Raw genomic sequence first — 72,089 nt, forward strand, 5'->3', positions numbered from 1 at the left:
CCTTCTAAAGTTCTTGGCGCTTTGGATGTTTGCTTGCATTCATTTGTTTTTCAACCCAAGGTGCTGCAGCTCAAGGCCCCCAAGATTCTGGCCACACTAGCACAGTGCCGTCAATTGCTCTGAAATCTTGGTCCAGCGATCTGTCCTTGCTCAGGCCGATCCCACCCCAACTATGAAGTATCACACAAAAGGCGGAAATCATTAAACGATCCCGCGCCTTGACTGCTCCAACGCAGTTTACCTAGGGGCCCCACTGGGAACACTTAAGATCCTGCAGACTGTGCAGAACTGTGCAGCCCGGATGCTACTACAGATTCCTCGTAGAACCTCAGCCAAACCTGCACTCCGGAAACTGCACTGGCTGCCGGTTCAACAAAGGATTGAATTCAAGGCTATGACCATTGTCCATAAAGCTCTAATCAAATCAGGACCTGATCTTATTCAACCTTTGTTTTGTCCCCATCAAACCAACAGGACCCTTAGATCCAGCAATAAAAACCTTCTTGCAGTTCCCAGAATAAGGAGAAGCCGTACGGGTGGCAGGCGCTTTGCTGTTCAGTCAGCAAAACTTTGGAACAGCCTGCCTGACTCTATTCGGTTAGAGGAGAACCATCTTAGATTTAGGAACATGCTGAAAACCTTCCTATTTTTCTAAATCTCTGGGGATGAATTAGTTCATTGAAGCGCTGGGATGCCCCCGGGTAGCCATGCGCTATACAAATGAGTAGTCATTCATTCATGTGTTGCAGGCTTGTCTGGAAACAAAAGCAACGTCCCTTGGTTGTGTTTTTCAGCTTCTTTATTGTGGTCGGCAGGTTCCACTGGTTCATTTGTTTATTTTTGTCTGTAGTGATGTGTTAGGGCTTCAGCTCAAGCATTCACGGGCCTTTCTGAACTCAAGCAATATACATGAATAGTTTTCAGGGCAGACTGGGGAACCCGAAATCAGCTTTGAGGGTGTCCAAAAACAGCTTCAGCAATCTCCGTGATTTCTCTGACTTTGCTTATCTTAAAAGAGGTGCATCTCTCCTTCTCAAACTATGACGAGGATAGCAGTGCTATAGTACCCTGTGACTTCTCCTACCCGGTGACTTCTCCTACCCGGTCATTTCTCCTGCCCGTTGACTGCTCCTGTCCCCTCACTGCTCCTGTCCCGTCACTGCTCCTAACCTGTCACTGCTCCTGTCCTGTCACTGCTCTTGCCTGGTCACTTCTCCTGCCCGGTCACTTCTCCTGCCCATTGACTGTTCCTGTCCTGTCACTGCTCCTGCCTGTTCACTGCTCCTGCCACATCACTTTTCCTACCCCATCACTTCTCGTGCCTGTTCACTGCTCCTGAATTATCACTGCTCCTGCCCTGTCACTGCTTCTGCCCGGTCACTGCTCCTGCCTGGTCACTGCTCCTGCCTGGTGACCTCTCCTGCCCGGTCACTGACCTGCCCGTCGACTACTCCTGTCCCATCACTGCTCTTGCCCATTCACTGCTCCTGCCCAGTCACTACTCATGCCCGGTCACTGCTCCTGCCCTTTCACTGCCCCTGCCCTTTCTCTGCTCCTGCCCTTTCACTGCTCCTGCTCATGCCCGTTCACCTCTTCAGCCACATCACTTCTCCTACCCCGTCACTGCTCCTGCCCTGTCACTGCTCCTATCCTTTGACTGCTCCTTTCTCGTCACTGCTCCTGCCCTTTCACTGCCCCTGCCCTTTCACTGCTCCTGCCCTTTCACTGCTCCTGCTCATGCCCGGTCACCACTCCTGCCCAGTCAGGTCACTTGCCCGGTCACTGCTCTTGCCCGGTCACTGCTCTTGCTCAGTAACTGCTCCTGCCTGGTCACCGCTCCTGCTCATGCCTGGTCACCACTCCTGCCCAGTCAGGTCACTTGCCCGGTCACTGCTCTTGCCCGGTCACTGCTCTTGCTCAGTAACTGCTCCTGCCTGGTCACCGCTCCTGCTCATGCCTGGTCACCACTCCTGCACATCACTCCTCCTGCCCCATTACTTCTCGTGCCCGGTCACTGCTAATACCTAGTCACTGCTCCTGCCCGGTCACTGCTCCTGCCCGGTCATGGCTCCTGACCTGTCACTGCTCCTGCCACATCACTTCTCCTGCCGCATCACTTATCATGCCACATCACTTCACTTGCCCCATCACTTCTCGTGCCCGGTCCCTGCCCCTGCTGTACTAAATACTTTGGAAAAAAATAAATATGAACTGAAAAAGCAAAGTGATTCAATAGTAACATGCAGAAGTATTTTGTCAGCACTGGGGCAAACGAGATTTGCTTTGCTCGGATGTGGGTGGTATAGTGATATTTAGGATACAGTAATTCATTTACAGTGGGCTATCAATGAACAACATTGGCAAACTGCACAAGGCCACAAGTTCCCACACAGTAAGCTGAATGGGGAAAGCTTCTCTTTAATCAGTAATTGCAATCTATGGGCTCCAAGTGAGTCACTTGCCATGTTAGTTGTTAAAGGCAGACCATTGTCATTCTAAAAGTGATCATCAGCCTCAAACAGATTGACAATGGGCCTGTCCACAACCTGCATGAGGTCGGGGAGGGGCTGCTGCATCCTGTGCAGTTCAGAAGAGAAGTGCGAACTGGCCCCAAGAACTTTTAAACGTTTGGGGCTCCTCGCAGGGGAAGAGCACAGTTTGTTGTAATTAATCCCCTAAATTACGGACAAAAGGCATCCGTAAAGGGAATACTGATGGACAACGGACAGGACACCAAAATTACGGACGGTCCTTGAAATTTACGGGCGGTTGGTCACCCTAAATACAATATCAAGCAAACAAAACTAGGCACTTGGTATAAGGCAGACACAAATGTGAATTTCGACGGAAAAATGAGATTCAAGCACATAATACAGTACAGCAGCGGCCTTTTGTGGCTAATTTAGGAAGTGCAGGATTCTATGGAAATTCTCGATTTATATCCAGATTATTGTTTAACTATTTTTTAAGGATAGGCAAATTATTTAAGCAAGTGTGGGATTGCACGTGCACAAAAATGCACAAGCTAGAGAAAATTAAAAGCACCAGGTGACCAGGCACAATGGCAAACTTCACAAACAAGTGCATGTTATGCAGTATGCGCTTATCATTTGTACTAATTGCAGAAATATTTGGGAGTCTGAAACAAATAAAAACCAAGCACCTGAATCAAAGCAGATGTCCCCATGAAACTGTGGTTAGTGTGTATCAAAACCACATATTTTACAGAAATCAAGTGTAATGTTTAATTCCCTGGGAGTGAGTAAAGTATTTGTACACAGACAAGATCCAGCCGGTGCACCGTAAACAACAGATAGAAAATAGCAAGGCATAGGCCACCTCTCAAAACACAGTCCCAACATCGGCAAATCACATGCCAGACACCAAGCAATGCCTGTGCCTGACACATAGTAATGTCCTATTACTTACCGGTAGTCTTCATTACTCATGGTCCCTTTGTCCTCGTCCCATTCATTCCAATAAGTGAGATAATCCTATCTCACCAACAGAAAAAATAGAAGGAAGTAATTCTGCCCCTACCCCACCCCCTGCCCCTACGAGTACATAATGTACCAATCCAAGCATTCCCTCGGAGCTACCAAGCCCCAGATGAAGTCCGGAAAGTCCGGGAGGGAGGGATGTAATGAATGGGAGGGGGACAACGGGACCAGGAGTATTGAAGATTACCGGTAAGTAATAGGACATTACCCCCAGGTCCCTCCAGTCCTCGTCCCATTCATTCCAACAAGTGAGAATACTCAAGCAGCAACCGGCATTCATCAAACAACAAACCACCAGGACACAGGACAAACAGCAAACCCAGTAAATTATTGGAACAGACAAAACAAGGGAAAAATCAGGAACACACAGCCTGAAGAACCCCCAAACCAAAATTAGCATCATCCCCCAGAACATTCTGGATGTGATAATGCTACACATAGGTATTAGAAGTAGCACAGGTGGCCTCCCTATAGATCTCTGATAGGGACACCCCCCCCCCCCCCAGAAATTCAGCCCAGGAGACCACCACCCCACGGGTAGAATGCATCTGCACACCCACAGAAAGAGGAGAATCCAAAAGGGAGTAGGTCAACATGATGACCTGCTTCAGCCAGCGACCAATGGAAGAGGAAAAAGCTTGCTCCCCACGAGAGGCAATGCCGAAAGACACAAACAAGGAGTCAGACTTCGGAAAAGGACAGGTGCGTTCCAAATAGATCTGCAAAGCTCGGCAAACATCCGGCAAAGCACAGGGAAGGTCATCGCCAGATTCCTGCTCCGAGCACAAAGCAGGCAGCACCAACTCCTGGGAACGATGGAACTGAGAAGTAACTTTGGGAACAAAAGAAGAATCCAACCGAAGGACCACCCTATCGGCCGAAAAATACAAAAAAGGCTCACGTGCCATCAAGGCACCCAACTCACCAAGCCGCCTGGCCCAAGGGATTATTGAAAAAAGAGAGATACCTCTGACATCATCAATTACATTTTTCTTGTACTTGTACCTCTGCGGTCTTTTTTAATTAACCTTGGGTTACATTTATTTGCAAGTTCATTCTTCATGCTTTAATTGTCAAAAAGGAGGTTCCTTTCACGTGACACATTAAAACATACTCCTCTGTTTTTTGGTACATCAACAACTCTTGTCAAGGCAACTGACAAAAACAAGTGACATAAATACTATTTACATAAAATACATATATGTGATTAGTGACCATCACATTTTTACTACATACAACAACAACAATCCTGGTTGTGATGGTTCTTACTTAAAGCAGTCCTACTTATTTACATACTATATTTTCTTTTGCCCTCAATATACTAAATTTCAACAGGTCCTAGAGAGGTCAGAGAGTTATTTTACAAACTCCAGTCGTGAGCTTCGAACATCCTGCTCAAACGCGCCTATTGTGTGGCAAACTGTGTTTTGTTGTTTGCTCTAAACCTCGCTTGGGTGGGAGCCAACGCATTTTGACCTTCAATGGGTGGGACCAAAGGAAATACTTCTTTCGAAGGTCCTCAACAGGGCGGGGATTAAGTCATGTAGACTTGCATGATGGAATTGGATGTAACTTCTTGGTTCATCTGTTTTGGCAGTTCTTAGGGCGTTCTGCTTCTGTTTACTCCGTCGATGCCTCTTATTCTAATTTCTTCCTTTCAGTCTGTTTGTCAAGCGTGTTTCATCTTGGTCTGCCTTCGGTAACTAAAAATGATGGCCACTTAAAAATACCACCTTCAAAGCAACACATTTGATATCTACCTCTGACAAAGGCTCAAAAGGAGAAGCCCCCAAAGCTCGCAACACTAAATGGAGGTCCCAAAGAGGAAAAGAAGGCCACACCACAGGATGGGACAAGGAAAAACTTTGCAGCAACTGAGAAACCAAGTCTTCAACATCCAACAAATTCCCCAAAGGTGAATGAAAAGCCTTGATAGCCACCCACTGAGCATGCAAAGCGGAGACAGACAACCCTTTCTTAAACCCCTCCCAGAGAAATTGTAGGACATCAGGCAGGGACAATGCCAGAGCCTGACACCAATGCTGGAAATTGCTCCAATGCAGACCATTGGACCAGAGAGTAGAAGGCTTCCTCAACCGCTGAACAGCCAAAGCTCAATGCTCGGGGAGACCCCGACTCCGCCTCTCAACCTCCAGACCGACAGCCACAGTCGAGGGAGGGACAACAACAGGGATGATCACAGGGAAGATGAACAAAAACGGGAACAATGAAGGACCCTGAATCGCCAACATCCAAAGAGTGGGAGACCAAGACCGGCAAGGCCAAAAGGTAACCACCACCTCCTGATTCTACATCACCAGAGGAGCCAGAAACTTGGGGATCAGAGCAAGGGGTGGAAAGGCATACAACAGGCGAGATGGCCAAGGGATGGTCAGAACATCCAATTCCTGATGGACCCGGGAGCAGAAGCGAGGAAGCTGAGCAGTGTGCTAGGAAGCAAAGAGATTGAGAAATGGAAGACCAAACCTCTCGCACACCAATTGAAAGGCCATTGAAGTCAGAGACAATTCCTGGGAGGCATGGAAATAACGACTGAGGGCATCCGTCACCCCATTGCCCACCCCCCGGATATGAACTGCTGACACAGGCAACAGGTGCCCCTCCGCCCAACAAAACAACAGAAACACAACAGCATTCAGGTATTTGGAGTGTAAACCCCCTGCTGATTCAGTTAGGCCACCGTCCCCATATTGTCTGAGCGAACCACCACATTGTGATCCAACAGCCAATCGCAGATCCCCATACCAGCTCGGTACACGGCGGTCAACTCCCGCCAATTTGAAGACCACCTACCCTCCAGAAGGGACCTATGACCCTAAAGGGGATCAATCTCCAACGTCACCCCCCACCCGAAAGCACTGGCATCCGTCGTCAAGATCACCGGAGGAGAGGGCTGCAGAGGCAGACCCCTGGTGAGATTGCCCGACAACCTCCCGATGTGCCCGGCAACCCGGGAGGCACAGTGTATAGTCCCTCAACCAGAACTCCAACAGTTAACTCAGTCAACCAGACACGAGGACCCAGCATGACTCCCCCCAAGCCTGGCAGGGAGGGAGCAGGGAGGGAGCAGGGAAAACCAGTAAAGTTCCAGCCGCCCAGCTGCAGAAACGTAAGTATGCAGGAGCCTCCCAGGCTCCTGGTGAACCTAACCTGTCGGTAGACAGAAAAAAAGAACAAGAGGGAATGCTAGGATTGGTGCGTTTATGCACTCCTAGGGGGAAGGGATGGGGTAGAGCAAGCGTTCCTTCGTTCTTTTTTTCTGTTGGTAAGAATAGTTTATCTCACTTGTTGGAATGAATGGGACGAGGACTGGAGGGACCATGGGGTAATAGACAAGCTCAAAATACAGAAAGCAGAGGTCAAAGGGCAGCAATACCAAGGCACAGCAATACACAGCCCTAGTACCCAGCAATATGGGCACAGCTCCCAACAATACACAAGGAGAGCAGAGAGCAATACACATGTAAACCACTCACTTGCACACAGGAACAGCTCTGCACCAACGTAGAAATGCACAAACACACCAACCAGGAACACACAGTGACAACAGAGTGATGTAACCAAGATCCCTCCCTACAAACAAGGGCACACTCAGAATGCTCTGCCAGCAATTCATTCCGCAATGAGTGATAAAAATCAAAAGAAAAATAAACATAGCATTATATAAGCCAGCAACTCCGCTGTAAGCAGACCCAGCAACTCTGAGGACCAATGGCAAGCATTCCACATATCAAAAACACAGCGGTTACAAATGTCCAGTCCCAGCAACAAAAGTTCTACAAATAATAAAAGAAAAAACCCCACAAAGCACAGAATTCCGCTCTATAGAAGTCCAGAATGCAGCAGCACACAGCACCAGACAATAAGCAGGCTTATCACTAAGCAATACACAGCACCAGCACCAGGCAGCAGTACTACTGAGCAATACACGCCCTAGCACAAGGAAATACACAGGCTTACCAACTAACAGAACACATCCCAGCACCTGGCAATACACAGCCTTACCACCAAGCAATACACATATCAGCACCAGAAGATGCACAGGCTTGCCATGAGCAATACACACAAATACACAGGCTTGCCATGGGCAATATACATATCTGCACCAGAAGATACACATGCTTGCCATGAGCAATACACACAAATACACAGGCTTGCCATGGGCAATACACATATCTGCACTAGAAAATACACAGGCTCACCACCGAGCAATGCACACTCCAGTGCCTAGAAATACACAGGCGTACCACAAGCAAACAACCACTCCAGCACCTGGAAATACACAGGCTTACCACAGGGAATTACGCAAAAACAGCACTGGGATATACACAGGCTTACCACCAAGAAATAACACCACCAGCACAGGGAAATGCGCTGGTTTATCACCAAGCAATACACACCCTAGCACCTGGAAATACACATTCTCCTAACCACCAAGCAATACACAGTCGCAGCAGCAGAAAACACGGATTTGCCACCAAGCAATTTACAGACCGAGCATCAGGAAATAAACAAACTTATCACCGGACATTGCACCACCCCAGCACCAGACCATACACAGGTTTACCACAGAGCGATGCACAATTCAGTGTCTGGCAATACACAGGCGTACCACCAAACAAATCAGCCTCAGCACCTATACATAGGCTTACCACAGAGCAGAACACAACCCCAACAACGAGAAATACATAGGTTTACCACCAAGCAATACACTGACCGAGCACTGGGACGTACACACCTTTACCACCAAACTATACACAGTTGCAGCCCCAGAAAATATACAGGGTTACCAACAAGCAATTCGCAGACCAAGCACCGGGAAATACAATGCTTGCCACCAGGCAATACAGAGCCTGCAAGCAATGAAGTTATGCAGTAAGATATAAAAGTCAAAAGAAACATAAACACATTATATAAGCCCGCAACTCTGCAATAAACAGACCCAGGAAAGCAGAGGAGCAGTGGACAGCAATCCACAAGTACAAAACCCAGCAATTACTAAAACCCAGACCGAGCAATACAAAAGTATTACAAATAAAATTTTAAAAAGTACAGAGCACTGTAGGAGTCCAACATGCAGCAACACACATGCAACTTACCACTGAACAATACACAACTCTGGCAATACACAGACTTCCAACCAAACAACACACAATTCAGCGCCTGGCAATACACACACATACCTTCGAGCAATACTGCATGCTGCATGCAAGTCACAGAATCTCTTTCAAGCAGAGCTAACCCGGAATTTCATACTGCTGAGGTTTAATACAATTAGTACAATGTTGACCATTGACTACATTTTGTGTGCACAGCTTAATTCTTTTTGTGCTTTCTTGCAACTACAAGGTGGGAATATTTTCATTCCTCACAGCACTTGACAGCATAAAGCAAAACAATTTCTGATCCATGTAGTGTGGGATGTCTATTTGATACTATTCTCAAGTCTGAGAGAGGAATGTACTGCTCAGCCTTGGAGCAAACACTGGAGCCTGACCAGCTCCTGTGAGTGACCTCGAAGTAGACTGGTACGGCTTGTCAGCCTTGACTGCATAACAAAAGGAAGGAGGGGAGGTTTCCAGAAACCTCTCCTTGGGTTGAGTAAAGGTATTAAAGATGGGGACTTTTGGATCTCAGACAGGAGCTTGCCTGGGAAATGGACGCGTTTGCCCAGGCACCTTTTTGTGAACCTGATCAAGACTTCTCCCTGACTGTGAGGGCGCTCCAGTTGTTCTGGCTCAGAATGTTGAAAGATATTCCATTGGCGATCTATACTAAGTTTTGGTTTCTTGCTTGGAATATATATGAATAGGTATATATTTGCTATGCTTGGTTATTTTCATTTGACATCTGGGAAAGTACAGTAATATATATATATATATATATATATATATTACCTACTGGCGGTCGCCAGTAGGTAGTTATAGTTAGGACCTAGTTTCCATAGGAAATCGTCAACATTCTATTTGGATTAACTTTGGCCCTGCTGGATGAATCTTTGCGAATTTCTCAAAGAAGATGGCTCGGTCCGCTGCGCTCCTTCCCTGAAAATTTGGGGAGGATTGGTGAAGTGGGGGCTGAGATAAAAGGGGGGTCCCAAAACGTGTTTTCTCCATGTTATTTTCCATAGGACGTTTAGACACGGCTACAGGTCGAACGGCTGAATGGATTTATAAGAAAACTGTAGAGTCCGGCTCGCAGATTACGCTTTTTGTGGAATGGTGTAAATCCGTTCAGTAGTTGTTGAGAAAATTAAAGTTAAAGTCAATTATATATCTATAAGCGCGGACGGGTGCGCGCACTGAAGCGGCTGCGCGCGAGCGGAATTTTTTTGCTGCGTGACGTCTGTTAATGTTCGATTCGAAGGAAATCAGGAAGTGTTGACCGCCGTTTTGTCACTGCGAGTAAATATATTGTCATTTCAAAGCGTTGGAACATGGAAAGGGGAGAAGGTAGAGATTGTTTTGCTGCGTAGGTTTTCTCAGGGTGTGCAGTAAGGACCTTAAACGCGAAAATATATATATATTTTTTTTTTTTAAAGTTGCGGGGTGCGCGCGAGTAAATATATTCTCGTTTCAAAGCGTTGGAACATGGAAAGGGGTTAAGGTAGAGATTGTTTTGCTGCGTAGGTTTTCTCAGGGTGTGCAGTAAGGACCTTAAACGCGAAAATATATATATTTTTTTTTCGAAAAAAGTTTCCATAGGAAATCGTCAACATTCTATTTGGATTAACTTTGGCCCTGGTGGATGAATCTTTGCGAATTTCTCAAAGAAGATGGCTCGGTCCGCTGCGCTCCTTCCCTGAAAATTTGGGGGGGATTGGTGAAGTGGGGGCTGAGATAAAAGGGGGTCCCAAAACGTGTTATTTTCCATAGGACGTTTAGACACGGCTACAGGTCGAACGGCTGAATGGATTTATAAGAAATTTGGCAAAACTGTAGAGTCCGGCTCGCAGATTACGCTTTTTGTGGAATGGTGTAAATCCTTTCAGTAGTTGTTGAGAAAATTAAAGTTAAAGTCAATTATATATCTATAAGCGCGGACGGGTGCGCGCACTCAAGCGGCTGCGCGCGAGTGGAATTTTTTTGCTGCGTGACGTCTGTTAACGTTCGATTCGAAGGAAATCAGGAAGTGTTGACCGCCATTTTGTCACTGCGAGTAAATATATTGTCATTTCAAAGCGTTGGAACATGGAAAGGGGAGAAGGTAGAGATTGTTTTGCTGCGTAGGTTTTCTCAGGGTGTGCAGTAAGGACCTTAAACGCGAAAATATATATATTTTTTTTTTTCGAAAAAAGTTGCGGGGTGCGCGCGAGTAAATATATTCTCGTTTCAAAGCGTTAGAACATGGAAAGGGGAGAAGGTAGAGATTGTTTTGCTGCGTAGGTTCTCTCAGGGTGTGCAGTAAGGCCCTTAAAGGCGAAAATATATATATCTTTTTTTTTTTTTTTAAAGTTGCGGGGTGCGCGCGAGTAAATATATTCTCGTTTCAAAGCGTTGGAACATGGAAAGGGGTGAAGGTAGAGATTGTTTTGCTGCGTAGGTTTTCTCAGGGTGTGCAGTAAGGACCTTAAACGCGAAAATATATATATTTTTTCTTTCGAAAAAAGTTGCGGGGTGCGCGCACTCGGACGCGCACAACTATTTACCAAAGTGTGAAAATGGAGATAAATCAGAAGTTTGAGTGCTTTGATATAAGGTGGCTCTGAAAAGAGCCCTTGTGTTAATTGAGTTGTTTCTGCATTTATAAGTAAGTACCGATGCAGAGTCTGATATAATATTGTTGGCAGCATTTTGAAAGGAAAGACAGGGGCCCATTTTCTGGTTAACAGGCGACCAGGCCAACTTTTCACGCCAGGCCCATTCCTGCAAAGTCGACCGCCATTTTTAGGAGATCTGCAACCACCGGCAGTCACTGGGTTGCAGGAGCAGATGGACTCAAGCCTGTCGGGCGAAGCATCGTTGCACCGCCACAGTGGACGAGACCCTGCTGGGTGAGTGGAGCGTCGCTGTACCGCAACAGTGGGCGAGTCCTTTGCTGGGCTCGTGGAGCGTCCCTATACCGCCACAGTATGCGAACCCTTTGCTGGGCTCGTGGAGCGTCCCTATATCACCACAGTGGACGAACCCTTTGCCGGGTGCGTGGATCATTGGGGGTGCAGCTGAGGGGCCTCCACCTGGGGAGGCGGGAGAGGCTCGTCCGTGCCGCCTCTCCCTCCCAGTGCACCCCACGGCGTCTTGCTGACATTTGTTATGGCCGGACCAGGCGATGAAGAGAGGGGGGGGGGTCGGAGGCATATGCAAGACATTCCCCCCTTGTGGCCTGCAAGGCGCTGAAAAAAGAAGAGAATGGGAAGACAACTACATCTCGGGTAGGGCCCATGCCTTCTCTGGCCGATGGCGGCCGGCTGCTCTTTGCCACGGCCCCAGGAACGGATCCCTTGGTTCATCCTGGGGACAGGCCTTGGCGAGTGGTGTCGCCTCCGGACAATTCACGTAATGGTTCTCCACCCCAGGCCGTTGCCGACGGCTTTTGTAGACTTTCTGACGCTCAAAAACCCTACTAGAAAGCAGCCCAAAAGTAGCCCAACATTGCTACTTTGGGGAAGGAGGGACAGGGACGGCGTCAAGTAGACGGCGAAATGCATTGTGGGTTTGTTGCTGCGGCCGTTTGTCATGTAAATAGTTGTTTTAATATATTTTTGTTCAAGAATAAAAACGTTTTAACCTGTTATTTTGCTGTCGTGTGGTATATTTCTAATATTTGTCGCTCTGATGTCGTTTCCCCTCCCAAATGTAACATGTGATTGTAATCTACAGCCGGACATTCCGACAGGACATGAGAGCAAAAGGGGGTGGGTCAGATCTGAAGTTGGGCAGGCGATAAGATCACGTTTTGCTATGTGGGGCTATCTATGTTCGTGATGGGGCCTAAAAGGGGGCAAGATGGCGGGGCCACTGTGCCGTGACTTTCGCTTTAACTCCAACAGTGGTGAGGGTGAACACAAATGAACGCCGCTTATGTACATATACATTTTCATTTTCTACACCACATGAAACCTGCGTCAGGTTTCATATAGGCGTTTTGTTGCAGGTGGGCATTCATTTGCATGAAAGCCCTGTAAAACTAACACAGTGAAATTTAGAAGATTTCACTGAGTCAGCTTTATAGCATTCCTGAATCAAATCCTTACGCCTGTTTGAAACAGGCATAAGGAGTGATGCACCATGCAATGTGTGGCTTGCTCCTGTGCATTGGAGTAGACATGTCGTGCTTACGACGTGATTCCTGCAATGTGCTGCTTTTGCGGCACAGGTGCGTGACGCATCTGTGTTGTTTTTGCTCAATGGTGCTCCACATTGTAAATGCGGCACACCATGGGTGGCAGAGCAGCGGTGCACATTAACTGGTGCATCTCTGGGGATGCGCCAGTTAACATAAATCTGCCCCTTTACATTTAAGTATGAGCAGGGGACACAGAGTTGGTGAGGCTTATCCAAGGTTAAAAAGAGATGAGTCCTGTTCACTGAAAACTTGGACATAGGACTCACCTCCTCAGCATCGCTGGACATGGCTAAATAATAGCTGCAAAATGTTACTCTTGTTAAAAAAATTTACTATTATAGTCTCTGAGATTTGTCTCTTACTCTGCAACATCTCATTGTTGTTCTCTTTCTTTAAAGATAACGACAACATTAACCATGAGTGATAATAAGCAATCCGTTGATCTCGATCTTATCGTTGAACTTGTCATTGAAACGTCAGTGGAAGTGGATCCCTTAGATGAATTAAATCCTGAGGATGATGAAGAACATGATGAGGATGCCGATTCGTCAGAATTGTATGACATAGGGTGGGAAGCTGACGTGCTTCAGCATATGGAACTATAAACATTTATTTTTAAAATGTACTGGAAATAAAAAGTGAAAATGTAAACCGTTTCATTTAAAATTAAACATAACTTGAAAAACAGGTTATGTGTAGTGTTTTTAATAAAATAGTCAAATATGCTCATAAAAATATTTCTAAACCAATGAAAAGCTTTATTAACAAGTGATATGACCTGTTATGCTTACGTTACGCGCTCCGCGCCGCGCCCCGGATTGTTGGTCATTCAAACTGAGGCTGGCGTCAGCATGAGAGCGCCAACGTCTCGTGGCTACGCCATTCAGAAAATATTGTTGGCAGCATTTTGAAAGGAAAGATCTGCAACCACCGGCAGTCACTGGGTTGCAGGAGCTGATGGACTCAAGCCTGTCGGGCGAAGCATCGTTGCACCGCCACAGTGGACGAGTCCTTTGCCGGGTGCATGGAGAGTCGCTGCACCGCAAGAGTGGACGAGTCCTTTGACGAGTGCGTGGAGCGTCGCTGCACCGCAAGAGTGGACGAGTCCTTTGACGGGTGCGTGGAGCGTTGGGGGTGCAGCTGAGGGGCCTCCACGTGGGGAGGCGGGAGAGGCTCGTCCGCGCCGCCTCTCCCTCCCAGTGCACCCCACGGCGTCTTGCTGACATTTGTTATGGCCGGACCAGGCGATGAAGAGAGGGGGGGTCGGAGGCATATGCAAGACATCCCCCCCTCGTGGCCTGCAAGGCGCCGAAAGAGGATCGTCCGCGCCGCCTCTCCCTCCCAGTGCACCCCACGGCGTCTTGCTGACATTTGTTATGGCCGGACCAGGCGATGAAGAGAGGGGGGGGGTCGGAGGCATATGCAAGACATCCCCCCCTCGTGGCCTGCAAGGCGCCGAAAGAGGAAGAGAATGGGACCACAACTACATCTCGGGTCGGGCCCATGCCTTCTCCGGCCGATGGCGGCCGGCTGCTCTTTGCCACGGCCCCAGGAACGGATCCCTTGGTTCATCCTGGGGACAGGCCTTGGCGCGTGGTGTCGCCTCCGGACTATTCGCGTAATGGTTCTCCATAGTTGTTTTAATATATTTTTGTTCAAGAATAAAAACTTTTTAACCTGTTATTTTGCTGTCGTGTGGTATATTTCTAATATTTGTCGCTCTGATGTCGTTTCCCCTCCCAAATGTAACATGTGATTGTAATCTACAGCCGGACATTCCGACAGGACATGAGAGCAAAAGGGGGGGGGGTCAGATCTGAAGTTGGGCAGGCGATAAGATCACGTTTTGCTATGTGGGGCTATCTATGTTCGTGATGGGGCCTAAAAGGGGGCAAGATGGCGTCGAGCTCGGTTTCTCTCACTAGTTTCATATTTCTCATGAGGGGTTGTTCCTAATGTTTCTATTTTAGCAAGGTCAAAAAGAGATCCTATCAGTGGCCTACTGATTTTGTTCGATTCCTTTTGTTTTCTCTAACGATTTTTAAGTTAAAGTTTGCTAGTACGATACAGCGGCTAGTCCGCATTTTATATATATGTCTTTTTTATTAGGGGTGTCCTCCGGTGGAGTCGGACGATCTACCTCTAATAAACGGTAAGTGTTCCTCTGAAGGAATGCGTCTTGAAAGTGGCTGACTGTAATGTATGATATTTCACTCAGTGACTTTCAGGCCCATGCTGTTTCAAAACTGTGCATGTGTTTGAAGCAGGCGTAGGTATTGACGCAGCATAGAAACTACTAGGAACCAATTGGAAGTGTTGTTTTCAAGTCACATGACTTCACATGCGCGTCTCAGGACGTGTACGCGGTGATAGTATCTGGTTGGAAGTAGCGGTCTAATTCAGGGAAGTTTCAAAACGTGAAAAGGAGTAAATCTAAACACATCCGGATTGAATATATCTTCTGAGTAGTATAAGTTCTATGATGGGTCTATGAAGAAATTTAATAAGTTACAATCGCGAAGTTTTCCCGAAATATATCGGCGGGTGCGCGCACACGGTCGCGCACGATCGAAAGCCAAAAACGGGGAGATAAACGCCCTTTATAATATGCTCCTGGAGCTGTTTTTGATACAATGAGTTAGTTTTTTTTTTTTTAAAACAACTGTTATGTTGTTTTTTAAATGAAATGAAGAAATGTATCTTTTCTCGGGGCATTTATGACTCTCAATGTTTAGTTTAGTAAGAATGAGGCTCTGCTCTCCGTACAGAAGAATTTCTCCACACTCGTTGCATTTCATGTGCACCTTTGCAAGATATGGTCTCAAGTCCATCACAGCACTCGATGGAGATACAGGTCGTCCACCAGAAGATGTGCTGGCCACCTCTGATGGTAATAGCGTGGCCAGGGCTCTTGTCGATGCCTTTGCAAATTCCACAGGGTGCACTTGTTTGACATGCCGCATCATGGTATGTATGGAAAAGGAATATTTTTTTCTTGGATTTCCTCTTAAGAGAACCGAATTGCATATCGTGCAGGTAACTTTTGGCGCATTTACTTTCTTTAATTCTTCAGGATAAGTAAAAACTTCCCAAATAAAAGATTCCTTTTTTCTTTTTAAAGGTAGTCACTCATTTCCTTCAGATTCGGAAGATGAATGCGGGGCGGCAGCCATTTCAGCAAAGTCTTCCGAAGGGTGTTGAACGTTGTTCTCTTTTGAGAGTACAAAAGATAGTGAGGGAAGTGGGTGGAGTCCTCCGTGTAAATTGCAGAATAGAAACTACTAAGAACCAATTGGAAGTGTTGTTTTCAAGTCACATGACTTCACATGCGCGTCTCAGGACGTGTACGCGGTGATAGTATCTAGTCACGTACGTCATTTGGAAGTAGCGGTCTAATTCAGCGAAGTTTCAAAACGTGAAAAGAAGTAAATTCAAACATATTCGGATTTAATATATCTTTTGAGCTCGATTCAAGCATACAATTGTTAAAGTATAAAACCTTTTATATTTTTTTTTAAAATACCAAGGTGTGTACATTCGGTCACACACGAAAGTTTAAAAAGACATTCGGCTCCATTTAATGAAAATTTTCATAATATTAAAAAAGAAGCCTAGGTTTAGTCTGTTTGACGTATTATAAGTTATTTGATGGGTCTATGAAGAAATTCAATAAGTTCAGATTGCAAAGTTTTCACGAAATATTTAGGTGGGTGTGCGCACACGGTCGCGCACGAAAGCCTGGAAATGCGCTATCCATTTTATTGAGAACTGTTGCCGAGAGTGCGCACACCGGGTCGCGCACGAAAGTTTAGAAAGGCTATTTTTATTTACAGACAAATTTTAATGCGTTGAAAAAAGGCAAGGTACAGACTTTCTAATTCTGTATCGCTTTACAAGGAGTCTCTATGCAACTTGAACAGTGAAGAAAACGGCTTGTTTCCGAAAAAAATATTGCCAGAACTTTATGGAAAAAAGTATAGGTTGTATACACGAGATATTTTTGAATTAGCATTTTAAAAACCAATGAAATTCACTGAAAAAACCATAGGTTTTACACACGTTATAGTTAGGAAGTAGCATTTACAAAACCTATGAAATTCACTGAAAAAACCATAGGTTTGACACCAGTTATAGTTAGCTGGAAATTTTACTGATATAAAACCAATGAAATTCCACGTTATAGTTAGTTGGACTCACTATAACTTGCGCGTGTAATGCACTGCTGATGACGTCACATATTACATCACTCATGACATCACTGATAACACCATCCTTGTGACACAGTGACAGACCTCCTTTCACTGTAATCTAACCCTTGAAACGCATATTCAAAAATAGAAACTAAAATGTTCAAAAAAATGGAGATACTCATACCAGTTACAACAACCAATTCAATAATTCCACCATCTATATACACATGCACTAATTCACCAACAGTTCTATATAGTCACTCATACATATATTCACTAATCATATGTAGTGATACACCTACACATCCTGTTACACACCGACAGTCATCCAAAAGTTATTCACACACATACTCACACATGCAAATAAACTATTGAACATCCATTTATTTGCATAAACAGCTATACACACACTACCACTTTACTTCTAAGGAAATTTACACATACTTACTCTTTTAAAAATCACTTATAGAAATACATACTAATTTAAACAGGAACTCTTACAATACCTCACTCTCACATATAGTCACTTATATACATCAATATTCACATATACTACATTAAAACATATGTAGTTACTGATAAAGACACTAATAAGACAGTCATTCACTCACTAACACAGACATATGCACACCAATCCACCCATACAGTCCTGCACATATGCGGTCTTCAAAACACATACAAACAGAGACTCAGTCATTCTTGCATCTATGTACTAAGTAATACTCCCACCAAAGCATGCAAACACTCATACTGATACTAAGAAAAACATCTAATAACCTATATACATACACATGTATTTACTCATCAACCCATGCAGCCACTTATACACAAAGTGAAACACTAATACATATATTTAAATATTTAAGCATTACTCACTAATATATGTATTCACTAAGATATTCAATAATATATACATATATAACACATATTTATTTTTCAGAAAGACACACATTCACTGGATGGTGTCATCAGTGATGTCATGAGTGATGTAATATGTGACGTCATCAGCAGTGCATTACACGCGCAAGTTATAGTGAGTCCAACTAACTATAACGTGGAATTTCATTGGTTTTATATCAGTAAAATTTCCAGCTAACTATAACAGGTGTCAAACCTATGGTTTTTTCAGTGAATTTCATAGGTTTTGTAAATGCTACTTCCTAACTATAACGTGTGTAAAACCTATGGTTTTTTCAGTGAATATATATATATATATATATATATATATATATATATATATATATATAGTGTTCCTCTTAAGAGTGCTGCATTAAAATTCCTCTTCAGAGTGCTGCATTAATAAAGGTATTTGCTTTATTTTGCCTCATTTTGAGAGTGCTGAGATCCTTTTTAGGTCTCGCCTAGCGATGCGCTACTCACCTTGGCTAGACCTATTGTTTTCGGTTTGGTGGGCGAAGGGGGACAGGACATGTGCACGCGCACGGCTGGCAGCGTTAGCAAAAGGGACAGCAGATGTGTGCGGGCTTGGCTCCCTCAACGCCCGCAGGACAGGAGATGTGCACGCATACGGCTCGGCTCCCTGAACACGCGCCTGGTGTGCTTTCGCTTTCCCCTGGACACAGACATGGCCTCCAAGACTGAGCGGCAGGTAAGGGCTCATTCCTTCTCGTTTTATTATTCTGACCAGTAGATAGCTATAGCATTAGCAGGTTTGGGTTGAGGCTCGTTAATATATTGATTAAACTTTTATTCACTCTGTAAGTTCATTTCAGTACTGATGGCAGCCATAATGGTTTCCTAAGCGTCACAATTAGGAATTGTTAAAAACCGCCCTTGCTTTCTTCTTTGGTGCCCTTACTGCTTCACATGTTAAGTATTTTGTAGCAAAGTAACATGAAGCACCTCCCTGTATTAGCTATCCGTGTTCTGCTTGTGTACTTCGGAAAGAGCTAACAAAAACATTGTTGTGTAGATTAGGTGCCTGTCAATCACAGCTTCATCCGCTAACATGCTCACCTTTTTAAGTCTCCCTTGGTGTGGGGGATGTTCTATTGTGGGGCCTTCCAGGTCACCACTGGGGGCGGACCGCGTCCCGGTCCCCCCCTCTCCCATGATTATACCGGTGTTTCCTGGGCAGCAAGGTGATCTTGGGCCTCCGGGGAGGGGGGGGGGGGGTTTAAATGGTTCTCCTGCTGGGGAATGCTGTCCTCATGGTGCATCGCACTCTGTGCCTGCAGGCAGCGTTGGTGTTTTATGCAGTGAGTCCGGGGCCTGGGGGGGCAATTTCTTCAGCCTATTGGCGTCCTTGTGGGTGACAAGTGACTGCACAAGCACACCCCAAACGGAACGTGTGCTACAGTTCCTGTGGGAGAGTTGGTTCCAATAGTCGCCTGCCCTCGCGCTGGAGGCAGTGAAAAATTTGAACTCCATAAACAATCCCTCCCATATCCAGAATACACGCAAGCATACCCAAGTGCTCGATGGCAAGGCCACCACCTCACCGGAAGAAGTAAGGCAGCAACCCGCTGCACCGCAGTTCCCTCACGGGTTTGTAGCATGGTGGAGTTGCACAGGGCACGTTGTCAGGCCGGACATTGCGAGGGGACGCGTCAGATAACTTAGAGCAGGGGTTGAGGGGTAACTATAAGTTCTTCCTCTTGGGTAACGAGATTTGTTTACCAGGGTTTGTGGTGGATGAGTAAGGGAGTGAGATGTGTATGTAGAGTTAGTGGTGTAAGATTGTACAAGCTAAGCTGTGTGTGTAGGATAAGCTGAATTTAGGTGCATAATTAGCAGTCTGTGTGTAAAGTGGTTGTCTATGCAGTAGAGTGATGTGTGACTAGTCTAGGAGTGCAAGGTGAGTTTGTGTGCAGGTTGAGTGTTAAGTATGCAGTGTGAGAGGTGTGCACGCCGGTGAGAGACGTGTGCACAGGTGTAAGACGTCTGCCAGCAATGTAAACTGTCAGCATGAATGGTGTGTGAGTTCAGAGTGAGAAGTGTATTGTGGACTATGAGTTCAGGGCTAAAGATTAATTGTGCAGGGTGTCAGGCATGTCAGTGCTGGGAGAAAAGCCTGTGAGCAGTGTATGAGTTCAATGTGAGCGGTCTCTGGCGTGCAGGGTAAGCAATGTTAGTGCAGGGTGAGTGACCAGGTGGGTGAGGGCTGTATAAAATGCCTGTGGTGGGTGAGAGGTGTAGGAGTGTGGCATTAGAGGTCTGTCAGTGCAGGGTGAGTGGTGTGCCTGGGAGATTGTAGAGTGAACACTTTGTATAAATGCTGGGTGAGAGGAGTGCTCTTGTGAATTCAGAGTGAGTTGCATGGTTTTGTGAGTGCCACACATTGCCAATGCTTGTTTCAACCAGGGGTGCCTTAGTTGACAGTGTAGTATTACTTTCATTATCAGAAGTGAGGCAGGAGAGGGGCTCCCTGATTCACAGCTGCTAGGTAGGACTACATCTCGTGTCTATTTGTTATAAATAATACACTGGTTTAGTCCATCATATGTATGTCCACATTTCGTCACTCCGTTGGGCTGAGGTTGATTTTAGGTAATTTCTAGCTGCTGCACTGCGCTACGTGAAAAAACTGTAAATCTTTCTTTCAGTGCGCAATTACCATGCGGTATTTCTTCCCCTACTCATGCCATTCTGAGTTTTGCAGCTGGGATACGGACTAACATGCAGGAATCAGTGCTTTCGAGCTGAATCAGGCATGTTATTTGCTAATTTTAATCAGAATATCACTCGGACATTTTGTGTGCTTTTTATTATTAACTATTTGTCATTTTATAACATGCATGATAAGATTAACTTCAGAAAAACTCACGTGAATGCTGCAACACAGCATTTTAATAACCTAGACAGCCGTTCGACTAGTTTTTCTGTCAATGGAGTTCTTTTACTAAAACTATAAGCACAAAGTGCATTGTTTCTTTCTGGCTTTACCAGTGCTTCATGTTACGGAACACAAGGTAAAATGCTTAGAAACCAAAAACATAAGTCCCAGTATAACTCCTAAAAAAGACATAAAAGTGGCCTTGCAGGTAACAGAAACTGCAGAATTGCACTAGAACATGGAGGAATAAATACTCAAGTAACAAAATGCAAACAAAAGCATTTTACTGATGCACATGATGGGTTGTGCTGTCCTCTGTGACTGCCAGCATGGTCTAAGCAGTTTTGTGTAGTGAGCACAGATGTGATAGTGAAGGGTACCAAATGTACACCACGCACAACACTATGCACAGATTAATGTACCAGCATGCACTACAAACCCAACCAAACCACATCTACACACCCTACTATCCCAACTACCACACATATCCACCATCACCTACAAACAGTACACAACTCTATCCTATACCACTAGCCAATACACTCATCACTAACACAACGGCAATCAACACCATACATAACTACATCTCATTCAGACACACTCTCCCTGCCGTAATTACACCACCTTTTTATCACTAACAAACATATAATCATCTTTCCATCAGTTGCCCAACAAACACCCTCCTCTCCCTTCTACCATAATAACACTAACGCACAACACACACACTGCACACCACCACACTTTGTAACTCCTGCAACAAACCAGTCTAAGATAAACACTCTCACCTGTACTTCATTCCCTCCTACACACAACATACACTCTACTCATAAACACATCACCACCCCTCTACGTCACAACCTCCTCTCAAAAATAATACTACACAACCAAATCCATTGCATGAAACATATACATCAGCACCCTTTTTCACGACTCCTTAAAAGCAAAACAGATCACACATACCAGCACAACAAGATCTTCAAAGCGCAACACCTCATAATACTTACCATCACAAAATACAAACATATACCCACCTTTCAAACCACACAAAGGAACAAACTCCAATGCCAAGCTTTCACTCTTCCACCACACCTAACACAGATACAGCAATACAGCATCTCTTCTCTAACTGCCTCTCCTCCATTGGACAATTTAGACCATTACTACATGACCCACATGCTGCACCACCTCCCCCGACTCATACACCTTCCGCCTTAAACACACGCAAAAAATATCAGCAACATATCACACCTCACAACTTTGCTTCCCCATGTCTACTTCATAACAATGTTACACCACAAAAGCAACACAGAACTCCAACTCACTGTCAAACACCATCTCCAACACATACACACGCAGACCCATCAAAATTCCTTCCTAGCATGCTGGATGAGAAACACGATACAGAACAGCTACACGATTGCTATCCTAATACAGCTAATACCAGCACTAAAAACACGCCTGCTACACAATACTGAGCACTCTTCTACCAAACGAAGTCCCACTATCACCAAAGGCCACTCACTAAACTGTCTACTAATAAATGCCCGATCCCTCTCTAAAAACAAGCATCACATCTACGACCTTCTCACCGATGCTAAACCAGCCATACTATTCATAACCGAATCATGGTTGGGAGAAGATATGGCTCCAGTCCTGCATGAAGCCATTCCTCTAGGCCAGTGTTTCCCAAACTGTGGTCCGCGGACCCCCAGGGGTCCCTGACACATTCCCAGGGGGTCCGCAGGCAGCAGTTTTAAAAGCACTGCAAAGCATCTTGTTTAATTAGCAGTTTTCGTTGAACAATAAAAGTGCCCGTCTGAGTCAGAGTCGTCCACAGTGTACAAATTCAGGATAACTAAGGTGCCCAAGTGCTACAATAGAGAGGCCCTGATCCCAGGTGACCATTGTAGGTCCAAGGTTATGTTAGAACCATGTAATAAAATCACTAGACTGCGGGCATTTACTCCTCTGCGCCTGTGATTGGTAGAAGTGCAGCCATGAATTAATTTTAAAGCTGCTTACCCAACAGACGGGCTGTGCATTTAATGGGTCAAATCTTGTCAGAACGCTGACCTTTTGTTAATTGTGTGACAAGCTCCGAAATTAGCGAGCTAGCAGTGAGGGGCGAGGAGAGAAAGTACGTGCCCGAGCCTGTAGCTAGGCTCAGTTTCTATACCTCCTTTTACTGCAGAAGTACAGAATCATCCTGCATTAAGGGTTTGGGAGCTCTGAAGCTTTCAGCACCTCCACGAGTAGTATGCTGCTCTGTGTCGATCAGTGAGGCTGCGGCTTGGAGGGGCACATTATAAGAGGGTCCACATAGGTCTCCTTGCCCCGGAGAGCATTCTCCTTATGACCCACGGACTCAAGAAGTAACAACTTCCCACATGATTAGCAAGATTCATTGTGGCGGGCTCACAGAGCTCAGCAACGAGACACCATCTTGCACAGACACTAGCCAAAGCTGGGCTTCTTCTAATTTCCCCCCAATCAATGCCTACTCTACTGCAATCCAGCTCTACACACAAAACATACTGGATTGGTAACCCTCCATGCCTCAGTGTATCAAATTTCTTGTGTTTATTCTTGTTAAAAATCAGAGCCTCTCTTATCTCTTAAGCTCCCTATCTACACCTTGTAGTCCCCTTTGCATTATGTAACATTTTCTATACACATATTTACACATATGATTCACTGTCTCTATATGTGTGAAATGTAAATTGCTCTGACATCCTACAATGGTATGAGAGATGCTATAAAAAATTAAATATACATGACAGAGGGGCTATGGAGAGAAGAGAGGCACTGTTGGAGGGTGATATTGGGGGAATCGTTGAAGAACCCCCAGAAAGATTTTCGTATTCTGGTGCATAGTCAGGTCTTCATTTACTATTCTTTAAAAGCTAATACAATTCAATATATAATGATAAATGTGTTGTAAACTGCACCATTGTTTCCTAAATTTCTTTGGTGGAGAGCCTCCCAAAGCCCCCTTTGTAGTCATCACACTCACTGAATGCACTTGGTGTGCACCGTATGAGGACTGGTCTGAAATCATTTGCCAGGGCTCCTTTGGGTTTCCAGTCTGGCCCTGGCAGGAGCAGGAGCATTGTACTGCGAAATAAATCCAACCATTGAAAAGTTAGTCGGGGAGATGCAGCACCAACCTTCCCATTAACCTTTTTCGTTTTCTTGCACATTCTTTCAATATAAAATACAACAGAAGTGGTGGAGAGTGTCGTTAGCCTCCTTGGCTTAACAACACACTCCACCACTTCAGAAACGCAGGGCTGCACCATATGTACAAGAATATGGTGCAGGCCTGCGTTTCCCCTGCACTGGCGCTACACTTAACAGGGGAAGATTGTTTATGTACAGGAAGGTCCCCCTTCCTGCACATAAACAATCTTGAAATGTCGTTTTGTCACTTCTATGTGTGCTGCCTAATGCAGCACACATAGAAGTTACAAAATGTCTTTTTTTTTTAAAGACTGTTGATGTGCAGGAACGGCCACCTTCCTGAACCTAAACAATCCAAGGTGTTTTGCAAAAACGAGGAGAAATGAAGCATTTCACCTTGTTTTGCCAAGTTAAGACCAGGTTTTCCTTGGCCTTAATTTTGGAGCTGCCCTTGTAAATATGGGGCAGGGTCAACATCAGTGGGTGTTGCAGGGGAAACGCCCACCACAACACCTACTCCCCACCTCTTTCACGCTAAGCATTGGGTGAAAGGGGGTCTTATTTACAAGGCACCGTTAAGCCACTTAACGTTGCCTTGTAAATAAGGCGAAGCCCCTATCGCCACAGGAACATCTCAAAAAGTGATGTTCCCATGGTGATAGGGGCTTGTACATATGCCCCCAAAATCATTCGTTATTGGAGTATTTGTTTTTTGTGCACACTTGTTTTTACTGTTTGAAATTTAAATCCTACAAATTGCTTGGGGGTCCCCGGCTTCCAGTGGTGACTCAATGGGGGTCCTCAGGAGTCAAAAGTTTGGGAACCACTGCTCTAGGCTATCAAATAATCACCCAAAATCGTATAGCCAAAAAAGGAGGTGGTCTAGCTGTTGTATTCAGGCAAACAATACATATCACTAAAATTGACAACATCTCCATAAAGAATTGTGAGGCTCTTCTAACAAGATGAAATCCTACACGGTCTTCCTCCTGTAACTTCCTGCTCCTTTAAAGACCTCCACCTAGCAAGGCAACATTACCAGACGCACTTCTAGACACAGTTTCAAACCTCATAACAATACACTCCAACCTATGCGTTCTGGGTGAGCTTAATTTAGTTTGATAAACCCAATATGACCCATCCAAAAACAATCATCAAAGGGCTAGACGCATAGAACCTGCATCCGATTGTCCACAATCCGACATACACTGCTGGATATATCCTAGATGTCATTTGTGCTAATACTGAACTGGTTACCTTTCAAACTATAACTCCAGACACATGGTCAGACCACCACTTGCTTGCCTTCCAACATAAAACAACGCTAAGCGAATCACCTAAAACTGCCTTACATCCATCCACCTATCGCCGTGGAACAAACTGAGGGGCATATTACCAACAACTAGCGATATTTATCGCTAAATGCGCTTAGCGACTTTTTTTATCGCTGCCTATCGCTGGATATTTTAGGGAAGAAAACATGCTATTAGCAACGTTTTTCTCCATAGCGCTAAAATATCCAGCGATAGCGGCGTAATGCGAGAATATCGCTGAGAATATAGCGATATTCTCGCATTAGCGACGAAATGCTCTTAGCCATTTTATTCACCTCCCATTGGATAACATGGCTAAGAACTGGTCAGAGCAGGCGTTAGTTTTTGGCGATAGCGGGAATATTTCCATCGCTACGCCAGCCTTGTGAATAGGCGATATCGACGTTAACGACTTCTTTCAGTTGCTAACGGGTTGGATACGCCCACTTTGCATGTCATTAGCGATAAATATCGCAGACATGCAAAGCGGGCCCCAAACCGCTTGTTATCGCCTTCAAGCTGTCGCTAACTGCTGTTAGTGACAGCTTGATAATAGGGCGTTAGAATTTTCGCCGCTAAATCGGCGAAAAGTGCCTATCGCCCCCCCTGATAATATGCCCCTCAATTTGGAACACTTAGAAACACATCTAACATCCAGTACGAATCTGGAAACCATCAATTCTGTTCAAAATCTATGTGAGTGGCTACAAGAAGCTTTTGACATCCTGATACCACTCAAAACCACACAACAGAACAAAAGAAAAAAGCGCCTTGGAGAAACATAGAAATAAAAGACATAAAACAACAAATTAGAAAGCTGCAAAGTACCTGATCAAAACAAACGCCAAACAAGACAAACTTCACCTACAGAAAATTAACAGATGATACAAGTCGGCTATCAAAAAAGCTAAGAAAAGGTACTATTCAGATAGAATTCAAAACGCTAAATGTGCAAATAAAGAATTCTATAAAATTCTCAATGAATTTCGCAAACCAAATTGCCTAGCAGGAACTCATCCTGTTACTCAAGATTTCACAGACAAACTGGCAAATGATTACACGGACAAAGCAGACACGTTTGAATCGTACTTAAAACAGAAACAAAGCACCAGCAATAGCTCTTGTACAAAACAACAATCCAAGAATGCTGATGTGAATGTGAGATGTGAATGTGAGATGTGTTGGAATCCTCTCCGTTCCTTCCAACACATCTCACACGATGAATTTATGGTCCTGGTCAAAGCGAGCAGGCCTGCCAGCAGCCCTTCTGACCCCTGTCCGCCACAAACTTTCAAGACAATTCTTTTAACAACCTCTGCTGCCCCTCCAGTAAGAAGAATCATCAACGATTCCTTGACTACTGGAATATTTCCAGAAGAACTCAAAAAGTCATGCATACGCCCTTTACTGAAGAAAACAAACTTGGACCCGCTGAACCCTGACAACTACAGATCTATTACAAATGGACCGTTCCTGGGCAAACTGATAGAAAGAGCAGCGTTCACCCAGATGTCAAAATTCATTAAAGAGAATGACATACTTTCAGACTTCCAAACAGGATTCCGTCCGGGAAGAGGTACTGAATCTGCCCTCCTTGCCATGTGGGATGACCTAAAGAATACAGTTGACCGCAACGGGGTTGCTTCGCTACTCCTCTTGGACATCTCAGCTGCCTTTGACATGGTTGAGCATGACACTCTGAAACAAAGACTCTATGAAGCCGGCATGGAGGAAACTGCTCTAGACTGGATCACGTCCTACTTTCGAAACAGAACTAATGTCATCCATACCCCACCTTTCTCGTCCAAACCTTACTCCACAAAAGCAGGGGTCCCTCAAGGTTCTATCATCTCGCCTATGCTTTTCAACATCTACATGAAGTCATTACTAGTACTGATCAACAAATTTCACCTCACGTGCTATAACTATGCAGATGACACACAAATACTCCTTCAACTGGAATGCCCCAAATACATTGGAAAATCACCAATTTTCAGATGTCTCAGAGCCGTGGATCAGTGGATGACCTGGAGCCATCTCAAATTGAATGCTTCAAAAAATGAAATACTCAGGTGTGGCGATTGAAAACATTACAACCCGCTTGCCGCATGGCCTGATGAACTGGGATTACTGCCTAACGTATCGAAGGAAGTAAGAAACCTTGGAATGACAATGGACTCCAAGCTGTCGATGAATGCCCAAGTGGATAAACTAGCAAGATCAAGTTTTGCTACTATACAAACGCTGCGACTAATTTTCCCTCATTTGGGATTTCCACACAACATCCAAGCTATCATCTCCCTTGTTCTGTCCAAACTCGATTACGCCAATAGCCTCTACCACGGTTCACCTTTAACCACCATGAAAAGACTAAAACGGATTCAGAACTCGGCTGCCAGACTACTCTTGCATATCAAACCGCGAGACCACATCTCCCCTGCCTTGAAAGCCCTGCATTGGTTTCCGGTTGCCAGAAAATCCACGTTCCAGCTGCTTTGTATCACCCACAAAGTAATACATGGAATGGGACCACTTTTCATCAGGAATAAAATCACCAAAAACATTCAACAAAGGAACCTCCGCTCTAAAAAAGCATCTCGCCTCAAAATCCCACAATACAAGAATAAAACATAGGTGACACATCCTTCTCAGTTCAAGCAGCCAAACTATGGAACTCTTTACCCCCCAACATAAGGTCTACCGACAACCACCTTATCTTCAGAAAAATACTCAAGATTTGACTCTTCCCCACATAAGCACCAAACGCAAAAGATGAGACTTATCCAGTTTCCTAAGTTGCAATGTTTTGCTTATATATACATAATGAAAATAAAAAAATGACGTTCATTTTACACATGTTGTGCGCAGAGGCACCTATACCGTGAAAGATATTGTACATCATATGCAATGATTGTTGGCCGGCACGAAATTGCATGCTTCTTGCTTGTGCTCATTTATTTCGTACATGCCTCCTCAAGTTGCGGCCGGCCCACAGGGTTGTAGGCTGCGCCATCTGTACTGTGCTATGAAAAATTAATAAACGTCTTTAAAAAAAAAAATAAGCACCAAACGCAAACAGAAATTTACAGCATATCCCTCTGTTTACAAGCATTTGTTTTCACTATAGATATGCACATATCTTTGTTTATTACTTTGTATAAACATGTAAAATAATTATGTTGTTGAGAGAAAAAATAATAATAATAAATAAATAAAAATCATCTTTGGTCTACATGTACATACTTCCATTGTGCATCAATGTACCATCCATGTACTTGGATCTGTGTGTCTGCTACTTTTCTCCTGAAAAAGCATATCCAATGCACTACCCTATATCTCATCTGGTGCCTCTATCAATATCTTTAATCTACATATACTTACCTCCTTTATGTATCTATACACTTTCAATGAAATTATGGATCTATATATTTATCACTCTCTTCTAATTTAGCATTTCCAATGCACTATTTCTCAGTCTATACTTCACTCAATATATCTTCTAGCCCAACCTTCTGACTCATCTCAAAGTTCTTCTACTACTCCTTCCAATGCACTACCCAATCTCTCATCCTATACATCTATCAACATATCCTCTACATCCACTCTCTCATATATCCCAAACCCCATACCACTACTATGATTGCCAAAATAACCCTTTCTAGACTCTCTCCTACTCTACCCCTCCTTGCATCATCTGACACCTCTTTTACTATACTGATCCCCTAAAACAAACCTTTCTAAACTCTTCCCTCTGAGTCCTCCCCTCCAAAACTCCGTTTTAATCATCCAAAAGCCTCCTCCTACTGCTCATACCTGAAAACAAAAATCCTTCACTCTTTTATCCCTCCACTATCCTTTTCAATCAAAATTAACAGACTTACATGTTCACTTCTCAAATTCCATATTAAACTATACTAATATACTACCCAAATAACTGAATAACATATCCACTACTCAAATTACTTCATATTTTTTACTATACTAATTTTCAACAGTAATCCTTTATGGGTTCTGGAGTGGCGTGCTACTCGCCAGAAAAGCGCTTCAACACCCATCAGGGGTAACAAGTGCTATATGAATGCAAATCTTTCTTCCCCTTTTATCCCTCACTCCAAGTAACTGACTAATATCCACCACTGAAATTACTTCATATTCCACCATATTAATTCACCACTAATCCTTTGAAGGCTTCCTGATTACTGTGCGTCAACAAGCGCTATATAAATACAAACTTTTTTCCTCCTCTATCCTTCTGCTATCATTCCAAATAACTGACTAACCTGTCCACCACTCAAAATGTACTTGCATGTTTCACTATACTAATTCAACACTAATCTTCTATTGGTCCCGGAGTAGCGTGCTACTCGCTGAAAAAGCGCTTTGACGCCTCGTCAGAGGTAGTAAGCGCTATATAAATGCAATTACAATACAATACAATACAATATGAAAATCGGTCCTTAAATTGCTGCAGATGGACATAGAGGAAAACCCCAAATATGCAAAAAGGGGAGTGACATAACTCAGCTTTAGAAATTAAATCAGAAGAATGGGGCAGGGGCAGCCTCATTTACATATTGGTAACTAACTGGGGGGTTTATGACAATTTCCTTCCAGTCCACACTCTCCATTGCTCTGCTTTGTTTCCCTATGTCATCTTTCGCAGTAATTACCACATTTAATAACAAGGCAGTACTAGACAGCCGCCTAGGGTGCCACCGGCAGAGTTTGTCAGTAACCTCCTAGACTCTCAAATATATCCATAATGCCAAGTGATAGGAGTTGGAAAAGGTCTGTTCCAAAATACCTTCTAGCTACTCTGCTTTCAGAATGCGGCTACTGAAAGGCTACATGCTCAGGTGTGCTCACTGTCGACGTGGTGATGCATGTTCGTGTATACATCATGCAGGGTCCGGTTAAAGGAGTATATATGTCTTCATCTTGCATCAGATCATTTTCCTTGTCTTCTATCAGAGAAGGTAGATTGAGAGATGCTAGAAATATCTTTAAGTCCTGTTCATTAAAAGCTTCTCCCTCGTGGTAGAGTTCCTGGTATAACTTCTTAAAGATCTTCTCTATATCTTCAGATTGTGTCAACTCAATTTTTGTGACACAGCGTATGCGTAAACAATGCGCCATGTTGCGGCCAATTTACAATGTGATGCATCTAGGGAGATGCATCACCTTGTAACCCCCTGTGCCACATTATACTTGCGTCAGGTATAATGTATGCTGGATGGGCATTCCCATGCAGGAAAGCCTCATAGAAGTGGCACAGTGAAATCTACAGGATTTCACTGCGCCACTTCTAGGACACCACTGCGTCTAAACGCTACGCCTGCTTGGAGCAAGCGTAAGGAGTGACGCCGTGTATTGGGAATAGGCCTCCCCGTGCATTGCTGGAGTTGTGTCGTGCTTGCGACACAACTCCACCAATGCTTGACTTTTGTGCCAACAGATGGCGTCAGAATTTCTGACGCATCTGCCAATCCTTGCACCATGGTGCACCGTATTGTAAATACGGCGCATCCATGGTGGCACAAGGGTACAGACGTGCCAGTTTCTTGTAAATCCGCCCCTATATTGTTACACCCTGCCTGTGTTTTAACATCCCAGGCAAGTAGTTTACCTACCTAATCACATACTCAAAATGCTGCTGATTTGTAGCTTCCTTGATTTTGCTTGCAGGATTCCAACTCAGAGCTAACTCAGTTATAGTCCCACCCAGGGCTCAGGTCGGGTCAAACTATCCAGCTTGCTCATTTCTTGTTATAATTCTCTCTCCCTTTCCATCTCTGATTTTATGAATACTCTTCAACCATCTGGTATCTATGGCTCTTATAAGCATCCCACACTCTACTCTCCAAGCAACTGCCTATATTAAAATTCATAAACTCAATTTGTCTTCACTTGTAGCTCTTTAATTAGATCTGGATGAGTTAACGAACGCCTCTCTAGAGTCCATTCATTACTCAAAGGGTTTCCTTTCACTTCTAATCCCTGCCATAAAATTGCATGATTAGAGAGTAAGGCTATCTCATACTTGACCTGTTTCATTTGATTAACTATGCTTTTGATACCGCAACAACACCGATCTTTTGGAGGGGGTCAATTTTCTTCGAAATTCAAAAAAAGGAAGACCACTCCAATCAGGCAAACTATTGTCTCATTGCCCTCCTTAATTTGTAAGCCAAAACCTATGCCCATATCCGTTTGGATGAGCTGGAAACCTGAGCCTCAATAAAACATAATCCTCCCTTTTTCCCAACCTGGATTCAGGCTTGACTGCTCCACGATGGATAACATGTATCTCATTGAGCCGTAAGGAGCAAGCAATACCCCCTTTTCTGCTGGTTTGTTGACTTTAGCGCTGCTTTTGTTAGGCTGGATGAGGGCAGGCTAAGGGGGAAGCTAACAGCATGGGGGATTCTGTCCCTGCTCCTTAAGGCAATGGTATTCCTATATCAGGAGACCTGGGTCTGGGTAAAACTAAACAAGCCCCACCACAGCGGCTACTAGGGTGCCAACCAACAATGGGCTCAAACAGGGCTGTGTGTTGGCTCCCTCCTTTTTAATCTATATACTGCTGACCTGGGCACGGCATTGGAATCACACCAAGGCTGGGTAGAGTGGGCCTTCCTATTCTGCAGTTTACAGATGATACTGGAATCTTGGATCACTCCAGAGCTGGCCTACAGAGAGACCTCAACGACCTCCACTGTTACAATCAGGAGAACAAACTCCAGGTAAATCAGGGAAAACTAGGTTTAACATTTATAGCAAATACCCACACACAAAAACAAATCAACTGGCAGCTTGGAGATTACAACAACTCCAACCTCGAAGTTCTTCTGTGTCTGGTTCACGGAGGGAGCCAAACCGGCAGCCCACCTAAGACTCCTTCGAAACAAGTCTACCAGCATCATCTGCAGCCTGAAAGGCCTAAGCAACCACTCACAAAGTCCAACTGCTGACCCAATGCTGAAAGTCTTGAGAGCAAACTTGATTCCAGCTCTTAACTACGGCCACTTAGCCTTTCCCAGTGTCTTCTACACTCTTCTTAAGAACTCCCAGATCACTGCATATAAGAAAATCTTGCTTGCTCCCCAGCAGGCCAGAAGAACATGACTGAGGCTGGATTAGTGTCTCAGGAGCCCAGAGCTTGTGTGTCAGGGGACTTAATAAAATACTACCTTAGGGTCCTGCGGGCTCCAGAGCTCTCTCTCAGATTTCATCTTATATCAATCTTCGAAGGAGAGGGCACCCAATGGCAAATCCTGTTAGCAAAGGCAATCAGTAGCATGAACAGTGTGGCTACCAACTTGCATACCCAAGAAATACCATACTCAGCCTGGAAATAAGCTGTGGAAAGGCAGGTAGTGCAAACCTCTTCTGGGTGGGATACTGAGAGGCTACAGTCCAGCTCCACCACGAGTCACTGGACTCATCCTACACCCAGGGGTAGGCCCAGCCTACTTTTATCATACGCTCTCGGCCCAGGAACATACAAAAATCTTCTACATGAGGCTCATCGCCTTGACAGTTTCGGACGTTAAGCCCGCCTGGGCCCTGGCAAGCAGAGGCAACCGCATGCAGGTTATGTCATTATCGCAGAGACTCTTTGCTCCATCTGCTGTGCTGCTGCCCTAAACTTGCTGATGATCACCACTGACTGCTTCTTCCCCTGCTCTGGGCCAATGGCATCACATGGTGCTGAGAGGCCTTGGATCTGTGCTTTTCTGACAGCTCGCCAAGATCCCTCGATAGACTGAGGGAATTCACAATTTCCATCCAACTTGCACTCCTCAACGCACCGACAGGGTGATGACACTGGCTTTTTTGTAGCGCACTATAGGCTCTCTATCCATCCCCCAGGGGTCGCAGTCAGCCACTACTGACTACTGCATGGGCACCATGAAAAGCCTCCTTAGTCCCTGCAGTTTTGTGCACCACAAGACACATGGTTTGCACCTCCCTGTACCATCTTTGTGGGCTTTAGCTTTACCCAGTTGGGGCCGGGATGTTAAACCAACCCAGACTCAAACCCTGATGCTACCATCTGCTAAGTACCCTGAGTTTCAAAACCGCAGAAGGGCCAACTAGCCTGCACTTTGCACTTTCTTGCCTCTTCCCATAACCCTGGACGCTACCTCTGCAATACAAAACTGTCAAAACTCTTCAGACTCATTTATATCTTTTTTTAACTCCTAAATAATTTTAAACTCTGTACAGGGCATTGTGCTCTTACAAATATTACTGATTGTATTTTATATTCTCTTAGAAGCTTTCATAAATAATCGCTGGTTATTGTATCCATGTGTAATTGCACTGCAAGGTTCCATACATGTAATGATTTTAGTTAATCGAACATGAATAAATAAATAATAATAATACTTGCTGTTAGACCTGGCATCTTTGGCGTGGTTTCCCCCTATCTTTTTGCCTCTACCTCCTGTATTTTTGATGTTGTGCTGGATTTCGTTTTTGCTGGTTTAGATGCTTTGGGCACTTTGCCACTGCTGTTCAGTGTCAAAGTGCAAGTGCTCCCTGTGTAAATTGTTATTATGATTGGTTATACATGATTGACATAATTGTGTCATCAAGAAGTCCCTAGTAAAGTGCACTGAGTGTGCCAGGGCTGGTGATAACAAATGCTACTAGTGGGCCTGCCGCACTGATTGTGCCACCCACATGAGTAGCCCTAAAATGGTGTCTCAGGCCTGCCACCGCAGTGCCTGTGTGCCGTCTGTGAACTGCCATGTCCTCCTGGTCAGTGTCCCCACTGGCCAGGCCTAACCCTTCCCTTTCTGTACACATTGGTCACCCCTGTGGAAGGTCCAAGGTACCCCCTTGGGCAGGGTGCAGTGTATGTGAAAGGTAGAGCATGTACTTGTGCAGGTGACATGCTCTGGTAGTGAATTACAGCCATTTTCGTTTTTCACTATTGTAAGGCTATCTTGCCCCATAGGCTATTATGGGGAATGCTGGCTACAGTGGCTACCAGCATATCTTACCGTAGGAGCAAGATAGGACATACAAGTATGGTATCCCTGAACTCAGAAGTAAATAACACATCTTTTGGGAAAGGTTGTTTTTAATTCCTGTGTTTGAGAACAGCACTTTTAGAAAGTTGTTGTTCTATTGTCTGACCCTTCTGTGTGCCTTGGCCTGTTTGTGAATTGACTGTCTTGTTTGTGAGTGACAGGGGCTGGGTGGCTCCCAGAGTCTGAGTGGGCCATCCCTGGGCTGAATAGCTCCATCTGCATCTAGAGTGGTGGGAGGGGTAGCACCTGGGCCTGAATAGGGCTGTGCCTGCCTTCCACAATGCTGGCTCCACCTCCTCCTGGGCGGCTGACCACCCTGCCCCTCTCTCTGAAAGGAAAGGAGAGTTCAGGAAAACAAAGTGCTAAAGGAACACCCAGAACTGGTTCAGACTGGGCTCCGAGCCCTCCTGCACAAAGGGATCAAAGACTTTTAGGGGTATAAGTACAGGACCCCAGACTACAGAAGATTAGATCATCCTGGAAACAAGAAGGAACCTCTGCCAAGGAGAAAGCTGAAAGACTAAAGAAGAAGGCCTGCCCTGCTGTGTGATGCTGGATTGACCTGCAGTCGCTTTGCTGCCTAGGAGAGGGGAAGGATTTTGTTGTTGCTTTGTCCCCTTGCTTGAAGGAATCTCCAAGGGCCTGTTGTGAGCTGGCTCCCTGTTTTGAAGTCCCAGGAATAAAAGGACTTCATCCCCACCTTCCCTGAGCTCTTCTGAGAGAGCTCTGTCCTTCCTAGAGTGCTTGGGCCAGTTGTGGTGCCTCTGGAAGTGGTACTTGTGTTGGGAAGCTGGAGACCAAGATTTGAGAGACTTTGCTACAGAGAAGTTATCGCATCGCTCGCTTGCAGAGCGCATTCCCGACAGTGCGAGGAAATTACCGCCACTACGAAGGCCGAGATCGTCGCAGCGCCTGTTGCCGCTGCCGGAGACGTTGCATCCTTCATTTGCGGTAAGATTACCATCACTGCGAGCATCGTCGCAGAGCCTGTCATCGCTGGGTGAGATCGCCGCATCGCTTGCTTGCGGACCGCAGCGCGTTGCTGCGAACATCGTCGCAGAGCCATCGCATCGAGGAGCTGCGAGAAGAAGAGCGCTGCTGGATCGCGCAATATCGCCCCAGAGATCATCGCAGCCCCTATGGATCTTCGTATCGTGCCTTTGCGAGAACAAACTTCCTACGGAACCTACGCACCGGAATCCATACAAGTCCTCCACTTCCTCCCCATACAGACCGGATACGTCGCAACACACCCGCTGCTGCAGCAGGGCTGTTGCCAACACCTCCCCATGGTCTCAGGAGCAACGCATCACTTGTTTTCCACTGCACCACCTTCGGCTTTGGAACTTTGTCGCATTTAAAAGGTACTGTTGGCAAAACGTGACGCAACTGTGAACTTTTCACGCAATTGTGGATTATTTTTATCACAACTTTAAGAACTCTTTCGCAACCATATTCTTAAACTGTGTATGTTGGATTTTAGTTGTTTTGGGATTTTAGTTGTTTTTCTAAACTGTTATGGAGTCAGTTTGTGGTGTTTTCACTGCATTACTGTGAGTGTTGGTACAAATACTTTACACATTGCCTTTGGATAAGCCTGACTGCTTGTGCCAACCTACCAAGGGGGTGACCAGAGGTTATCTAAAGAGTGTTTCCTCCTTACCCTGACTAGAAGCAAGGATCCCTATTTTGACAGTGGCACCTACCTCTGCCAACTAGAGACCCCCAGTTCTAACACTTGCCATTTGATCCACACATCTCTCATCTACAAAGCAATAATCAAGCCTGAATCTCGGCCCCTATTTCTTGCTATGAAATGTGCAATGAGACTTACGTCTTCTAAAATATTGTTTAGAGCCTTTGTCATCTTTGTGGGGTTCGGATGTGCCTGATGAGTAGATCTGTCTACAGTATTATTCATTAAAATGTTAAAGTCTATTGGATCCTAGAATCCACTAATTCATTAATCCATTAAATAACCGCTCCAGAGGTTCCGGGTCATCGATATTTGGGTCATAATAACCTACTCGTAAAGTGGGTGTGCCTTATCCTCCTTTATTGTGATTACCCATCTCCCCTTCTCATCCACCTCTGACCTTATAACTTGAATTCATGAGTTACTTCTCATTAAAATTGCTACCCCCTTAGTAATACACAATTGTGATGTACATATTACTGACTGGATCCATGGCTGACTGTGAAGGGCAAATCTACACTCCTGTCCAGTCAGGTACACCTCCTGAAGTGTTTTTAAATGGGGCACCAAACTCACTCAGGAAATCTAGGACAGCCCTCTGTCTTTTCTTTTTTCTCTAGTCCAATTCAGATTCCGGGATAAGAAGTTAACCAGACTTTTATTCCCACTCATCAGCCCATGAAAATGTACCTCCTGTCTTAGACCCTGCACAGTATTTAGCTAAGGCATGAGGACTATTTTTTCTGCTTTTCCCCCCACATAATCCCCACCCAAAGTGCCTCCTCCCCAGGGAAACCTCCAAAACTCCTTTGACTACTTTGAGCAATTTGAGTTCTCTTTCCTTTTCCCCGTCTCGGGCATAGCTTGCTTGTATCTTACTTAAAATATCCTACGCTTCCGTCATTGGTATTATATACCCACACATCCGTAGACTACTGTGTTTACCCTTAATTAATCCTCTTAATGAATTCATTTGCTTCCGCTACACTTTTCAAGAGTAACATGTTATGAGTCTACATGGTTTTTAAAGTTGCAGGAAACTTTAAGTTAACCTTTATCCAACTCAGCATCTTGGTAATTTTCTTCCCCAGTAACCACGGCGTTTCTAATGCGGAGCAACAAAAAAACATATATATATATATATATATACTCTATATATATATATGTCCATATATATATATAAATCCACAGTAGTCTCCCACCACACCGCCACCGCGATAGTAGAGACCACGCAAATCCAACGTATTTCTTCGGCAAATAGATATTTATTTCAGTAGAGTCACTAAATCTCACAGATCGTCAGGCAATGAACCATACACCATTTAAATAAAAAAAAAAATCACAGTTTTTTTCCACATTTTTTTCAAAATACCCATGTGATAATGAAGAGCAAGGACACACTACCGGCTATGAACATAGAAGTCTGTCTTCTAATTATTCGTAGTTACTAGTTGTGATGAAAAATAAAAATGGATAAAAACACAGTTGTTACATATTAAATCCATAATCTTTTCTATCCCCTGAGTATATGTAAAAAATTGCGAATGTGCTAAAAATTTGTATAAATATAAAAGCATAAATGCAATGACCATCCAGAGTACTGTGTGGATTAGTGCAAATATCACATGTGCGACAATAGGCAATTTGTATATTGGTGCAAATCCTGCAATAAAATGCAAAGTAGAAAATGTGCAAATTACGCAAAGATATGTAAATAGAGGAACAATGTGCAAATTAGCAAATGTAAACCTCAATCCTCATATTCGTACAAGGAAATACCACAGTAAACTGCAAATTTCTCTGCATAAATGCATATAAGGTCATAAATATGAACTCATTGTAAGATGCTGGAAAAATGAGAAAATAAGAAACCCAAATCCTGCTTCCACTAACAAGCACATTGAAAAATCAACATATTTCAAAAACTCAGGATTCTAATAGGAAAAGAACCACAACACAGAAGGTAATCTCAAAAAAGAAGACAAGAAAATATGAACATGCCAAAATGTCTATGTCCAAATTTCAGGAAGTGTAAAAATGAGATAAATACTAACAAGTAAAATAAATGAAATCGTGAAATTATGAAAAGAAGGTGTAATATGAAGGCAACATTCAGGAATAAATAAGCATAGAAACGACTAGGCAGAGCACTCCACCTAAAAATACTCTTCCAAAAGTTACTAAATTTATAAAAATACATGTAAATCCTCTGTAGTGTTTAAACCGTTAGGGAATTTGCTATCTAGTTCTAGAATCATCTGTGATTCAAGTCTTCTGAGCATTTTATCTCTGTCCCCACCTCTGCGTGGCTTGGGAACTGAAGCGATGACATAGTAGTTGAGGCACTGTAAATTGTTGTTATGTATGGCTTTGAAGTGCCTAGCCACCGGATATGTGCCATCATTGTTAACAATAGCCCGGAGGTGCTGAAGGATCCTGACATCCACCTGTAGCCTGGTACTGCCAACATATCTAAGGCCACAGGTGCATGTCAGGACATGGACCGCAAATTCGGTTTTGCAGTTGAATGAACCCTTGATGTTAGTCATAATTGGGCTAAACGGTGTGGAGTATTGGGTGGTGTTAATCCCAAATTTACATGCCCTACAGTTGGAGCAACGTTTAAATCCCGGCCGGGATTTTAACCATTTTTCTTTTCTTGCAAGCTCAGGAAAATCTCGACTTATTTGAGTTCTTAAGGAAGGTCCCTTCCGATAAGTAATAGTGGGGCCATCTGGTAGTCTAGGTGACAGGACTAGATCAGTTTTTAAAATAGGCCATCTTTGCTTCATTATGGACCTGATCTTTCTTTCCTGTTTACTGAAGCTGGTAATAAATCTAGGAGCTTGATCATCCATACCAGAGTCAGCTTCTAAAGGAGTGCTCTGAATGGACAGAAGCAGAGACTCACGAGTTTTGGCATTGGTCTTTGTGACTGCTTTTTAGTATGGATTCCTTATAGCCCCTGCATCTAAACCTATCCAAAGCCTCATTTGTACAAATTGCCAAATCCGTGTCTGTACTACAGATCCGTTTGAGCCTGAGAAGCTCTCCAAAAGGAATGTTATCAATAACATGCCTGGGGTGGGCACTGCTGGCATGTAAGATGTTATTGCCAGCAGAGCTCTTTCTATGCAATTTTGTGCCTAGATGACCATCATGCACAAATATTTTGACATCAAGAAATTCTGCTTCAGAATTGCTAATGGTAGATGCAAACTTGAGATTCTCCTGGTTAGCATTAATAAACATAAGGAAAGTATTAGCACTGTCAAAATCCCCCCTCCATAGAATAAAAACATTGTCTATATAACGCATCCAATGTACCACATGTTTGTCAAAGGTCGCCCCATGTGTGCGTCTGAGGACCTGCTCCTCCCACCAGCCTACATGAAGACACGCATAGCTGGGGGAGAAGCAGGCCCCCATCGCAACACCACGTTTCTGGAGATAAATATCATTGCCAAATAGAAAAAAGTTGTTGTTAAGACACCATGTTGTTAATTCAATTATCATTTTGTTATGATTATAACAATTGATAGACCTTTTACCAAGAAAGTGTTCCAATGCCTTTAGACCCTGTAGCAGGGTTTCTGTACTCACACAGAACTGTGCACAGAGGAGTGGAACCTCGACAAATTAGGGTGTCCCAAAACTTACCTTAGCAACCAACTCACCCCTTACCGAGCTAGCTACAGTGTCTCATTGGACATATCAAACTCCCAATGTTTAGACAAACCAGAACATGAACTTACAGTACCTCAGGGTACGTGGGACTCATGAACACTCTTTCGTTATATTATCATTACAAACCAGAACATGGAGTAAAGAAGACACATGTGCATTTGAAATGTTTATTTACTAATGCCGTCTTCTCAGGCGCAGTATCTTAGATAATACAAGTATACTTATTATCAGTATCAAAATTACCAGCATAGTTACTAAGACATAAAAAGCGAATGGTGACAGCATGTTAACATGCTGTAATGAATAAGAGTTAACAACACTTATATCTCACCCTCCCTAACACATATATTATATTATTAGCTAAGAAGGTCTCTTTGGGTTGTTTTAGGGCGGGCCCATACCTTAGTGTCCTAGCATGAAGGAATCACATCAGCATACACCAGCTCTCTCTGCATGTGCACCGCATCAAGTGTGTTAACAAAACTCGTGCAAAGCAATATCAATCCCGCCTCAAGCCCAAGTTGGCAAAGGCTGCACTTGTGTTATGACTATGAAGGCGTGGAGATCAGACCTCATAACAATTCCATATCGTGTTGCTCCTGAAACTTCAGCACTCTCCGTGCAGACATGGTTTAACAAACAAAACTGATATCAGAGCAATAACATATTATTCTCACATACACCACGGCAAGCCACTAGGTTGAAAGCTAAGTCAACAATTAAGGGTCGTGTGCAGAAGTTGCAAGAAAGGAAAAATGGCGTTTAAATCTCAAATGTACCTATGCTAACTTAACACGATATAAGGATATATAGGAGCTATACAACACCCCCCCATGATCCGAGAACGGACTAAATAAGATAACAGAAGTGCCATCACATGAGAGCAGAATCCAATTATAAACGAGCATGAATAAAAATTCAATTATAAAAACTAATGCTAAAAAATAGCCCACAAGTATAATGTGGCTCAAGCCAATAGGCAAGAAAAAAAATGTCTTGACTAAAAGTCAATAAAATCAAGGAAATGCTATCAATCAGCATGTCAATTTGAGGCAGTGTCTATGATAAGACTGTATATGAAAAGTAAGCTGCAACAGCCTCCAGGAGGAAGTCACTGTCCTCATCCGAAAACAGTTCAGCCATCCAATTTAAAAGATGAAAGGAACATACGTGATCTTCCAGCACCGGCTCCTCTAGAACCATCAGAGGACAGCTCGGTGGGTATTCAAGAAAACCTCGTTCCAAGAAATTTTGCGCTGCCGACAACACATCCCAGGGACCCATTAGTCCATGTGCCACCGCCAAGGCCATAATCCTTTCGTCAGAACAAACCAACTCGTGAGCAATGATAGGACTCATCAGTTGATCAAAATCGACGTCAGAAGATATTGGTCCGCAGAGACACAAATCAATGGCCCAAAGGAAATCACAGGTCAGGCAGCGAAATACAGGCTGGACACAGGTGAAATAGGAGAACCGAAAAGATAATCCAAACGCCGTGCTTAGAGTCGCCAACGGCAGTGTGCCATAATAATCAAGCATGCGGTTACGAAACCGCGTCAGTAGCAGCTGAGCGTGGTCTTGCACAGGAAGGGCATCCATATTTAAAAAGGCAGAAAACCACCAAGGCGCCAGCCGCTAATGCAAGTAAAAACGGGAACCCTCCAAATAAGGACGAAAAAATAGAATGGAAGAAGGCAGGGATGACTCCAAAAATCTTCTCAAAGGAAGTCACGAGACCACCGCTAACAACTTTAAAAAAAATGCGCTAGGCCCGTTGTGGAGGATGCGTTAAAGATAGAACGGACCATGGCTCCGAAATGCAAAGGCAAATCAGTGTTTAAAAGAGCCTGAACCTCCGTACGGGTGTTAGCAATGTGAAGCACGAAAGTTTCACGGGCCGAGCTCAAGGCCACCTCTTTCTGGGACAATAGAGCTCTTATTCTAGCCATGCCGCTGAATTCTGCTCCCAAGGTCGGTATCTGTGGCCAAATGGAAGACTCCCTATGTTCACGTGTGGGAGGATAAAGAACATTTCTGCAGCAAATAACTCGCTCACTTACTGTTACTATGAAAGCTATACCTTTAATTAACCCACAACAGTTTTCATTATTGAGCATTAAATAACTACCATTCTCTAACAATTTAAACGTGGGGATGATAGCAGGAACTGGCGTGCCCTGTAAAACGCAAGCCATATTCGGTCGGTCCTTGTTACATGAACCGTGTAACTGTATGTGTCTGCACATTAAAGAATGATCTGGCGTCTCAGTACACTCATCCCCTGTTAGATAAACTTCTTGTTCATCCTTGAAACATCTGTATGTGTATGGGAGTGACCAGACCTCATGAAGAAAACCGCTACCTAAGGGTTCAAAACGACCTATTGGCACATATTTCATACAATTTGAAAACTTATATAAAGCAAAAGGCAGTGTTATTAAACCGTGGATAAGCCACGTAGCAGTAGTGGCTTCTGCCACAGAAAAAGGTAAAGATTCCAACCTTTCAATATGGAGCATAGAAAAGGAAGCATCACGCATTGAAAGCAAGCGTTGTTTATCTGTCAAATTAAACGGTGAAAATAAAGAGGAAACGTTCATGTATCCCCAGGGAACTTTACCCATTTTCAGAGTCTGAAGTGTCCATGCAAACTGCATGATTGACCGTAATTGATTTTGACCATGGTATAATACTGACACTTCATCATGCACAATATCAACAACAGACGACACAATATTATCTAGTGTGTAAATTCTAGAGGAAAGCACGTTAATGCTATTGTCAACAACTGCAAGCACTTTCTCAAGATTCGCCTGATCAATAGCCCTAAGGCGTGAAGCAGCCTCAATCTGTGAGAGTTTCCAAATTTCATTGTAAACCCCATATAACCACCGTTTCGACCTGCCACTAGCTGGGCCCTTAATGAAATCATTCAAATCCACGTCTGCATTCAGTTTGGAAAGGTGATACTTAACCGCAGGTAAAGTTGAATGTTTCAGCCAAGCTTGACACAACTTGCCCACAGAGTAAGAGGTGACAGTATGACTCAAATCAAACCGGGGATCAGATCTAACAGTCTTAAAACCGTCAGTTATATTCAAAAATCTTTTTTGGCAAGAATCAGCACTACGGTGCCAAAGCAGCCAACCCTTGGGATTCATACTGGAAATGTTAAAGGAGGAATTAAGAAGCAGAGCCTGTATATCTTTAATGGACAATCGAGTAAAATTACTCCAATCCTCATATTCCTCCAACTCCGGGAAAGACGGGGTGTTTAACCTTTTAGATGTAGCCAATCCAAAGCATGTGGTCTGGGAAATGGTTTCATTTAAAAACAACATATGATTCGGGATGAGACATGCACGGTGCAAAGCCTCAGTGCCTCGTACCTGCCAGGCCCTTGAACCCCAAACCGATTTAAGGTCTATTGTTTCCTTCCATAACTCATAGCCCCCAGTAACTAATTGACCTAGGAAGGCCTTCGAATACAACAATTTTGTATCGGTAAGTCTAACCTTGGACAGTGGCTGTTTGTGAAATTTAAAATAAAAGGATTCGGGATTGGACTGGTTAAAGTCAGTGAAATAAGTATACTTTTTAAGAAACGTTTCTGAACTCCCTTGTGTAGGAGCTGGGCAATGTTCCCACTGAGTAAAATTAACAGCATCCCTTCGGGAAGATGTTTTGTGTAAGAAGTGATTGCCATAATGTTGGTAACAGAACAATTCACCATAATTAGCAGATTCTAAATATAAATCCTCAGCATCAAAAGCAGCATAGTATTTCAAATCAGAAAACAAACTTTCCACAGCATTAACATCCCAATCATCAGAACGAATGTTTTGTTTCACCACATCCCCCATATTAACTCTTAGTACATTAGGAACATTAACGACTTCCGTTGGGCCATGAATCTGAAAACGAACTGCATCCCACGCGATTCCATCCAGAACAGGCCATGCTGTGATGTTAACCAAAGTCAAGTCTCTCTTTTTAAACTGTGTATAGAATGTGAAGAGGAAAGTGGGGCCAATGTTCCATTTAAATGAGTAATGCAAGTTCTCTCCTCGACATAGTGTCCATTCATAATCCGAAAAAAATAAAACACAAAACCAATTGACATAAAAAGGTAAACCGAAAAAAGGACCAGCCAAATGTATATCCAATGAGGAATCAAAAAATGTTTTTTAAACAGGCTAGCATATACCGCAATTTGAGAGGGTTTTTTCGAGGCAAGGGAAGCAGAGTCAAATGAAAATCTGGATTCCGTGGCTAAACGAGCTTGCAGGTCAGGCATGGACAAATCAGTGGGGTATGTATAGTCTGTCTCATCAAGGTTAGTTCCTGGTAAATTATTCAATAATGGACTGGAAACAGCAGGTAATTCGATGGCCACCTCAGGTTCATTATTAGAAGCAGTGGGCATAATTGAATTTCTCACAATGGAAGGACAGGAAACAGCCGGTGTCATGCTAAGAAGAATCGGCCACTCTGTGTATCTTGACATTGTCAATAGAAATAAACCTGTTTTCCTTACGACCTGGAAGTGGTGGTAAAATGACTGTTCTTGTGCCCTTCACTCCAAGCACTGGGACTGGAGCTCGATAGGAGGGACCAAACTCTTTCTTGTTGTCGATCTTCTCCCGAACCAGTTCTCCAACTTGGGGTAGCCAGCCAACTACCGGGATCTGCAACGCATCATCCGATGTGGAGGGCAAATGTTCCTTTGCAAGAGTGTCTCTGGTCTTTTGTAGATTCTGTAAAACATTGCAATGTTCATCTGCGTCAAAGGAAGTGGCGCGAACCACAGAGTCTAGACCGTCAAGGTCAGGGACGTACATCTTGATGCCAAAGAGCATTTCGTATGGGGTCCGCCCACCCAGAGACCTTCTAGGGAGATTATTAAGAGCACGCTGCACGCCATAGAGGTGAGCCAGCCAGTTTCTGCCAGTGCCTATAACTCGGGCTGTCAAAGATTGCTTTAAATCACGGTTCATTCGTTCAACTACACTATTACCCTCAGGTCTGTAGGGTGACGAAAACTTGACTTGGACCCCCATCGAAGTCATGGCATCCTTATACGCCTTAGAGGCGAAAGCCGGACCCTGATCCGAATGGAAGGTACCACAGGCAAAAATCCCTATAAAGATACGCAAATCTCTAATGACAGTCCGTGAATCAGCGCTGCGATGTGGCCATACCCACACAAAGCGTGTGCATGAGTCAACTGCTACTAATATGTACTTATACGCAGTATCAGATGAAAAAGGACCGCAGTGATCTAAATAAACACAGCCTAGTGGTTTATTAGAAATGTACAACTGAGTCTGTGGCGGACGCGTAGCAGTTGAAGGTTTAATCTGCTGGCATATGTCACAAAGAAGGACATAATCACGCGTCTGTTTGTACAGTCCCCGCCACCAGAAACGTTGTTGTAGTTGCGTTACAGTGGCTGAGACGCCCGCATGCGCAGACGCCACACCTTCATGAGCCGCTGTAATCAAGTCTGTTCTGCGATCCGAGTTGGGAATCAGCCGTTCCCCAACATCAGGAATTGTCACAAAAGGAACCTTTTCGGGACTTAAGTGGTATTTATACTTCGAAGGGAATCCCGCAGGATGTTTACTTCCCTTCTCAGAGGCAGCAATCGCTGCCAAGATGTCGCTATCAATCTTGGTTTTAGACCTAGTAACTGCTGCAACTAAGTATGTAGATACTGCTGATTTCGCTGCTTCATCAGCAAGCGAGTTGCCAACAGCGTGAACTCCTACGCGCTGATGACCGAGAGTATGAATCACATAAACGAGTGGCAACATAGCCTTAAGCTCTGCCACTCGAACCCAGATCATTTTATGTTTTATTGTGCTACCCTTGGAATCATGAAAATCATTTTGAATCCAAAAGAACAAGTTTTCATTGTAAGACTGGACACAGTAGTAAGAATCACTTACAATTAGAGTAGTAACACTTGGATCTGCGTACTCCAAAGCTAGTAAGAGAGCACGAAGCTCTGCCAATTGTGCGGTGCAATCGCCCAGGGGCAACGTGTGCACTTCCCTGGAAACGAACTCATCATTCAACATAGCACCGACCACAATGGCGCATGCGGAAACGTAGGCATGTTTAGAGCCATGCGCAACCTGCGCCGACCCATCAGTGTAAATGATGCAATGGAAGTCCTCCAAAGGTCGCATAGCCAGAGGAGCAGGATGAACGAATTCATACTGCAAGTACTCCTGCGACCGTAAGGAAGCGTCAAAAATAAACATGACATCCGTGGATGACAATGACGCTGCCCACTGAATCCACCGAGGGTGCAAAGCCTTTGAATTCGGTACACTGGCTTTCGTGACTGCCTCCAAGTGAGGACAGGGTGTTACCACTAGCATGCGTTTCCCCTGAGACAGTGCTCGTTCCTTTAGAATAGCCATCTGTACAGCAGTTAAAACCTTTTCTACTGTGGGAAACCGCATCTCAGCCGAAGTGTACAAGTGTGACTTGTAAGCAATAGGTACTGTGTCACCTTCATTAAAAGTGAGGTATGTGAAACCCACCGTCCCAGGAATTATTCTTATTACCAGGTTGGTGTGGTTATCACGAGTCAGTAAATATTTAGAAGCGAGCAGATCAGCCTGCAAGGATTGCAAAATGGCTGAATGCTCAGGCAGCCAGCATGATTTTGAGAAAGTTGGTTGTATCAAAGCATACAGAGGCTTGATACGCTGGGCATAATCCGGAATGTAAGTTCTGCCGAAATTCAAAAAGCCCAGTAAAGACTGTAATTTTTTAAGAGTTGTTGGAGCGCGCAATTGTGCGCACTTCTCTAAGAAGTGAGGAGCCAAACCTCTACCTTCATTGTTGAGCTCATAGCCCAAAAACAACACTGTGTGTTCTGCAATGTGCGATTTTGCAAAATTAAATTTGTAACCCATGTCTGCAAAGGTACAAATTATGGAATTCACTCGACACAGATGCATCCAAATTTCGTCGTCTGTGAGATAAATATCATCCACATAAGAACATGCATCCGGATCGATTCCCTCCAATAGTGTAACTATTCTGGAGGTGAAGACCCCAGGACTATTTTTGTAGCCCATTGGGAGTCGCCGGAAGCATTTTTGCACCCCAGCGGACGTAAAACTTGTCCATTGGGAGCTAAAGCCATCCAGTCTGTGGGCATAAAAACCATTGGAAATGTCAAGCGTTGTCTTGAAACGCTTACGCACTAGACTATCCACTAGGGCAGAGCCGTGAGTATTCTGTACTGCACAGTTACGGCAATGCGAGTTCAAATGCCGGTAATCCAATACCAAACGATATGATCCGTCAGGTTTGGTCACAGTAAAAAGGGGATTATTCATTGGTGACACACACGTTTCAATAACTCCCTGATATTCCAATTGTTCAAGGATTTCTGCGACGGCCGCTTTAGCTTCACGCCGTATGGGATATTGAGGCTGAGGCTGCGGCTCAGACCGCAAAGGAATTTCGTGGCATGGGGACAATTTGTCCCAACCACATTGGTTGCGGTAGAGAGCCGGTGCAAGAGCCCGAGCCCACTCTTCTGCAAAATGCTGCGCATGCTCAGTCGAGACAGTGTGCGCGAAACTGGGAAGGATTACCTCCTCCCCTCGCGGCGCTGCGAGCACAAAAGGTGGGGGCCAGTCAGCCTCGGAAAGCAAAATGTCGTACGTAGACGAAAGGTTCTCCCAAAACACCCCTCTGACAGTACGCTGTATGTCACCTTCAATTAACAGGACAATTTCAAAAAGTCTTTCAGGGGGAGCTAATCTCGTATCAGCTGTTTCTATTACAACAAATACTTCAGTCGCTGTCACCCTCAGTAGTGGACGGAGCGCCTCTCTGACTATGGTAATCTCCGCCGCGCTGTCCAGCAAGGTCAGAGCCCACGTCAGATTCCGAAGCCGCGTTCTCACTATCTGTGGCATATCTATGCGCGGTTAAGGCCGCGACTTTCTTCTTCGCAAACTGCGGACGCTTAGGCGTAGAATCCTCCTGCTTCACTGCGCCGTCCGTCTGGCGGGACTGACCACGTCCTTGCTGGCCACCACGTCCACGTCCACCCCCTCCTCCACCACCGGTCTTCTGGGCCGATGTTTCCTGAAAGGAACGAGGAGAGCGTTGATCAGAACCCTGAAAACGATCAGGTGATTTAATCATCGCGCGATCGCGCAAATCATAAACTCTGTCTGCCGGCGCAGGAGCTTGTATAGCAGGAACAGAATCCTGAGTTTGCCTAGTCTGCTTCCCCTGTGTCTGTTTTTTAGGCCAATTCTGTTTTTTGGACTTGGGCTGGACATCTGTCACTGCAGATTGTCCCTGAGGTTGTTTTTTATCCTTCACTGGAAAATATTTCAGACCTCTACTTGTGCGGCCAATTGTCTTATATGCGGCCACCACAATCTTTGCTAACTGGCGGGGTTTGTCGGCATCGGGCAGAGCAGCCAAAGCATTCGACACCTGAAAGTTAACTGCATCTCCTTTAACATTGGAGAGAATGAGATCACTTACAATCTCAAATGAACCACACAGGCGCATACCCAATTCAACCGCTGCCTCCGGACCGTGATCATTCTGAACACGTCTAATGATTTCAGGCAGGGCATTCATAGACGGGGTGCCGAAGCACCTCGTATAAACTGCCGCAAAAGTTTTTCCCCAGCTCTCACAGTCAACAAGTTCAGGAGTTATATCCTTCGGTAGAGTAATCGTTAACATTCGATGTTTATCAGCAGGAGTAGAATTCGGAAAAACCGCCTCCAGTTGATCAAACTTCTCTGCTAGCCAGAATGGGAAGTCATCGTTGTCAACTGGACGCGCACCAAAAACCGAATTAACCATCACTGGATTGAGACGCATTCCGCCTCGTTCCATGGGAGCGGCCGCACCCCCCTGGGGACCACCAGGAAGATGTCGACCGATGTATTGCACTAAAGCACGAATCACGGAAATGGAAACAACATGTAGCCTGCGAATTTCTGCTAGGGTACAAGCCCCGTGATTCGGGTGCGGGGTAAAGCCACCCAACGCAGGCCAATTTGTACCTGGAATTGAGAGTGGACCTAACCTCGCAGCGGACAAAGAGTGGGGGAGGGCGCCATCAAACCAAACTCGATGCTGCCAATGATCAATAGGTATTTCCAATGCCCTGTACGGCGTATATTCAGCCGGGACATCCGAGGCGGTGTAGGAGTGGAACAAACCAGAATTAGCGTCCACAGCCGGAAACGTAACCCAAGAGTAAAACAACTCGTAAGGAAACGCCGGATCTGCACATACCACGAAAATCACAGCCATCCCATCTACCGGGACCTGGTACGTCTGAAGATGATTGCGTACCGCTACGCGACTATGCTGCGCAATAGCCACCGCCGCCATGACAGTACTGGAAACAAGAAAACACAAAGAATACTTTGTAGCACAACTGGGTAGTAATTCAAAGAAACCGTTTAAGAAAGAATCAAGCTTGAATAAAGACCTATTTCAAAAAATAGGTAGGTTTCACCGACACCCCGTTTTCCGGAAACGGATGTGAAGGGGTTAAGGCATGAACGATAAACTACTCGAGTGTCATGATATAAGACCACCGAAACCGTTGGGCGCCATGTAGCAGGGTTTCTGTACTCACACAGAACTGTGCACAAAGGAGTGGAACCTCGACAAATTAGGGTGTCCCAAAACTTACCTTAGCAACCAACTCACCCCTTACCGAGCTAGCTACAGTGTCTCATTGGACATATCAAACTCCCAATGTTTAGACAAACCAGAACATGAACTTACAGTACCTCAGGGTACGTGGGACTCATGAACACTCTTTCGTTATATTATCATTACAAACCAGAACATGGAGTAAAGAAGACACATGTGCATTTGAAATGTTTATTTACTAATGCCGTCTTCTCAGGCGCAGTATCTTAGATAATACAAGTATACTTATTATCAGTATCAAAATTACCAGCATAGTTACTAAGACATAAAAAGCGAATGGTGACAGCATGTTAACATGCTGTAATGAATAAGAGTTAACAACACTTATATCTCACCCTCCCTAACACATATATTATATTATTAGCTAAGAAGGTCTCTTTGGGTTGTTTTAGGGCGGGCCCATACCTTAGTGTCCTAGCATGAAGGAATCACATCAGCATACACCAGCTCTCTCTGCATGTGCACCGCATCAAGTGTGTTAACAAAACTCGTGCAAAGCAATATCAATCCCGCCTCAAGCCCAAGTTGGCAAAGGCTGCACTTGTGTTATGACTATGAAGGCGTGGAGATCAGACCTCATAACAATTCCATATCGTGTTGCTCCTGAAACTTCAGCACTCTCCGTGCAGACATGGTTTAACAAACAAAACTGATATCAGAGCAATAACATATTATTCTCACATACACCACGGCAAACCACTAGGTTGAAAGCTAAGTCAACAATTAAGGGTCGTGTGCAGAAGTTGCAAGAAAGGAAAAATGGCGTTTAAATCTCAAATGTACCTATGCTAACTTAACACGATATAAGGATATATAGGAGCTATACAACAACCCGTTGTGTGTACAATGCTCGTATAGAGCGATTCAATGTCTAAATCTAAGGTAATAAATAATAAATCATCAGTCCATGGAACACCCTTAATTTTTCTGATAAAGTCTCCGGTGTCCTTAATATAAGTTGGCAAATCTTTGACTATGTCTTGCAGAAAGTAGTCAATGTATTCAGTAACATGTTCTGCAACTCCAGCAATCGCCGAGATGATAGGTCTGCCAGGAACTGGGACAACTTTTTTGTGGACTTTTGGGAGGAGATAAAGTTTGGGCAATACAGGAAATTCCACATACAAAAATTCAAACTCGTGTTTGGAAATCATCCCCTCTCTTTTCCACTTGTGCAATATCTTCTTTAGAGAGTCTTTGGCCTCATTGTATTGTTTTACAGTTGTTTTGGTGTAACACGAAGAATCATTAAGTTGTTTCATTGCCTCTTCAATATAAGCATCCTGAGGCCAAATTACCACATTACCTCCTTTATCCGCAGTAGTAACTATGATTTTATGGTCCTTGCTCAATTTGGCGATCAGAGATGAATATTCTTGTTCGTGTTTGCTTTTATATCTTTTCCTGTGTTTGACCTTATGATTTAGTTGTTTTAAATCTTCCACCACTACATCTTGAAAGACATCAATCGAGTCTTTAGGCATATTGGGAATAAACCTCGATTTGGGTTTAAAGGGACTGATGTTTGCGCCCACTTGTTCGATGGATGCCGTTCTCAGTTCATCTTAAGTTGAAGCTGAGTTAACATCTACTGGATCATTCATCGCAAGTTGATGTAACGCTAGGTAAGTTTTGGTGTTTCTGGCCGGTAATGTTAGATTTCTAGAAGCATCTGTTGTGTCTTTAGACAGCTCATTTTCTTTGAGACCATCTTTGATGCTAAAGAACTTCCTCAGTTTCAGTTTTCTTATATAGCAGTAAATGTCAACTCGATTCCTGGTGTAGTTGAAATCCGAGACCGGGCAGTACGTAAGACCGAGGCTAAGCAGTTGTTTTTCAGCCTCAGTTAGAGTGGTTGTCGACAGATTGATGATATCATTGTTCTTTATCGTTTTTTTGCGCCAATATTGCCTTTTTGGTTTTTTAGGCGATTTTTTGCTTTTTTTGGCGCTCACCTCTCCTTTTTTTGCGTCTTGACTTTTTTTCTGCTGCTGAGTCCTTGGTCTGAGTGTCTGTAGTCGGTCCGACACTAAAAAATCCACCTCTTCTCCCAAATCGAGAATTCTGGAATTTGGGTCCATTGCTACAGGGCCACCATCATCCGCTGATAGGCCACTCGTTAATGATTCATTGTCACTGTTTTCCGTATTTGAATCCAAGGCAGCCGATGTCGAAGCCCCCAATTGGTTGGCTGGTTTTGCCTGTTGGGTCTGTTGTGCAAATTTGTTTTTTTTGGCATTCTCAAATTTGCGAGCGAAAGTATAAATCCGCCCCTGCGCATAATCCTCTTTGTCGCTGGCGAATTTACATATTTTCCGCACTTTAATTTTTTCTTCTTGTTTTAACAGTCTTTCTTTGATCTCTTTGCGTGCTTTAGTGATGATATTGATAGAGCGGGCGGGTCACCCGACCAATAATTTCGCCACTTCTGGCTTCGGGCCCATATATTTCAAATCACCATATACATTGATCAGATGACCTCACGCTCTGCTATCAGATATTAGTGAGTCCCTTTCGTTATTCTTCAGTGTACCCGACTTACCATCCACCGACACGGGTACCTATGACCATCATGGATCAGGGAGCTAGCTGTAAAAGGGAAGGCAGCAAAATACAAACCCAACAAAATAATATTCAATACCTTTGTAAAATGACCAAGGACAACTGGAAGTTTTAAAGTCTTTATCTAATTTAGTGAAATTCAGATAGCATCAAATTCACAGTAATTAAGCAATCGATAATCAGAATAACAGAAAGCACATAGCTGAATAGGAAATAAGTCAGTGCAACCATTTATAATCTAATGGAACCAGGACACATTCAAAAATGAAGGATCAGGAATTAGAACGTTTAAGATGAATCACTAAGATGGGATAGGCTTTGATTAGGACTAGTATTCTAGAATTATTTCAAGGGAATGAGACAGGAGTTCGGGACATCTATACAACTATAGGAGAGTCTATAGAGAGAGACACGCTATGCTTTAAGGCAAAAGTGCTTTAGACAATTTAAGTAAGGAGGTCCTAGACCATATCAGGAAATGACAAACTGCAATGCAAAATATAATTTCTAACAGGTAGGGTAACATAGGAACACGTTATGAAACAAATGCAAATGACTTTATAATTCAATGGTTGCGGAAAAGCATGGAAAATTAACATATGCAAAGGTATGTCTTTATTAAAGCAAAAGACAGAAATTCAGGAAGGTGCAAGATTCAGAGTGATATTTACCTAGACTGGTGTGAAAACCAAACCCTGGCCACGGGTCAGTTAAGGACAGGAAACCCTCAAGGAAGGATACCCCTCAATGGACAGCAGGTGCAGAATGGACACCCAGGACAGGACAGGAAACCCTCAGATTAGGAATCAGGACAGGACCTCTCGGACAGGACCCTCAGGACAGGACCAGCACCCGCAGTTCGGAAGCAACGCCTGCGCTCCACCCTCACTGCAGCTATCGATCAAGACCCCGATTGGGTCAGCGAACTCCCAGCAAAGTGCTCCGCCAGCACTTTATGGTTTAGTAAAACCTTAGTCTATGGTCAATTTCGGACAGAGTGCTCCGCAGCTCTCTGTATCTTCAGTCACCTATTGAGTGTGTTGGGTCAGTGACAGGTCAGCTAAACCAGACAAGTCGGACGACTTCCCTAGGTGAACCCAGGGTAGTTATACTGTTTGGGGACGGTGTACCACCCCCCAATGTTGCAAAGTGTCAGAATCCCTCAATTTGGATTGGTCCTAAGGTAGGCTTTGGGTAACACACCAATCAGAATAGACTATTTGGAGGCCTAATTTACATCTCTGGGTACCGCCTAGCAAGATTGGGGTTCCCATGAGAAACTGTACGGCAAACAGTAGCGCAACACACATTGTATCATATAAGGAGCAACTTTCTCCGTTCTCGTAGGGCAGAGGTGGCTTTCCCATGAGCATCTTGACGGTGGCTGCCAGCTGGCTGAGTTCCACTGTCCAATGTTGCCACCTTTCAGTGCACCACGAGTCTGCGCAGAAGAGACCCTCAATATGGCTCCCAACCGGTTCGGACCCCCATTTCCCGCAGTACATGAAAAGTAAGCGAGAACAAATTAATACATAGAAATAAATGTATGTAAACACATCATTGGTCTTGTACTTCAAACTTATCATTATAAAAATATACTATGCAGTTTAAATGTTAGCAACATATACACACTCACAAGAGCATTACCACGTTATTCACGAAAGCTATGTATTACGCATGCGCACCCTTTCCCTCCAAAACTTATAACTACGTCAGGTCACGTGAGTGTGACTGACGCATGTGAAGTAGTGTGGCTCAGTGAAGTAGTGTGGCTCACTGGTTAGAGGTGGCAGACCCGAGAGCAGAGGACGGCCCGGGACCAGGGTTCGATTCCCGGCGCGGCAGGTTTCTGGACCAGGGTCAGCGGACTCGATAATTCTCTCGCCTCGGTGCCCACTCTGATCAGCGTTCACACTCGGCAACTCTGGGCATTAGCTTGCCTCATCTTCACTAACGGCCCCACCAGACCGCCGGGGATGCCTGGTCTCACCCTGGAGATACCCATTAAGGGACCATCTCTCAGGGAAGCCAGGAAGGGTTTCGCAGCGGTCGAAGCGCCTTGGGACCCTACGGGTAAGTAGTGCGCTATATAAATGCCTATACATACATACATACATACATGCGCAGAAGCACTTTTCAAGCGGCGGCCATGTTTTAGAGACATTGTTTAGTTGTATTAGAAATACACGTACGCAAGCTTCCTCTACCTTGTTCGAATATGAATATAAAAGATTAGTAAGACGTACAATTTATTAATTGATCACACAAGGCCGAGGTTCTTGACTCGAGCAAGTCGCGATGCGATGCTTGCTCTATCAATCCCCTCTTTGATGATATTTACTATCATCACAAAAATAATGGAACCAGATGCCAACTTCTTCACACTTTATACAGCTCTATTTCTTCCAACAAACGATCCAGCTTCTCTTTTTCATTTTTAGTAGGGTGAGAATTTTTCACCTTTTTGTATATCTGATTATTCATTTCCTCTAATTCAAGCTCATCCACACTTCGTTTCACTCCTCTGACATTCACTTGATGCTTTCCGGTGTGTTTACGACACTTGCAACAGACAAATATGAAAAATAGGATAAGACCTATAATTCCAATTGGCATCAGTACCTTAAACAATAAGCTTTTACCTAAGCTAGCAAACCAATGACCTACATTTGAGAGACCATCTACCAGTCTCTTCCAGGCACTGTCAACCTCGAGTGGTTTGAGTTCCTTTTCCAAATTAGTAATGTTTTTCACGTATCTTTTGAGCTGCACACTTTTGTCCGGAATATAAGTGCAACAATGTTGCGCCTTCAACATCCGACAGACTCCGCCCTCTTTTGCTAATAAGGTATCAAGAGCAAGTCTGTTCTGCAAAACCATTGATCTGATCGCAACCATTTCGGTATTGACCAGCAGAAATCCATGAGCTGTGTCAGTAGACAACACATCCACTATAGTGGACAATTTGCAAATTCTGTGAGTGTTCAGAACCACTCCCACTCCAGGTATCAGTGCACTGAAAATACTACCCATTATTTCACCTACGCTTTCTCTTTTACTACGCACTAAGCCATTAGTATTTTCACTGCTTCCAGCAACTTTGTTCACATGGTATATTTTCGGGAAGACAATGCCAAAATAGCAGCTTCCATACCAGTGATCCGGCAATTTGAAATAAGCCTTGTCCCCACATATATAATAAATTCCAGGAAACACAGGCTCTGACCCATTTTTGAAACCCCAACCTCCAATTACCTTGTAATTATGTTCACATTCACTGGAACCAATGAAAATGTTATTATAATAGCTAGTCTTCTCGCGGTGAAGACATAGCTTTCCTTTCTTTTCAAAATCCAGCAACAGAGCAGGACCCGCCCCACCATTTGAGGTGCCTTCCATGTTCTCAGCCCATTTTGGCCTTTTCTGTGTTTCGTCATCTGCCTTTCTTTTTATTTTTATTCTCCTCTTCTCTGCCATGTTCAGGAACATCTTTTCCTGCTCACGCAAAGAACAGGTCAAGTTATCTCTGTGTGCGTCACCTATGTCTATATTACCTATAGTCAGAAAGTATTCGCCCATATAGCGAGTAACGTCACTTTTAGTATGTACAGGATTCAAGTTCCCACATATAGGGAGTTCAGAAAAGATCACGTCATTGTTTGAGTAATAGTACTGTAACGGTCCTCTTTTGTAAAATAAGCTAGCTAAAATGCTACAGGAAATTCCATATGTTAGGGGCAGGTGATGGTATGTCACGCCTTCAGCCACAGAGGTAGGTAGCTTCATGCAGACATAGCAATCTTCAATTTCCATAGTCTCTACATAGTGTATTAACAAGTTTGCGAAAACATTTAAATGCGTTTTATTCTTTACTCCATGATAATGTAGTCCTCCCTCATCTGATGCTTCTAGGTCTCGTTTTGTTTGTCTGAGTGCTCTCTCATGTATTGCTACACTTTGTGTTGTTAGTTCTTCAGTCTCAGTATTTACAATCTCAGTAGGGTCAATATTAGTATTTTTGCTCACCGCAAAAGGAATGAAAACTGTTAGTCCTATCCAAATTAATATCAGTATAACTATACTACATATACATACCTTGCAGCATGTTTTGCAACGACTGCAACTAGGTCTACCATTCACGTTTGAATCAGACATTTTGGCTCAGAAGAAGTTTCTCGACCCCTCTTTGTGTCTTTACACCAGTAGCTTACTTTGTGCAAATTCACGGTGGCTCGTCTTCTTCTTCGGCAGAATACTCAGCGACTGGTTCTCCGTCGCTCTCGTCGGTTATATCAAGATCTTCAAATTCCTCTAAAACGAGCGCCCATTCAGGAGACTTGTACTTTTTGTTTTGTCTTTTTATTCGATCGCTCCTTCTTTTGGAAGTGTCTTCTGGTTGTTCTGCTATGCGAGCACTTCTCCTTTCTTCTGCACGTTTTTCTTCTACCGTTTTTATTCTCAGTCTCAATTTCTTTATGTATCCAGGCTCAATGTGCTTTCTTTTCTTAAGTCTTTTAGTTGGCACTGAGACTTCGTTCTCTTCTCTTGCCCTTTTATTTTCATTAGTTTGTGGCAATTCTGCTTCTTCTTCCCTTCCTATCTCACTAGTTCCAGGACTTGCATCTATTTCTTCTGCCTGGTTACTAATCTGGCCTTGTTCAGGAGAATTTTGTTTTTTCTTTTCAAATGTCTCTGTTTCTGTTTCCTGAACACTTTCTCCTAATCCTGTCTGATCCTGTTCGAGCACTTCGTTCTCTTGATTTTCTTCCGCTCGAATCTCTTTACTAGGTCTAATCTGTCCCTTTTCGATATCAGGAGTCAGTGGAGGAGTATCGATCACTTGTTCTGTCCCTGTCTGACCTTCTCCTTCCTCAGTTTTGATGTGAATCTCAATACCCTGAGGTTCTTCGCCTGTGCCTTGCTTTTCCTCTCTATTCCACTCTCTACCTTTCCAAATTCGTTCGCTTGTTCTGATGGGGTCTTCGGTAAGGTCAATCAATGGTATCCACTCATCTGGCCATATGCTTGTCAGCTCGTCATCAGCTACTTCTGGACCAACCTATGGGAACCCTTCAGTAGGCTGGACTCTTGGTAGTTTGTCGTCAACTACTCCTGGACCAACGTCTGCGGACCCCTCAGCTTGACTGGTACTGGGCTGTACGTCGTCAGTTACTTCGGGTCTTGCTTCTGCAGGCCCCTCTGCTGGACCGTCTTCTTCTCCAGGCTCTTTGTCGGGTTGTACCTTCTGGGTGTGGCTGGCGTGGATCCAATGGGGAACACCTGCACACTTCACTGCTGTGGTCGTTACCAGGATCACTTGACGCTTCTCTCCCCACCTCGGCTCCAGGCAGCTCGACCGAGTATGCTTCTTTATTTTTACCCAGTCTCCGGGAACCAGTTTGTGGAGAGGAGTCGTTGGATTGGCGACGGCGTCTATTCCGATCTGGCGAGAGATATAACGCACTTGGTCACCTAATCTCTTGCAGTATTCAAGCACCAAATCATCAGTAATACTCAACAGTTTGCTTCCTGGTACCCATGCTTGTCTCATCACTCTTCCCATCAAGATTTCATGAGGGCTCAGGCCTGTCTTTCGGTCTGGAATACTTCGGAGTCCCATCAGAACCAGAGGCAGGGCCTTTACCCAGGTCATGCCAGATGAATCACACAATTTCGCTAGTCTTGTTTTGATAGTCCCGTTTATTTGTTCCACTACTCCAGATGCCTCTGGTCGATATGCACAGTGGAGTTTTTGCGAGATCCCAAATGCCTTACAGAGTTGGTCGATTACCTCATTCTGAAAATGTCGGCCTTTATCTGATTCAATAGTGACTGGAACCCCGAATCTAGGTATCAGTTCTTTCAGTAAACACTTTGCTACTGTCAGTGCATCACTTTGGGGAGTAGGGTAAGCTTCCACCCACTTTGAAAATAGGCAGACAATCACAAGGACATAACGCTTCCCTTCACAACGTGGCATGGTGATGAAATCAACTTGTACTCTTACAAAGGGACCCGCCGACCTCCCAATTTTCCCTAGTTCCACTATTGTTCTCTTGCCTGGGTTCATCTTTTGACATGACAGGCACCTCTGGCAGAGGGACTCTGCTACCTTCCTGAACTTTTTACTATACCAAGTCTGTTGGAATACCAGAATCATGGCGTCCCTACCAATGTGTGATCCCTCATGTATCAATCTCGCCATTGTGCCAAGCAAGTGTCTGGGTAACACAGGCATACCATTTGGGCCCAAGATGACACCATCCTCACGTCTTGGTCTACACCCGTCTTCCTTCCACTTCTCTCTCTCTTGCCAGGGTGCCGCCTGCTGCCATTCTCTCACTTCATCCCATGTAGGCACTTCTTCAAACACTCGAAGTTGGCAGCTGGTTCCAGGCCCTCCTCGTTTTGGATTTATGATATATCGATCCCTGGTGCATAATTTTGCCACTCGATCAGCAAAATCATTTCCCAAAGATACAGGGTCAAAGTCCTTCTTATGGGCAGCACATTTGACCACTGCCAGTTCCTTTGGTAACTGGATTGCCTCTAAAAGGTCTTGAACAACTTTTCCATTTCGAATAGGGGTACCTGATGAAGTCAGGAACTCCCTCTGTAGCCATAATTGGCCAAAGTCATGCACAACTCCAAAACAGTACTGACTGTCAGTATACACTGTTAGGCGTATGTTTTTCCCCAATTTGCAAGCTTTTATCATAGCGATCAATTCGTCTACTTGTGCAGACTTTACTTCAAATAGATAACCTGCTTCTACAATTTTGGTTAAGGAGACTACCGCATAGGCAGCACTCAGGCCTCCTTGTTCATGCCTTAGGCATGAACCATCCACAAACAATTCCATGTCATGTTTAGGCAAAGGTGTTTCTTTAATGTCTGGGCGTGGCTTTGTGCAAAACTCTGTTAAATCAATGCAGTTGTGCTCCTCTTCCTCCCCATTTTCCATATTCATTGAATCAGGAAGCAGAGTAGCGGGGTTCAGAATGTTGCACCTGACAATTGTTATATTTGCAGCACCCACGAGAATCCTCTCGTATTCAGTCAGCCGACTAGGGGTGAGATACTGAGTTTTCGTTCTTGTTAACAAAATTACCACTCCATGTGGAACATACACAGTTACAGGATGTCCCATGACAATGGATTCACTCTGCTCTAAACTTGTGCAAGTAGCAGCTACTGCTTTCAGACATCCTGGTAATCCAGCAGCCACTGGATCCAGGGTGGCAGAGAAATATGCCACAGGCCTTCTGGTTGTGCCATGTTCTTGGGTTAGAACTGCCAACGCGCAATTATCGCGAGTGTCACAGAACAGGGCAAATTCCTTGGAATAGTCTGGCATTCCCAACGCAGGGGCTGTACACAGACAATCTCGCAATTTTGTGAAGGCTGTTAAGCTTTCATCATCCCATTCTACGATATCTGGTGTTCCTCTCTTGGTCATTTGTATCAAAGGCCTAGCTAGGACCGTAAATCCCACAATCCATTGCCTGCAGTATCCTATCACTCCAAGGAACATTCTGATTTCTTTCTGAGTACGGGGTAACTGCATCTTTTGAATTATCCTCACTCTTTCTGATGTTACTTTCCTGATGCCTTTCTCTATCTGGTGCCCCAGATATTTCACTGATTTTGCACAGAACTGTAATTTTTCAGGGGCCACTTTATGTCCCTTTTCACTCAGGTGATTCAGTAGGGCAATGGTGTCAATCACACAGTCCCTATGACTTTTGGACGCCACCAAGAGGTCGTCAATGTATTGCACCAAGACAGAATTTCCAGGTAAGACCAAAGTTTCCAAGCATTTTTTTCAAGATCTGATTAAAGGGGCTCTCTGTGTACCCCTGGGGGACCCTGTTCCAGACATACACGTGACTGTTGAAGGCAAATGAGAAAAGAAATTTGCTGTCTGGATGCAAGGGAATGGAAAAGAAAGCATGACATAGGTCTATCACAGTGAACCACTCAGCATCCCAAGGAATCTGGTACAGAATCACTGCCGGGTTCGGGACAATAGGGCAGCAAGGAATCACTATCTTGTTTACCTTTCTTAGGTCCTGCACTACTCTGTACTTGCCACTAGGCTTTTTGATGCCCATAATCGGTGAGTTGCATGGGCTACTCATTACTTCCTGTATGATGTTTCCTTCTAATAATTTCTGTATTTCCAGGGCAACCCCTGCTCTCACTTCTGCATTCATTCTGTAGGGTTTAGTATTAGGATATACTGCATTGTCCTTGATGGCTATCTGTATGGGGTCTACGTTTTTCATTAATCCTACATCTTTTCCGGTAAAGTCCCATACTTCTGGCTTCACTGTTTCTTGGAGTTCTTTGGGCAAATCCTGCATAGTCATTCGTTTAATTTCTGAGTCCGGTCTGATTAACATTAATTTATAAATGCCATCTTCATCTGGGGTCTGAATTTCAACACCCTTTGGTGTGCAAAAGATGGTACAGTTCATTTTGCACAGCAAATCACGTCCCAGTAAGTTCACTGGACTGGTGTCACAAACGACAAATCTATGCATTTCCTTAAAGTTTCCAATTGAGATCTCCATGGGCTCGGTAACAGGAGTACTAATCAATTGATTAGATACACCCACTACTTGGATGGCTTCTCCCGAGAGGGGTAGGTTTGGAACGTCCACTGTTCTCACAGTAGAACGGGTAGCGCCAGTGTCCAACAGAAAAGTGACATCATTTCCGTCAACCTTTCCTTCAATGTATGGTCCGGACTGGTCTACCGGCAAGGAGGCGCCAAGTACGCACTCCTCGTCCTCCCCTCTCAGGCCCCGTCAGTACTGGTCATCACAAAGGAAGGTATCGTTTAGTAAATACTGCGAAGTTGCTGTATTTCTGTTCTCATTGCTTTCCCAGACCTCTACGTCATCACCCTGCGTGGACTTTCCCTTAAATACTTGCTTTGGTGCTCGGGGCAACTGAATCGTTTTTACCTGTGGTTGGGTCTTTCTTGGTCTTTCTTTCTGCGTCTGTGGAATTAAATCAGGTGTTTGGGAGTTATCATCCTGCAAATAGGGACACTCGTCTCGCCAGTGTCCAATTTCTCCGCACTGATGGCAGGGAAATTTCTTCTTAGCCTCCTCCCTGCTCATTTTGGGCCGGGGCTTGCCTCCTCCCCCACCCCCAGGACCTGGATTCTGAGTAGTTTTGGCCATTTTATTCAATAGTTTTTCCTGCTGTTCTGCGAGCTTCACTTGAGCCCGCATAACCTTCTCCTTGAGAGCCTTTTTCTTTTCTGCCATCTCGTCCTCGCAGTACTTTGCGTACCGCAGGACCTCATCCATCTTTTTAGTATGCCAACAGATTTTGTTATCTTTTATCCACTGACAAATTTCGGGTCTTAAACCATTTACAAACCTGTAAATAAAATGTGTCATATCCTTCATCTCGATGTTGTCTATCCCGCTGTATGTTTTGAACACCTGCAACAGCCTTTCATAAAAGGAGTGTACTGTCTCGTCTCTTTCCTGTGTTGTTCTATCTATCTTGGTCCAATCAGTTTCCTTTGCTGGCACTTTTACTTTCAAATGCTGTATTACTTGTTCATATTTTTTGATCACTTCTTTCGATGGTTCCCCTGTGTTGCCATCTCTCGGGTATTCCTCACTAGGCCAAGCTATGGCTATTTTACACTCGTCCATAGATCTACCGGGACTACAATGTCGAAAAACCCATCCAGGTCTTTCCACAGGCATTTTTGTACCTTTACGAACCTTTCTACCTGCCTGTACCAGTCTACTGGTTTTTCACGCAATTTGGGGAAATCGTTAGTAAAGGACACAATGTCCTGTCTGGACCATGGAACGTGCACATACTTCCCACCTGGTACTTCGCGCATAGGGCATAACTGCTCTGGTTTTTCAGCTTCTTTTAGCAAAAATTCGGGAGTTGCCTGCCTAGACCTGGCCTCGTCCTTTTTCTTGGCCCATCTAGCTTTCCACCTTTCCACATCTCCCCATTTTTGCAATACTGACAATAGTTCCTTGACCTGTGCTTTCTTTCCTGAAGCATTCAAGTTTTCCAAATCTTTGTCTGAGAAATCTGCTCTATAGGGTTTTTGCAGTGGTTTCGATCTTGAAATATCTATACCCATGCTAGCAGCAGTGTCTGTCAGTTTTTCATGAAGTACTCGGGTATTTCGGGTGAGACTTTTGCAGATAAACAGCATTTCGTCTTCGAAGTAGGTATTTAATCTGTCTAATCCTACGTTTCCTGCCATCAATTCCTCTATTTCTATTCTCAGCTTGTAAAGATCTAAAGGTTTCGTTGGGGACGTTTGCTTTTCCAATTCCTGACTCCATCTTTCGATTTCTTCAGGAGTCACCAATGTGACACTCCTAGTACCCGAGGTCGATTCCATCTGAATTGCCCTCGTACTAAACGTGTGCGGCTTCGGGATCCTTTTCTCAGTCTTTCTAATGGGCAGATCTAGCAGCGAGACCTCCGACTCGCACTCACTGGTCTGATCATCTATAATTAAGGGTTCTGGTCTGGTCGGTGCAATGACAGGGGTAATTACGGGAGTTTTTGGAGTCCCTTGACGGTCCCCGTACAGCGGAACCACCAGTCCGATTGTTACTGGCATCGTCAAGGCTTCAGGACTTGCATTTAGCTGTGACATTTTCCGTATTATTTCAGCTCGCTGATTCCCCAGCGCTTCTCGCTCTTTCTCTTCTAATAACCTGTCCAAGGAGTTTCCATGTAACACCTGCGGGGTCAGAATGGGAGCATAACTCGGGGCAGTGGGATGAGTCTCACTCGGCCCTCCGCCATAGTTAGGCTTCAGAAACAGACTTCCTGTGCCTAGGATTCTTGGATCTTCCTCATTCTGGGGCTGTAATAACGGCATTCCTGAACCCACGGACCTCACCTCTCCTCCATAAGGGGAACGAGGGAAAAACTCTCCTTCACGTGAATATCCTGTCTCTCCACCTATGGGTCTTCTGGGGTAAATACTTCTGGGTTCTATGGGTCCTAGATTCTCAGTATAAGGAGGATTTATATAATCCCCTCCTACACTTGCGGACCTGACCTCTTCCCTTTGTAGGGGTCTCCGGGGAATATCTCCTGCACTCGAAGGTCGGTGTCCCTCCTTATAAGGAGGCGGACTTCTCATGCACATGTCATCTAACAATTCGTCATCTGACTCTCCCAGGGGCCCCCAATGTTTAGTCTTTTCTGTTCTTTCCCCCCCCCCCAGGAGGATCTTCTGCTGGCATCATGGGAAACAGTCCTTCAACAATCATGCTCTGTCTCCATTGTTTCATCTTTTTATCTCGGGATTCTTGCCTCAGTTTTGGGTAATACTTTGTCAGCCCTTTGTCCATTCGGGGCTTCTCTCTTTGGAAAGCCTCAATCTCCCATTCCTCTAATGCCTCATACTGCGTTAGTCTCGGTCTGGGATGTAATTCATTCATTCGGGTTCTTAAATTGAATAGGATTCTACCATTAAAGGTACCTTCTAACGGAAAGGCCATTATTCCGTCGTCTTCTGTGTACTTCACCCAATTTTCTAACCACACACACGTATTGTACCCTCTGTCAAACATCATGAAAGAGGCGGGAGTATTTGGTGGTGGAATAACAATGCCCTCTCTAGTTTTAATCGGCTTGTCCTTTTTAAAGTAATTCTTTACCTTCTTTACAAGGGACATTTTTCTCTTAGTTCCGTACATAATATCGTATCTATTAGCTTTCCACTGATCCCTTTCAAACCCTTGGTTTCTTGGATCGGGTCTAGTTTCTGGAGAATACGAGTGCCACATACGATTTCTACGCTTAACTTTGTTTACAAATTACCTCCAATCAGAATGCCTCTTGGAATTCCGTGCGACCAATTGGTGCACGCGTTAAAATATTTTCGGCCAATGGGTGCGCGGCCTTTTCGCGAGACAGTTCTCACGCTTCGGCGCTCACCCCTCCTTCACAATTCCAGCCCCGCTACCCGCCCGCTGTATCTACCAATCCCAGCGCGGCACAGAGTGACGTCAGAGACGCTTCGCGACTGACTCCCTCCCTTCACAAGGTAACGGAAACTTTCTTTCTTTCTAAAGTGCTAGTGCTTGGTATTTTTAACAACGAATACACATTCGCCACAGTGCTCAAGTGTCTAGACAGGAAAGATTTATTTTACTGCAAGTAAACTACTTCCATTTACTTTTCACACGCTGCGGGTAGATCTCTTCCGCCTACCCTTCACTCTAGCATTAGTGAACCTGTTACTTCCCTAGACCTATCCACTCTTTTCCGGGATATATCCGAGTCTAAGGTTTCCCAGCGGACCCCTTTGCTTTCACCCAAGCTCCGATGAACCTGCTACTCTTCCGATGTGACCCTCGCTAGGTTACGCCACTATTGGAATTTTGCCAATGAACCTCGTTACTAACATTTATTCACACTGGTATTCAGGAAAAAACCCTAGTTAGTGCTTCTGGTTTTCTACTTAACCTGCACCTAACTTTCCTTGAGCCTGCGACCTCAAGGCAATGGATTCTATTCACCACTTGCCTATTCAATTCCCCGGGGAGTTCTGACAACACTGAACAACACGTTTTACGTACGCATGGATTAATACATATAACAATATAAGAACAAGAATAACAATTTTGAAACAATTCATAAATTTCAAAAACAGCGCATTCTCAAGAGATTGATCAGGTCCCTCGAAATGGCCGCTCTTATAGCAGCATCAATATACTAGCAGCTACCGACTTGACTTAGCTTAACTAGTCCTACCTAACCTTTAACTATTCCCTAACCATCCTCTGCTTACCAGAAAATACTGATAGAGCGCGCGGGTCACCCGACCAATAATTTCGCCACTTCTGGCTTCGGGCCCATATATTTCAAATCACCATATACATTGATCAGATGACCTCACGCTCTGCTATCAGATATTAGTGAGTCCCTTTCGTTATTCTTCAGTGTACCCGACTTACCATCCACCGACACGGGTACCTATGACCATCATGGATCAGGGAGCTAGCTGTAAAAGGGAAGGCAGCAAAATACAAACCCAACAAAATAATATTCAATACCTTTGTAAAATGACCACGGACAACTGGAAGTTTTAAAGTCTTTATCTAATTTAGTGAAATTCAGATAGCATCAAATTCACAGTAATTAAGCAATCGATAATCAGAATAACAGAAAGCACATAGCTGAATAGGAAATAAGTCAGTGCAACCATTTATAATCTAATGGAACCAGGACACATTCAAAAATGAAGGATCAGGAATTAGAACGTTTAAGATGAATCACTAAGATGGGATAGGCTTTGATTAGGACTAGTATTCTAGAATTATTTCAAGGGAATGAGACAGGAGTTCGGGACATCTATACAACTATAGGAGAGTCTATAGAGAGAGACACGCTATGCTTTAAGGCAAAAGTGCTTTAGACAATTTAAGTAAGGAGGTCCTAGACCATATCAGGAAATGACAAACTGCAATGCAAAATATAATTTCTAACAGGTAGGGTAACATAGGAACACGTTATGAAACAAATGCAAATGACTTTATAATTCAATGGTTGCGGAAAAGCATGGAAAATTAACATATGCAAAGGTATGTCTTTATTAAAGCAAAAGACAGAAATTCAGGAAGGTGCAAAATTCAGAGTGATATTTACCTAGACTGGTGTGAAAACCAAACCCTGGCCACGGGTCAGTTAAGGACAGGAAACCCTCAAGGAAGGATACCCCTCAATGGACAGCAGGTGCAGAATGGACACCCAGGACAGGACAGGAAACCCTCAGATTAGGAATCAGGACAGGACCTCTCGGACAGGACCCTCAGGACAGGACCAGCCCCCGCAGTTCGGAAGCAACGCCTGCGCTCCACCCTCACTGCAGCTATCGATCAAGACCCCGATTGGGTCAGCGAACTCCCAGCAAAGTGCTCCGCCAGCACTTTATGGTTTAGTAAAACCTTAGTCTATGGTCAATTTCGGACAGAGTGCTCCGCAGCTCTCTGTATCTTCAGTCACCTATTGAGTGCGTTGGGTCAGTGACAGGTCAGCTAAACCAGACAAGTCGGACGACTTCCCTAGGTGAACCCAGGGTAGTTATACTGTTTGGGGACGGTGTACCACCCCCCAATGTTGCAAAGTGTCAGAATCCCTCAATTTGGATTGGTCCTAAGGTAGGCTTTGGGTAACACACCAATCAGAATAGACTATTTGGAGGCCTAATTTACATCTCTGGGTACCGCCTAGCAAGATTGGGGTTCCCATGAGAAACTGTACGGCAAACAGTAGCGCAACACACATTGTATCATATAAGGAGCAACTTTCTCCGTTCTCGTAGGGCAGAGGTGGCTTTCCCATGAGCATCTTGACGGTGGCTGCCAGCTGGCTGAGTTCCACTGTCCAATGTTGCCACCTTTCAGTGCACCACGAGTCTGCGCAGAAGAGACCCTCAATATGGCTCCCAACCGGTTCGGACCCCCATTTCCCGCAGTACATGAAAAGTAAGCGAGAACAAATTAATACATAGAAATAAATGTATGTAAACACATCATTGGTCTTGTACTTCAAACTTATCATTATAAAAATATACTATGCAGTTTAAATGTTAGCAACATATACACACTCACAAGAGCATTACCACGTTATTCACGAAAGCTATGTATTACGCATGCGCACCCTTTCCCTCCAAAACTTATAACTACGTCAGGTCACGTGAGTGTGACTGACGCATGCGCAGAAGCACTTTTCAAGCGGCGGCCATGTTTTAGAGACATTGTTTAGTTGTATTAGAAATACACGTACGCAAGCTTCCTCTACCTTGTTCGAATATAAATATAAAAGATTAGTAAGACGTACAATTTATTAATTGATTACACACGGCCGAGGTTCTTGACTCGAGCAAGTCGCGATGCGATGCTTGCTCTATCAATATCATTGGGTTCAAATTTGGCCAACAGTTCATTAATTTCATCGATCTCCTTCATAAGTATATCTCTATCGATGGCCGCATATTTAACTAGAAGCTGAACCAATTTAGATGACGCTTCCAAATTAAGGTGACCCCATTCCCTCAACATGTCGGGGTTCTGATTGTCGTAGCTTGGAGCCAGTAGTATGTGGAGACCCCGTGGCACACGACCTTCCTCGATCTATTTAGTAAGGGATTTGTGTTCCCACCACTTTGTCATTTCTTGGCACATACATTTCTCCAGGCGCTTTAGTGCAGTCCGTATTTGGCTTTCATTCGTATTTTCATTGTCACTTGGTATATTTTTACTTGCTCCGGATTTAGAAACCACTTTTGGAAGGTTAGAGTAGAGTGCATCCGCCTCTCTACCTCGTAGAATTTCTGCTGACATATTTGTAGTGCACTCTAAATGTCAAATGAATATGAACGCGGTTTGGACTCGAACTAAATTAGCTTCCAGAGTCTCACCGCTCATGCCGTATACTCCTCCTCACCGCGAATTATATCTGGATCACTCACCGCCGAGAAACATTTGCCTGAAACGCCATCCGATATGAAATCGTCACTGCTTACTTCTCTCACCGCTGGTTAGTTGATCCGTAGAGACGCTGGGGGCTGCCGCTGGGTAGTTTCCTTAGTAGAAAGCGAAAAAAAGGCTGGTTGAAGGCTGCAGCCAACTTGCAGGGAGTGGATTTGCCTCGGAAGCAACCACCTTCCGAAATTTGATACGTCCACAGTAGTCACCTACCACACCGCCACCGCGATAGTAGAGACCACGCAAATCCAACGTATTTCTTCAGCAAAAAGATATTTATTTCAGTAGAGTCACTAAATCTGACGCGTTTCGGGCATCCTCCCTTGCTCACAGATCGTCAGGCAATGAACCATACACCATTTAAATACATTTTTTTTCACCGTTTTTTTCCACATTTTTTTCAAAACACCCATGTGATAATGAAGAGCAAGGACACACTACCGGCTATGAACATAGAAGTCTGTCTTCTAATTATTCGTAGTTACTAGTTGTGATCAAAAATAAAAATGGAAAAAAACACAGTTGTTACATATTAAATCCATAATCTTTTCTATCCCCTGAGTATATGTAAAAAATTGAGAATGGGCTAAAAATGTGTATAAATATAAAAGCATAAATGCAATGACCATCTAGAGTACTGTGTGGATTAGTGCAAATATCACATGTGCAACAATAGGCAATTTGTATATTGGTGCAAATCCTGCAATAAAGTGCAAAGTAGAAAATGTGCAAATTACGCAAATATATGTACATAGAGGAACAATGTGCAAATTAGCAAATGTAAACCTCAATCCTCATAATCGTACAAGGAAATACCACAGTAAACTGCAGATATATATATATATATATATGCAGCTTTAGCAAAATGTAACAAGCATTTGGCAAAACCAATAGGCCTCACTTATACAAGAGTTATTGGCTTTCCCAATGTGTTTTGACCATGTTGTACACCAGCGTGGCTGCTGGTCAGCATGGCTACAAGTTAGTGTCATGGAGTAGAGTGTCGTAGAGTGGTGTAGAGTGGAGTGTCGTAAAGTGTCATGGTGTGTTGTAGAGTTTTGTGGAGTGGCGTAGAATGTTGTAGAGTGGAGTGGCATAGAGTGTGTAGAGTTGACTGGAGGGAGTAGAATGAAGGGGTGTAAAGTGGAGGGGTATGGAGTGGTGTAGAGCGGAGTAGAGCGTGGCACAGTGGAATGGCATAAAGTGTTGTAGGGTGTTATGGAGTGACAGAGGGAGTTGCGCACAGTGGAGTACAGTGTTGTAGCGCAGATTGGAGTAGATTGTCGTAGAGTGAAGTGGCATAGATCAGAGTAGAGTGTCATAGAATGGAGTGGAGGGAGTGGAGGGGGGCAAAAGTGGATAGGCGTAGAGGGGAGTAGAGTGGCATAGAGTGGCATAGAATGTTGTAGAGTGGATACAATTAAGAGTAGACTGGAGTACAGTGCAGTAGAGTGGTGTGGAGTGTGTGAGTTCTGTTTTGGACAGATCTCATTCTTCACGCAATTCTATTGGAGTGTGTGCTTTACAACTTTATCTAAGACATATGCTGGTGTAGTGAACTTCCCTAGCGTTACTGAGTCTTCCCTCTCCTTATATATACAAGGGAGTTTTTGCCTATACCAGCCAGCGGCCCGCTAGAAACAGTTTTTCATATGATAGATATACATACTCAGTGAGACTCCATGAATGACATAGTAAGCATTCTTTAAGTATGGCGAGATATTCCGCCCAATAATCCTTTACATTCAGTCTATTTTGTTCTTTCAGTAAGTACAAAATAGCCCAAGAGAATATCAGCCATCATTACTGCCATCTCAGATACCACTCGCTTAGGTGGAGAAACATGCATTATGTGCAACATTTACCCTATTCCCCTGGGGCTATTTATCACTGCAGACTGGAAAACAGATCTAAAGTACTTGAGCATTTTTAAGCTCCCGCCCACTGATAGCGGACTTGGTGTTTTCTCCCACTTGGCGGGAGATTTAAAAATGTTCCCCCAAGCAAGAGCAAATACAGGTTTCCCTGCCCGAGAGGCTGCGGGAAGGGTAGCCGCTATCTCCCAGGGAGTCCACCCCTGTGAGCCAGTCTCAGGGGTAAGGTCCCTGGGGCTAATACGGGTTCAAGTAGGGGGGCCGTGTGACTCCCTCTCTCCAAGGTACTGCCCTGGGGGTGGGCTACCTGGGACCTTTTGAGGCTGGGGGGGGGCATATGGCTCCTTTTCCCATTTTGTGAATTGTCAGCCCTAGGGGTGGGCTCTCCAGAGCCTTTTGTGGCATGGGGAGGTTGGTTGTGCAGCCCTCCTCCCATTTTCAGAAATTTCAGCCCTGGGGGTGGGTTCACCATGGCCTTTGGAGGCATGGAAAGGGGGCTGTGCAGCCCCCCGCCCAAATGAGCAAATTTCAACTCGAGGGGTGGGCTCCCAGAGGTCTCTGCCAGCATGGGGAGGGGTGCTGTGCAGTCCCCCACCCCATATAAGGTAATGTTGACCTTGGGTGGGCTCCCCGAGGCATCTCTGAGTCCCACCCCTCATGGGACCTAGGAGACCAGGGCCCGGGCCCCGACCCCTTATATTATTTTTGTTTCATAACTTTAGGACAGGGGACAAAGTCACAGAGTCTTGTAATGGCTGCCAGCAACATTTTCCCCATGTTGCTGGCAGACAATAAGAGCGTTCACGCTCGCAGGAGTCTGACTTCCGCCGGAGTGAGATGGGCTAAAGAAAATAAAGTTCCCTGGGCCAATTAGAACACTCCATTTTAAAATCGGTGCTACAGTGAGAGTCTCTTAAGACTCTCGTGGGACTAACCGTCTAGAAACATTAAGGACTAAACGAAAAGGGGGGGGGGTTGCAGCTGCCAGCCAGACATACAATTTTATTGTTGGGCTTTCCAATTTAAATCCTTCCGAATGCCTTTAAGATCCCCGAACCAATCAGGCAAAGGGCTAATGTAACAGTTAATGCTAAAAAGCCAAAAGATCAGAAATTGTTTCTTGTATAAATGTGGCACTCCTAAGCTTCACACAAAGAATCATACTAGAGACTGTTAGAGCAGCACAATAGTCTGGTATAACATCAGGCCTAGATGGGTGATGCCTTACTATAGTGAGCTTCCTATTGGACTCCCCATGTACTAAAGAATATTTAAAGAATGCCGTGAGTGAGCCGCTTAAAGAAACTAGTCTAACAACTTGTGGCGAATTGATTGAGTAAGGTGGTCTGAAATCGTGGGAATGCTTAAAGACCAGTCTTTGCAAATTTAGGTTTATTCAGTTATCTTCATAGAGTGTAGGTCGAATAAGGGGATACAATGTGGCGTCAGAGGTTGGAAAAACACTTCAAGCTGCAGGCACGATGAAAAAAGAAAGAACAAAATGGTACAACTTTCTCTGTGAGGCTGAAGATCTAACAAAATCTCCATTGTATGCACTGTGGGAAGGATATTTGTGGAATCAATTGCTGGAATTATGGCAAGCATCGTTTAAAATTCCATACTTAATTGTTAAGCCTGCTACACTTAAGAGGAACCATCTATCCACTATCCACATTCCATACTGGAGTCCGTATAACATCTTAAGATTGGCAGAAGGCAAAGATTCCTGTGTAAGAAGCGTGCTGCCCCTGACGTAGACGACAACCATATGTTTGTGCTGTGCCCTGCTTCTAAGCATTCTAAGATGATATAAGGAAGGTAATCTCAGAAGTGATAGGACAAGAATTGAAGGGAAACCCATCTCTCATAATATTTGGAATAGAACTGAATGAGTACAGCAAAAGGTCTCTGATATTGATAACAAGTGGTGATCCGCAAAAAGTGGGAAGACTCTATCCCTTCGCAGAATAGGGAATGGATTACGGAGGTGTGAATGGCGTAAAAAAGAAGAAGGCTAAATATTGGGGCTTGAGACCTCAATAGCTGAGCATAAATATTAAAGTTTCTAGTCCAATGATAACACCAGCATCAATGTTCGACTTTTCACGTTGGATAAGAATCTGCTTCATTTTGTTAACGCAAAAGATGCAGTACTCGATCTTAACACCAGTGGTGTGGATATAAATTGCCTACTGGGCCTTGGCACAATTAGCAATGTTGGGCACCGAACTCAGAGGTGATGAGGACAAAAAAATGTAGTGGCCAGTCAATTTCGCTTTTTTTTGTTAATGCTATTTAGAATCCACAACAACCACTGGCAAAGCCGAAACGTCAGCTAATGTCTTTCAAAGGCAACATCTTTTGGCAAAGCCACTGGAACTATGTGGCAGGAGAGGACCAAATTATGTGATAACTAAATAATCTATCAAGAAAGGGTAAATAATGATGCATATTTTACGACAGTAGTACTTCAGCTTTTTTGCCCTTTTTATCCATGTTGATACTGTCTTCGCAAAGGTTTCACCTCATTAGTATCATTCAAAAGGAGCAATATGCTACTGAAATGTGGCATTCCAGTGCACGGCAACACAAAGGTGGCAAATCTATAACTATGCAACAAATGCAGCGGCGACAGAATTGCGTAATTCCAGTGCTCTGCCTATTGGCTTTGCCAGTGCTTGCTTAGTACGGCAGAGACCACTA

This window comes from Lissotriton helveticus, chromosome 7 (genome assembly GCF_964261635.1).
Source record: "Lissotriton helveticus chromosome 7, aLisHel1.1, whole genome shotgun sequence".
In the NCBI taxonomy this organism is placed as follows: Eukaryota; Metazoa; Chordata; class Amphibia; order Caudata; family Salamandridae; genus Lissotriton; species Lissotriton helveticus.